We start from the raw sequence: 72,089 nt of genomic DNA on the forward strand, positions 1-72,089 counted from the left end.
GACGTCATCGAGCTGAACGTGTGTAGAACTCGGAGGTGCCGTACGTTCGGTACTTGATCGGTCGGATCGTGAAGACGTACGACTACATCAACCGCGTTGTGATAACGCTTCCGCTGTCGGTCTACGAGGGTACGTGGACAACACTCTCCCCTCTCGTTGCTATGCATCACCATGATCTTGCGTGTGCGTAGGATTTTTTTTGAAATTACTACGTTCCCCAACAGTGGCATCCGAGCCTGGTTTTATGCGTTGATGCTATGCACGAGTAGAACACAAGTGAGTTGTGGGCGATATAAGTCATACTGCTTACCAGCATGTCATACTTTGGTTCAGCGGTATTGTGAGATGAAGCGGCCCGGACCGACATTACGCGTACGCTTACGCGAGACTGGTTTCACCGTTGCGAGCACTCGTTGCTTAAAGGTGACCGGCGGGTGTCTGTCATTCTCACTTTAGTTGAACCGAGTGTGGCTACGCCCGGTCCTTGCGAAGGTTAAAACAGCACCAACTTGACAAACTGTCGTTGTGGTTTTGATGCGTAGGTAAGAAAGGTTCTTGCTAAGCCCGTAGCAGCCACGTAAAATATGCAACAACAAAGTAGAGGACGTCTAACTTGTTTTTGCAGGGCATGTTGTGATGTGATATGGTCAAGACATGATGTGATATAATGTGTTGTATGAGATGATCATGTTTTGTAACCGAGTTATCGGCAACTGGCAGGAGCCATATGGTTGTCGCTTTATTGTATGAGATGCAATCGTCATGTAATAGTTTTACTTTATCCCTAAGCAGTAGCGATAGTCGTAAAAGCAATAAGGTGGCGAGACGACAACGATGCTACGATGGAGATCAAGGTGTCGCGCCAGTGACGATGGTGATCATGACGGTGCTTCGGAGATGGAGATCACAAGCACAAGATGATGATGGCCATATCATATCACTTATATTGATTGCATGTGATGTTAATCCTTTATGCATCTTATCTTGCTTTGTTTGACGGTAGCATTATAAGATGATCCTTCACTAAATTATCAAAGTATAAGTGTTCTCCCTGAGTATGCACCCTTGCGAAAGTTCTTCGTGCTGAGACACCACGTGATGATCGGGTGTGATAGGCTCTACGTTCAAATACAACGGGTGCAAAACTGTTGCACACGCGGAATACTAAGGTTAAACATGACGAGCCTAGCATATAACAGATATGGCCTCGGAACACGGAGACCGAAAGGTCGAGCGTGAATCATATAGTAGATATGATTAACATAGTGATGTTCACCGTTGAAACTACTCCATCTCACGTGATGATCGGACATGGTTTAGTTGATATGGATCGCGTGATCACTTAGAAGATTAGAGGGATGTCTATCTAAGTGGGAGTTCTTAAGTAATATGATTAATTGAACTTAAATTTATCATGAACTTAGTCCTGATAGTATTTTGCAAATTATGTTGTAGATCAATAGCTCGCGTTTTTTTGCTTCCCTGTTTTATTTTTGATATCTTCCTAGAGAAAATTATGTTGAAAGATGTTAGTAGCAAAGATGCGGATTGGATCCGTGATCTGAGGATTATCCTCATTGCTGCACAGAAAAATTATGTCCTTGATGCACCGCTAGGTGACAGACCTATTGCAGGAGCAGATGCAGACGTTATGAACGTTTGGCTAGCTCAATATGATGACTACTTGATAGTTAGTGCACCATGCTTAACGGCTTAGAATCGGGACTTCAAAGACGTTTTGAACGTCATGGACCATATGAGATGTTCCAGGAGTTGAAGTTAATATTTCAAGAAAATACCCGAGTTGAGAGATATGAAGTCTCCAACAAGTTCTATAGCTAAAAGATGGAGGAGAATCGCTCAACTAGTGAGCATGTGCTCAGATTGTCTGGGTACTACAATCGCTTGAATCAAGTGGGAGTTAATCTTCCAGATAACATAGTGATTGACAGAATTCTCTAGTCACCATCACCAAGTTAGTAGAACTTCGTGATGAACTATAGTATGCAAGGGATGACGAAAGTAATTCCCGAGCTCTTCGTGATGCTGAAATCGACGAAGGTAGAAATCAAGAAAAACATCAAGTGTTGATGGTTGACGAGACCACTAGTTTCAAGAAAAGGGCAAAGGGAAGAAGGGGAACTTCAAGAAGAACGGCAAGCAAGTTGCTGCTCAAGTGAGGAAGCCTAAGTCTGGTCCTAAGCCTGAGACTAAGTGCTTCTACTGCAAAGGGACTGGTCACTGGAAGCGGAACTACCCCAACTATTTGGTGGATAAGAAGGATGGCAAAGTGAACAAAGGTATATTTGATATACAGATTATTGATGTGTACTTTACTAGTGTTTATAGCAACCCCTCGGTAATTGATACTGGTTCAGTTGCTAAGAGTAGTAACTCGAAACGGGAATTGCAGAATAAACAGAGACTAGTAAAAGTGAACAAAGGTATATTTGATATACAGATTATTGATGTGTACTTTACTAGTGTTTATAGCAACCCCTCGGTAATTGATGCTGGACCAGTTGCTAAAGAGTAGTAACTCAAAAACGTGAGTTGCATAATAAACAGAGACTTGTAAAAGGCGAGGTGACGATGTGTGTTGGAAGTAGTTCCAAGATTGATATGATCATCATCGCACACTCCCTATACTTTCGGGATTAGTGTTGAAACTAAATAAGTGTTATTTGGTGTTTGCGTTGAGCATGAATATGATTTGATCATGTTTATTGCAATACAATTATTCATTTATATTAGAGAACAATTGTTGTTCTGTTTACATGAATAAAACCTTCTATGGTCATACACACCAACGAAAATGGTTTGTTGGATCTCGATCGTAGTGATACACATATTCATAATATTGAAGCCAAAAGATGCAAAGTTAATAATGATAGTGCAACTTATTTGTGGCACTGCCGTTTAGGTCATATTGGTGTAAAGCGCATGAAGAAACTCCATACTGATGGGATTTTGGAATCACTTGATTATGAATCACTTGATGCTTGCGAACCATGCCTCATGGGCAAGATGACTAAAACGCCGTTCTCCGGAACTATGGAGAGAGCAACAGAGTTGTTGGAAATCATACATACAGATGTATGTGGTCCGATGAATATTGAGGCTCGTAGCAGGTATCATTATTTTCTGACCTTCACAGATGATTTGAGCAGATATGGGTATATCTACTTAATGAAACAAGAGTCTGAAACATTTGAAAAATTCATATAATTTCAGAGTGAAGCAGAAAATCATCGTAACAAGAAAATAAAGTTTCTACGATCTGATCATGGAGAAGAGTATTTAAGTTACGAGTTTGGACTTCAGTTAAAACAATGTGGAATAGTTTCACAAATTCATGCCACCTGGAACACCACAGTATAATGGTGTGTCCGAACGTCATAACCGTATTTTTTTGGATATAGTGCAATCTATGATGTCTCTTATCAATTTACCACTAATCGTTTTGGGGGTTATGCATTAGAGACAGCTGCATTCACGTTAAATAGGGCACCATCAAAATCCGTTGAGACGACGCCTTATGAACTGTGCTTTGGCAAGAAACCAAAGTTGTCGTTTCTTAAAATTTTGGGGTTGCGATGCTTATGTGAAAAAGTTTCATCCTGATAAGCTCGAACCCAAATCGGAGAAATGTGTCTTCATAGGATACCCAAAGGAGACTGTTGGGTATACCTTCTATCACAGATCCGAAGGCAAAACTTTTGTTGCTAAATTCGGAAATTTTCTAGAGAAGGAGTTTCTCTCGAAAGAAGTGAGTGGGAGGAAAGTAGAACTTGATGAGGTAACTATACCTGCCCCCTTATTGGAAAGTAGTTCATCACAGAAACCAGTTTCTGAGACACCTACACCAATTAGTGAGGAAGTTAATGATGATGATCATGAAACTTCAGATCAAGTTATTACTGAACCTCGTAGATCAACCAGAGTAAGATCCGCACCAGAGTGGTACGGTAATCCTGTTCTGGAAGTTATGTTACTAGACCATGACGAACCTACGAACTATGAAGAAGCGATGGTGAGCCCAGATTCCGCAAAATGGCTTGAGGCCATGAAATCTGAGATGGGATCCATGTATGAGAACAAAGTATGGACTTTGGTTGACTTGCCCAATGATCGGCAAGCCATTGAAAATAAATGGATCTTCAAGAAGAAGACTGACGCTGATGGTAATGTTACTGTCTATAAAGCTCGACTTGTTGCGAAAGGTTTTCGACAAGTTCAAGGGATTGACTACGATGAGACCTTCTCACCCGTAGCGATGCTTAAGTCTGTCCGAATCATGTTAGCAATTGCCGCATTTTATGATTATGAAATTTGGCAAATGGATGTCAAAACTGCATTCCTGAATGGATTTCTGGAAGAAGAGTTGTATATGATGCAACCAGAAGGTTTTGTCGATCCAAAGGGAGCTAACAAAGTGTGCAAGCTCCAGCGATCCATTTATGGACTGGTGCAAGCCTCTCGGAGTTGGAATAAACGCTTTGATAGTGTGATCAAAGCATTTGGTTTTATACAGACTTTTGGAGAAGCCTGTATTTACAAGAAAGTGAGTGGGAGCACTACAACATTTCTGATAAGTATATGTGAATGACATATTGTTAATCAGAAATAATGTAGAATTATTCTGCAAAGCATAAAGGAGTGTTTGAAAGGAGTTTTTCAAAGATAGACCTCGGTGAAGCTGCTTACATATTGAGCATCAAGATCTATAGAGATAGATGAAGACGCTTGATAAGTTTTTCAATGAGTACATACCTTAACAAGATTTTGAAGTAGTTCAAAATAGAACAGTCAAAGAAAGAGTTCTTGCCTGTGTTACAAGGTGTGAAATTGAGTAAAAGACTCAAAGCCCGACCACGGCAGAAGATAGAAAAAGAATGAAAGTCATTCCCTATGCCTCGGCCATAGGTTCTATAAAGTATGCCATGCTGTGTACCAGATCTATTGTATACCCTACACTGATTTTGGCAAGGGAGTACAATAGTGATCTAGGAGTAGATCACTGGACAACGGTCAAAATTATCCTTAGTGGAATAAGGATATGTTTCTCGATTATGGAAGTGACAAAAGGTTCATCGTAAAAGGTTACGTCGATGCAAGTTTTGACACTAATCTAGATGACTCTAAGTCTCGGTCTAGATACATATTGAAAGTGGGAGCAATTAGCTAGAGTAGCTCCGTGCAGAGTATTGTAGACATAGAATATTTGCAAAATACATACGGCTCTGAATGTGGCAGACCCGTTGACTAAACTTCTCTCACAAGCAAAACATGATCACACCTTAGTACTCTTTGGGTGTTAATCACATAGCAATGTGAACTAGATTATTGACTCTAGTAAACCCTTTGGGTGTTGGTCACATGACGATGTGAACTATGGGTGTTAATCACATGGTGATGTGAACTATTGGTGTTAAATCACATGGCGATGTGAACTAGATTATTGACTCTAGTGCAAGTGGGAGACTGAAGGAAATATGCCCTAGAGGCAATAATAAAGTTATTATTTATTTCCTTATATCATGATAAATGTTTATTATTCATGCTAGAATTGTATTAACCGGAAACATAATGCATGTGTGAATATATAGACAGAGTGTCACTAGTATGCCTCTACTTGACTAGCTCGTTAATCAAAGATGGTTATGTTTCCTAGCCATAGACATAAGTTGTCATTTGATTAACGAGATCACCTCATTAGGAGAATGACGTGATTGACTTGACCCATTCCGTTAGCTTAGCACTCGATCGTTTAGTATGTTGCTATTGCTTTCTTCATGACTTATACATGTTCCTATGACTATGAGATTATGCAACTCCCGTTTACCGGAGGAACACTTTGTGTGCTACCAAACGTCACAACGTAAATGGGCGATTATAAAGGTGCTCTACAGGTGTCTCCAAAGGTACTTGTTGGGTTGGCGTATTTCGATATTAGGATTTGTCACTCTGATTGTCGGAGAGGTATCTCTGGGCCCACTCAGTAATGCACATCACTATAAGCCTTGCAAGCATTGTGACTAATGAGTTAGTTGCAGGATGATGTGTTACGGAACGAGTAAAGAGACTTGCCGGTAACGAGATTGAACTAGGTATCGAGATACCGACGATCAAATCTCGGGCAAGTAACATACCGGTGACAAAGGGAACAACATATGTTGTTATGCGGTCTGACCGATAAAGATTTCGTAGAATATGTGGGAGCCAATATGGGCATCCAGGTCCCGCTATTGGTTATTGATCGGAGACGTGTCTCGGTCATGTCTACATTGTTCTCGAACCCGTAGGGTCCGCACGCTTAACGTTACGATGACAGTTTTATTGAGTTTTGATGTACCGAAGGAGTTCGGAGTCCCGGATGAGATCGGGGACATGACGAGGAGTCTCGAAATGGTCGAGACGTAAAGATCGATATATTGGACGACTATATTCGGACTTCGGAAAGGTTCCGAGTGATTCGGGTATTTTTCGGAGTACCGGAGAGTTACGGGAATACGTATTGGGCCTTATTGGGCCATACGGGAAAGAAGGAAAAGGGCCTCAAGGGTGGCCGCACCCCTCCCCTTGGTCTGGTCCGAAATGGACTAGGGAAGGGGGGCGCCCCCTTCCTTCCTTCTCTTTTTCCATTCCTCTTTTCCTATTCCTTATGGGAGGTGGAATCCTACTAGGACTAGGGAGTCCTAGTAGGACTCCACACTTGGTGCGCCCCCTCCTAGGGCCGGCCTCCTCCTCCCTTGCTCCTTTATATACGGGGGCAGGGGCACCCCAGAGACACAACAATTGATCCTTGAGATCTCTTAGCCGTGTGCGGTGCCCCCCTCCATCATATTACACCTCGATAATACCGTTGCGGAGCTTAGGCGAAGCCTTGCGTCGGTGGAACATCATCATCGTCACCACGCCGTTGTGCTGACGAAACTCTCCCTCAACACTCGGCTGGATCGGAGTTCGAGGGACGTCATCGAGCTGAACGTGTGTAGAACTCGGAGGTGCCGTACGTTCGGTACTTGATCGGTCGGATCGTGAAGACGTACGACTACATCAAACGCGTTGTGATAACGCTTCCGCTGTCGGTCTACGAGGGTACGTGGACAACACTCTCCCCTCTCGTTGCTATGCATCACCATGATCTTGCGTGTGCGTAGGAATTTTTTTGAAATTACTACGTTCCCCAACAGTCGGCGCGTGGGAGAGGATCGTCGATGACCGCCACATTGGTGGGGAACGCGTCGAGGGATGCCGTGTCGGAGTCGACAAGCATCGGGTCAGTGAAGCCGGTCGACTCCAAGTCGAAGGCCGGCTCGTGGGCGATGTGGAGCTGGTCGAGGAGGCTGATGAGGCGGCTCCCGGGGCCGTCTGTGCCTGCGTCGGATGCAGGCTCGTCGGAGAGGCGGATCTCGCCAACAAGGTCAGCGAGGCAGCTCGCCGCGCAAGCGACCTCCACGCCATGCAGTGCATCGGCGCAAACGCCATCTGGCGTACCGGGCTGGCTGCGCTCGCCAGGAAGGAAGAAGGTTCCCGTCCAGAACAGACTCCGGACGACAGTGCACCTAGCCCCACGGTGGGCGCCAAATGTCGGGGTTTTGGTGCGACATATGCCAACGGGTGGCTTATCATGGTGGGGGATAGTAAGATGTCACCAATGCCAGGAAGCGGGATGAGGCGTAGACACGTACGTCGGCGAACTTTACCCAGGTTCGGGGCTCTCCTAGGAGATAACACCCCTAGTCCTGCTCTGCGGGGTCTCCGCATGATCACTATCTCAACAAGTTGCTACAAGTTGCTCCTTGAGCTGTTTGCTAGAGGAGGAAGAAGGGCAAGGCTAGCTTTCTCCTCTCTCTATGTGTGTGGTTGTGTAGTCTAAGGGTCTGAACCCTTTGCATGGGTGCCCTGGGGGATTTATATAGGCCTACCCCCAGGGGTACAATGGTAAACTGGCCGGGTGTAGGCCCAGGCCGTCAGTGTCTCTCGAGGCCGGCTTCTCCGCTGGCTGCTAGGGCCCGCCGACTGGTGGGCCCCGCCGACTATCTTGTACCTGGCCGACAGGCCGCGCCCGCCGCTTGCGGCTCTTGCCGGCTACTCATCACTGTAGCCGTGCTTCTAATGACGCTTGCTTTGTCAGGGGAGGCGTGGCTACAGTCTGCCCCCTTGGTGGGCGCTCACTGTAGCCATTCCCCGTATCTTCTGGTTAATGGCGCATAAACTCCCAGAGGGAGGGGGATGGCCGCTTGCTGGGTGCCGACCTCCCTCCGAGCCGACTTGTCAGGCTTGTCGCCTTCTAACTTCTCATTGGCAGGTAGGGCCCGCCGCCCGCGGGTCGTACTGACAGCCCGTCGTGGGAGCATGGTCCTTCTGACTTGGGTGATGTCATGGGCGGAGGGGCTACAGTGCTGCGCCGTGTGGGAGATCTCCGGCTGGTACGGCGCACTGTAGCCACGACCCGCCCTGGATTCGGGGATGGCAGGCTTTGCTGTAGCCACGCCCCGTCTCATCGTCTTCATGGGGTGCAGACTTTGAGGGTTTTAGGGGCCGCCCGCTAGGAGCCGGCCTCTCTGGAGGCCGCCTTCTAGAAGGCGGCCCGCCTCGTGGCCGTCTTCTAGAGTCCGCCGCCTCCCGGCAGCCAGCCGCTCGGACCAGCCGGCCTCAAGAAGGCAGCGATCAAGCTTTGAGGCTTGAGGGGCGCAGTTGGCCCCGATGTCTTGAAATGCCATGAGGGTAGATGAGGCTACCCATGGCCAATAACTCCGACAACTTAGTCCCTCAACTTTTAAAACCGGGTAAAGTTAGTCCCTGCCTCTCAGTCAAACCTGGTTTATCTATGAGCGTGGCATGGTCAAAGCGGTATTGGACAGTCCATGTAAAGCACAGCCGGCAACGCTGGAGCCAGGTACGATACGGGGTGAGGTGCCCCGTGCTTTTCCTGCTAGCTGCACCCTCCTTGGCGCTCCATCCAGTGGTGGAGGAGACGGCGATTTGTTGCATGACGGCGACGGCGGCGCTCCAGCATGTGGTGAGACGGAGGCGAGTTGTCGCACGTCGATAACTTCCAGCGCAGGGGCGACAATGGAGGTCGTGGGCGCACCTATGGCAGCAGCCCCGTGGAGGATCCTCGCTTCCGCGGCCCCGCGGAGACCTGAGGTGCAGAGGCCGTTGCATGGTGCTGGTCTACTCGGCAGCAGACGCACGAGCCAGCGAGGGCAACAACGGTCGTGTTCTGTAGATGGGCTTGTATCCTGAACCTCATATCCACCCACAAGCATGACCCCCGCTCATCCACGTTCGTGCAATCATGCTCGGGCTGCTATCAGGAGCATCTTCAACATCTGGAGCGTGTACCAATGTACCATGCATGCGCGGCCTCATGGACACGTCGCTGAGGTGGCCGGGGAGCTGTGGTGCGGCGAGGCGTGCAGGGCAGCCCAAAATGGGGCGTGGCTTGTCAGTCGATAGTGATAATCGGTCGTGGCAAGGTGCAGCAAGCATGACTGTGTACATGCAGACATTGCATGCCATGTGCTCGATGAAATGTCCACACTTTAAATACATGAAAGGAAAGAGAAATATTGCCACATGGACCAAAGACCGGTCAAACATGTATGACGTGTTTGGTTTTAGTCAAAATGGTGTCCACCTCGGTAGGCAACCACTTGAAAGCGGTACGAGGGACTAAACTTATCCGGGGTAAAAGTTAAGGGACTAAGCTTTGCTGGTAAGGGATTATTTCTGTATTTTCAAAAGAGTTGAGGGACAAAAAATATACTTTTTCCAAATAAAAATAGACAGTGCATCCCACGGCGCAGTGGCACAGAAAGGCATCTAAAAACTCTGTTTTAATTCAGTGACCAACAAAAATCAGTGATCAACATACATATAACCAACAAAAAGAACATGGCATAGCATCATATCATATCCCAAAGCACCATGAACACCACACAATTCAAATTTCAATCCACACGGTCGCCACTGGAGCTTTTTCCCTCCGAACCAGAATCAGAACCTCGGGGCCGATCTGCCCGGGCCCGGCGTGGACGCGCGGGGGCTGTCCATGACGACCTCGAACGCCCCCACCAGCGCCTTCACCTTGCTCTTCTTCTTCTCCAGCAGCTTGCTCTTGGTCTCCTCCAGCACGTCGTTGCTCCGCGACACCTCCTTCTTCTTGGGATGCGCCTCCTCCGGCCGCTTCTCCATCGCCGTCTTTACCCTGCTCCCCTTGAAACTCAGCCGACCCTCCTCCGGAATCTTCCCCATGAACGACGCCGCCCCTTCCTTCCTGGCGGCTCCTTTCAACGGCGTCGTTGGCTCCGAAGCGCTCAAGATCGTGTCGATCGCCGCCTTCTCCTTGTTGATGGCTACCTTCGCCGGTGTCACGGGCTCTGACCGCGAAGTGCCCACCTTGGTCACCGTGTCCACTTCCTCCAGAGCTTCTTCCAGCGACGTCGCCCGCACCGATGATGCCTTGGATGCCGCGATCACCTTGGGCTCCTCGGCGGCTTCCGCCTGCTTCTGCGTGGCGGCGGGTTGTTCTTTCGGTTCTTCAGAGATCAGACATGCTTCGGGCTGCTTCGTGGCATCTTCGTGCTTCGCCGGCTCTGCTTGCGGCCTCTCCTCGGCCTTGCTCTCCACGACGGCTTCCTCTTGAACCGTGCTGGCCGCCGGTACATCTTGCACGTTCAGCGGCGCTGCTGCCTCCTTCGCTGGTTCTTCCACAACGGCGGCCGGCGGCGGAGGTTCATCCTCTGTAATCTTCTCAGCTTCCTTTTGTGTCCCTTCAACGTTGCCGGCTTGCGGATTCTCTTCCGGCGCCGGCTCATCCACCTTCACGGCTTCCACGGACTCCTCCGGCATCACCTTCTCCTCGTCAATGGCATTCGCCTTCTCTGCTTCTGCTCTCGACTCTTCTGGCATTACCTGCTCCTCTTGACTCACCTCCTCCTCTGTCTTGATTTCATTACTGACAATTTCTCCCGGTCGCGAAGCCGCTTCCTGCAGTACCTGTAGGGCAGCGTTGGGCTCCACGACCACCTCTGCTTGCACGACGTCGAGAGGTGTCGCGGCAGTCATTTCAGGGGGGCGGCGCTGCTGCTCCGGCACGGGAGGGGGTCTCGCCGCCTCGGCGTTGATCTCGCCGGAAGCACCGGACGTCTCCTTCGCGGACGCCACCGCCTCGGCCGCGGGGCCGGCCAGGTCCTTGCTCTTCTTGCTGCGGGACCTGCCGACCTTGAAGGCGTGGGACGCCTTCTGCATCAGCTGCCTCGGCGACGCCACGGACCACCGCGACGTGGACGCCTTGGACTTGGACTTGTCCATGGCCGGGGTGATCGGCCGCGGCGCGTTCACCGGCTGCGCAGGGGGCCGCTTGGGCGTGATCGGCCGCTGCGAGCTCGCGGGCTGCTGCGCGGGGGACCGCTTGGGCGCGATCGGACTTGGAGCGCGCGCCGCTGGGTGCGCCGGGGACAGCCCCTTGGGCGTGGTGGCGCGGCCCTTGGAGGAGGGCGGTCTGGAGGTGGAGGACGACGGGGAGGCGCTGCGCAGGCTCGAGCTGACGGTGGGGCGGAGGAAGGACGGCACCGGCTTGTCCGACTCTGACGCCGGGGAGGGGCTGAGGGAGGCGCGTGCGCGTCGGCAGGAGGTGTGGTCGGAGCTGGCCGGGCGCGCGCTCGACGACGTGGTGGGTCTGCCGCTCGTGCTTCGTGGGCGTGCGCTGCTGCCGTCTCGCGACCCCGGCGTTGGCCGTGTGGCCATGAGCTGCTCCTGCTGCCACACAAAGCCAGAGATTTCGTCAAATCACTTCGCGTGTAAGAATTTGTGCAATGCAGAACTAATGGCAGGGAATTCTGTTTGCTGAGCTTTGATTTGTTCTGTGAGGTTGACCTTGAGGCAATGCAAATTTGATTGCAGACATGGTAACCACTGATCCTAGAGATGAAAAGGGTTTAGAATGGATGTTTACGGTTTCTTTTGGGTGTTATCTTCCACTTCTTTTCTGAAATCTTACCTGACAAACACCCCTAGCACCACTTATTGGAACCATTGACTTGCTATCTATCCTTTTTAAGTGTTATCATAAGGTGCATGATGTTCATTTGTTATTGCAGTAAGAAATATTCAGATGATATAGGGATTAATTAACCATCCACAGCACTAGTTTAATTGTTCCTGTTTATGCAAAGGTATCATGATCATTATCAATATTGGAAGAAAAAAAAAGCCTGACAGACATATATGAGAGAACTGTATAAATTCTATCATTTATGAAATGTTTCAGAAATACAGAATAAGAAAAACAAGCTGATCTACGCAGCTGATTTGAATTTCATGTACCGGCTAACCACAGAGGAAATCGTTATTACTAAGAGAAACTTCTTGGAGATCCAATCTCCAAATCATCGCAACGCATCAGAGCTAATATCGCCAACATGACACGCAAATTACTTGGAGAAAGAGCCAGGACAGAACAGTAGCATACCTCGAGCCGAGTGGGATCAATTCATGGTGGATTGACCACCATCGATCGGCATGGACATATGAAAAATTTGTGTCTCGAAACTGAGAAGAAGAGAGAAGCTTCATACCTTATTAAGCTCGGAATGGCCAAAAATGGTGCGGCGACGGAAGGAGGAGGAGAGAGACGGTGGAGGGAAAGAGAATGAGAGAAATCCGGGCAATATAAGAACCTCATGTTTTCGAACAGACCTTGTCAAATGCTGAAACGGCAAGGGGCAACAGTTGACACCTGGTGACACATCCACCCTCTTTGTCCACCTATTTTTAACCAGTATTAAAGCTTCAAGAAGAATACTAGCTAGTTGCCCACAATTTAACACTAGGAAAAGTAGATGTAACCATAGTGTTCCACATACATTCTTCAGAGGTTTGCTGGTAGGACGATATTACTTTTGGAAAGCACTTCATCTCAACACTTATTGTTTCCTTACAACTTCTTGTTTCTTTAAAACTACCATCTGATCTATGTTGACAATTCAGCAAACAAAGTATGTGGTAGATGTTCAACATTGGAATGAGCAACATGCACCACCTACAGATCCGCCCTCCGCGCCTAAGCATTGTCTTCTTATTATGTGGAGGCCTAATATGGACTCTCTGCGGTTGTATAATCTTGACGCAGGGTTTGGATCAAAATTCCCTTTTACCAGGAAAATTGTATAATAACATCAAGTCCATGCGCGGAGAATGTGACACATATAATAAAACTTAAATTGCCACTGATTTTACAATTATGTGTAGGCCTCAGTGGTAGTATCATTAGTTGAAGAAAATCAAGTAGTGATTTCTTTGCACCAAATGGGCATGTTGTCGGATTTTAGTGTGAAAGTTGCCCTTGTTTCACGGTGCCATAAAAAAAAGAATAACTAATCCGGACCAAAGAAAACAAAAGTAGGTGAATCTTTATGAATATGAAAAAACACTTAAAATAAATTAATTAATCATTTGCTGAGAATGTTGGTAAATGTAGAGGGGTTGAGTTGAGGGTGGATCTCGAGTATCTCTTCAATACAAGTCCTCATGTCAATTACCAACTCGCCGATGCAAGGTAAGCTCTCCTCGGGATGTTTTCTTTTGCTCTGAACCCAGTGCTCGGAGAAATTTCTCTGCCCCAATGCCTAAGTGAATCATCTCAAAAGAAGCATATGTTTCACCTTAGTGAGATCTCTCTTCTTCCTAATGCGAAATGACTTACAAGTGAACCATGTGGGCCTTTTATAGTCTCATGGCATTGTACTAATGACAACCAATACTGTTAATGAGGAGGAAAAGGTAAAGGAAAAACATTTAATATAGGAAAGACTAGAATGCCCCTAAAAGCAAGGTTATCTTCTATAGTCTATGGAGAGGGTTGTCTTGTTCCATGAGGGATGGGCATGTGTGGGCTTGGTGGGCATCACCTCACTTGTTCTTACCCATTAGGTTGTTAATTTACTTTGTGTTCTATGCCTTTAAGTTCTTCAGCTTTCGGTGTTCTAGCTTGCATGATGCGGTGAATATAGAGGGCTCCTAACTCTCGTCGAGGCCGCGACCCAACTTAATTGCCTTCAACTCCAAAGTCCTTGCTTATAATATTGCACCTTCACAACATCCAACACTTACCGGGGTCGTTCCAATACTACCATGCCCTTCCACCGTCCCGCTTGCATTGTAAACTCGCCCCAAACGAGGCCGAAGTATGCATACAGATAAGAAAACTTGAAACCGGGCCTAAAGGTGATAAGCAGTTTGCTTGTTTTCTGTTGAGAGCCACTACATGACTATTTGTGGCCTTTATACCGCACGGATCTTTGGGCTAGCACTATAATCCACCAGCTTATCTTGACACTATGGTTGGTGTTCAATGACTCCCCTTCTCCCTCGGCGAAGACGTTGGCCTCTTGAATATGCACGTACTGGCCGTCATTGATGGAGAACATTCGAACACATATGGTTTTTTTTGCGACTGACGAACACATATGGGGTTAACCAACGAGGGGTCAGGGTTAGGATCAGCACTGCGCCGATGAGGCATGAAGGCTGGGTGAAGGAGAGGCAACAATTGGCGCATTGGTTCACATGAGTAGGGTTTTGGGATGGGAACGAGTGTGTGTGAAAGAGAGGTCAGTTCGGGAGCGTTCCCGTGAGAGGCAAGGTAGGGCACAGGATGTTTCAAAAGCAAGAAAGGCACCTCTGGACTGGCTTTAAATGGTATTTCCTCCGTTTCTTTTTACTCCACATATACGATTTTTCTTAAGTCAAACTTTTTAAAGTTTGAGCATATTGAAAATACGGATATCTACAATACTAAAGATATACAATATGGAAACTAATTTCATGGTGCATAAATGATATTGAATTGATATTCTGAATGTTGATATTTTTCCCTATATAATCTTGGTTCAACTTTACACAATTTGTCTTAAGAAAAAACTTATATGCAGATTAAAAAGAAATAGATGGAGTATGAACTAAAATACCAATGTGCTTTGCTTTAAATCAGAAAAAAAGCAAGCGTTGGTTAGGCTTTAGCTTGTAAGTACACTCCGAACGCCGGCCCCGCTTAGGTTTTGCGCTGCCTCTGACAGCAACAAGGGGAGAGCAAGGAGGTGGGGTCCCGTTGGCTGGTTCTGTGGCTGGGTGCAGCCCCTTGAAGCCGCATAGAAGCGGGCATTGGCAAGATCCGAAAATCATGGTTACAACCCCTTCCTAATTCTCCAATCCCTACACCCAGCCGAGGTCATACAAGTTGTACTATTCACATCTTTTATGCAAGTTTAAGTACCTAAAATTTAGGACGTCAATAACTCCCGACGAGCCCCAGACCGAACGAGTCGTTCAGTACGAGGGTTCCCCCCTCACGAACCGTTTCGTTCGGGAGGAAAGGATCGAAATCACGAACGCCCTCCCCAGGCCCCTACAGGGCCTTGCCATTTTTAATGTAAAACAAAAAGAAAAAAGCCCAGTAGCAAAAAAGAAGAAGCCCAGATTTTTTTCCTTTTTCTGTGACAAATAAAGAAGACTAGTTTTTGATGTAGTACGAAAAAATGTCATCGACTTTAGAAGCAGAAAAATACCATGGAAAATTCCAAAAAAATGCCATTCGAGTTTGGCCAAACTATTTTATGATTTGCTATGATATAATTTTACAAATGGCAAGGTTTACAACATATTTGATTCCTAAGAAAAAGCATGGCAAAAAATTCAAAAATACCATGGCAAAAAGTAATTCCCGTGATGCATACAATAATAATCGCCATGGTCCCGTACAACTAGATTATACAAAAAGTTAAACAAAAAATTTGCCATGTGAATATCAGTATTTACCATGGTAGAAATAGTGTACATTTTACCATGGCAAAACTAAAGTAAATTTGCCATGAGAATAAATTAAAAATTGCCATCACTACACGAGTTAAAATACCATGCTACATAGTATAATTGGCCATGTCCTGGAAATGTAAATTTACCATTATATTTGAATTAAGATTGCCATGGAAAAAATATGTAAAATTTCCATGGCAAATAAAAAGTAAAATTGCCATGGCAATAAAAGTTAAAAATATTTGCCATGGCGACTTATGTAAATTTGCCATGGCAATAAAAGTTAAAAATTGCCATGGCGATTTAGGTAAATTTGCTGTGTCAATTAAGGTAAATTTGCCATGGCAAAAATAAAGTAAAAATTGCCATGGCAGTAGAAGTTAAAAATTGCCATGGCGATTTAGGTAAAATTGCCGTGTCATTTAAGGTAAATTTGCTATGGCAAAAAGAATTAAAAATTGCCATGACAATAAAAGTTAAAAATTTCCATGGAAAAATAAACATTTAATTTGATTGCCATGATATTTTACTATAAACACGAAGACACAAGAAATGTGGATTAAAAAAATTGTCATGACAAATAAAAAGTAAAATTTCCGATGGATGTAATAAGTTAATTTGCCATGGCAAGAAAAAAAGAAAAGTTGCCACGAGAAAAAGTAAAAGTAAAAAAGTTGTCATGTATGTAAAAAAAAGGAAAAATGCCATGTATGTAAAGGTAAAATAATTTGCTAGGGCAAAAACAAGGTAAAGTTCCCATGGCTGTAAAGTAAATTTGTCATGGCTATAAAACTAAATTTAGAAGGGATATAAATTAAAAATGGCCATGGTTATAAAACTAAACTTGCCATGTTGAAAAAGAAATAATTTTGTCATGCCTTTGTTACAAAAATTTGACATGGTCCATGCACTGGAAATGCCATGATGCATAATATAAATTTGCCATGGACAATTGTAAAAATTTGACATGAAACATTGTTGTCTTGGCAAATTGCTTTTTATTTACCATATTAATTTACCAACAATATCAGTTTGCACATGGCAAAAACTAGGAGGGAAAATGTTCCTTTAACAATTGTGGACTATAAAAGGGTTTTGCTCCCTAGGAAAAAATGTAGATGGTACATGGTAATTGTAGTTACGTTTTGAAAGTGGACATGTCCAAAAATTGCCATGGGTAATGAAACTAACTTGCAAAAAATGTGTCATCAAACCAAAAATGCCATGTGTTATTAGAAGTAAACATGTTTTTCTCACTACGTTTACCATGAGCCCATAGACCAAAGAATTAACAAATTGTCAAAAAAAGAAAATTTTGCCATGGGATAAAAACATAGCTACAAACCAGAGAACACAAACATAAAAAAAGTCAAGGCAAAACACACACACACACAAAACACAAACACTTTTATGCCAAAACACATCATGGCAAAATTGTGTATATTAAAACATATCATGATGCAAAAGACACTACTTGCCGTTATGTTGAAAAACACTTCATGATGGCACGCTAGTTTGTTTAGAGTTGCCATCAAAGTTGGATAAAAATAGGTTCCGGTTTGTAATAAAAGTTGCCATGAGTGTACTATAACAAATGACACCCCAGAGACAAATATGTCATGACCATGAGACCAAGTTTCAATTTGTAAGAAATTGCCAGCATTTCAATTTAACGATTCCCACCTGAATACTAAAAATGATGTTGCCATGCTACATGGCAAAATGGCCATGATGAAGATCTGTCTTCGCCTCAAAATTACCATGGACCTAAAAAAAACATTTCAACAAATTTCATGTCCTGTGACAGCATACATGCACTAAGCACTAAATGTTCATGGCAATTCCATTACCAAAATTTCCATGGCTGCAACAAAATGATGTTGCCGTGCTACATGGCAAAATGGCCATGATATACATCTATTTTTTCCTCAAAATTGCCATGGACCTAAAATATACAAAACATTTCAACAAATAACATGTGTTGTGACAGCCTACGTGCACTAGCCACTGAAAAGTTCATGGCAAGTCCACTACAAAAGGTTGGCATGGCTGCAAAAAATATACATTATCCACTGCAATTTCATGGCGAAAACCACTACACAAATTGCCATGGCTGCAAAATACACAGTCCACTGCAACTTCAGCCGAAACGAAGACCGTTATGGGAGTGGAACCGAGCAGAAAACCTCACCAATGTCTATGACGAGGTACAGTCGGTCGACCGGCACGCGATACGGAGCTGGATCCCCGCGAGGTACAGGGAGAAGGAGCAGAGCGCTCATCGGTGAAGGGAGCGCGCCGTTGATGTGGGGCGGAGCTGGAGAGCTCACCGGGGCTCCTCCAAGCGTGGCTGCCACAGGCCGGCCATGCTCCTCCACACAAGGGCCTCGCGCGAACTGCGTGGCTCCTCGTCGCGCGATTGCCGTCGATGCGTGCGGCGGAGGCATTGACTGTCAGGCGGGGAGATGGTGGAGGGATGCGGCGGCGCTGAGTGGCGCTGCAGCGGGCCGGACGTGCCGCGGGGGATGGGGCCGGCCCCGCTGATCTGCAATGCGGCGGCCGGACGTGCCGCAATGGGGCAGCGGCGCTGAGCTGCGCTGCGGCAGTGGGGCAGCGGCTATGGCTGGCGAGCGGCGGCGAGAGAGCGCAGGGAGAGAGCATAGTGGTTGGACGGGAAGGGATAAGGCCGATGATAGAGAAAGTGAGGCGTTTGCTACGGGTGGATCAGACCCCGAACGTTTTTTTTCGTGACATGGCGTTCCAGCCTGCTTTAAGATTCGTAAAGAAAATCTAACGACGCTAAATGCGTTCGGACTGAAAACGTCAAAAATCAGACGTTCGATAGTTATTGATTCCGAAAATTTAAGAATCATTGTACAAATCTATAACATTGCTTGCAAGAAACGGCATATGCAGTTAGATTAGTTAGCCAGAGAAGAACATGGCGTATATATCAATACATAAAACATTCAGTATGTAAATAATTCACGACACGGCAGTTTAAACTAGTGCACTTGAACTATATAGGGACAAAAACATCATTACAATTGTAAAATCGAAACTATGGTTTGAATACTACTCGTATGTATGACCCCGTAAAACGTAATTTTATATACCGAGACACTTAAGAAAGTAGTTGACGACTACGTCCTTGACCAGTGAGGCGCCCGTCAGATGATGATGCTTGCACAAGTCATCCTTGCAGCGGCAGACCATGAAGTCATGGCTTCTCACGATCGGCTTCTCGACGACGGAGATCTCGCACCGCACGACGAAGGAATCGTCCCAGAGGTACTCCGGCGACTTCTCGAGCTCCTTCTTCGAGATCTTCAGGCCCCAGTACTCAACGCCATTGTGCTTCCGAGGGAACGTCACCACGTGGCGTTCACCAACAAACCGGACCTTCGCCGGCGCCCCCGGTGCTGCAGGCTCGCCGCCGTGCCGAGGGACCAGGCTGAACTGGAACTCGGCGCGGACGTCCTTGCCCTTGCTGCCGCCGGCCAACTTGAGGAAGAACGAGATGGTGGCGTTGCTCCCGGCGTGGAGCATCTGCGCTCCGGGAGGGGCTGATATTCTCCCGGTGTTGCAGTCCTTCTTACGGTACTTGTTCGGGTAGTAGCAGATCTGAAAATCGTGGCCCGCCGCCCTGAACTTGCTGGACTCGATGCGCTCGCCGTCGACGAGCAGCTTGGTCACGGAGTAGCCCTCCACCTTGAGCTCGTGAGAGCCGGCGCTCGTCGTGGTGGTGATCGTCGAGCGCGTGGGCGGCGGCGGAAGCTTCATGCCGACCATGGTTGGTCTCTGATCGGATCGGAGGCTAGCGTGGTCGACGAGATATGTTGGTTTGCTCGTTTGTTTTCTCGGCGGTGGGTTTGGATTTTGGAACGTCCAAGGCGTACGTGCTGCACCGTTATATATACTGCTATAGTACTGCCTAGGTCGACACGTCGTCTGCCACTCTGTCTCCGATTGTTACTTGGAACGAGATTCCAATATTTGTATCCGGGACTGCTTGTATCTCCGATCTCGTCCAGAATAAGATATCCTTTGTCGGGGGCGTGTTTGGTTGCAGTTCGCTACAGTACCCGCATTGCATGTCCATCTCCATCTTCAGTCAGTCTGGTTCTTCATATGCAGCCTCATATGCAGCAGATGCAACCTGTTTGGTTGCCTGCATCACATGAAGGGGCACTTACCCCCTGCTGTTAGGTTACCGTTTTTGTGCTTAGGGTGTGAGCAGATGCAAACTTCATCTGTTTGGTTACAAACAACGTTTGTGTTCTGATCATCCCACTCAAATGTGGTGGCCTTACCGCCACATGATCAGCACAACAGTAAGCACAACTGACAGCAGATCAAAGAGGCAAGCACTGACAGCAAACAGAACAAGCAACCAAATGAGATCAAACAAAGCAAGAAACGGAAATGAAAGCAAGCCACATAGATTAAAAGAAGGGGGATCATCCTTCCCTGCTCCACGCCAGCGGCTCCTGGCAAAAATATTAACAAGTTCACAGCACAAGTACCATAAGTTCTAGCCACAGACCATAACAAGTTCAACACTAACACCTAAGTTAACTACATTGCATGCTCAATGTCACTACCGCAGCTGTGCTTGCTGCAATGAACCACCTTCAAGCCGAGTCTTGAGATGCGCAGAACGAGGAGGTCACCGGGGACGCGGCGGCAGAAGTAGTTCCAGCCCCGGCCAAGCACCATGTGCCCCTCGAAGTTCTGGACGTGCACCCAGAACTCGCACCACTTGTTCGCCGACAACATGACCACGCGCGGGAGCCGCTTGATGACCAGCCACTCGTTCATCACCTCCACGAACTTGCGAGGGATGACGAGCATGGCGAGGTCTTCGGCGTCCTTGATCTGCTGGTAGAAGCGTAGCGGCTCCCGGGCCCCCTCCTCGTGGCCGGTCTTCAGAGATCATCCCCTTGAACGAGGCAGGCTCATGAAGGCGATCCTGCCAGGAAGGTCCATCCTCTTGAGCCACCTGTTCGTGGGGATGAGATCCTCAGCGCCCTCAGCTCCGGCCACCACCCGAGTTCCTCCACCCGGCACGTCCCAGTCACTCTTCAATATCTTGTCAGGTAAGATGACAAGTATTAGAGGTGCTTGCAAAATGAACAACTACTGATCAGTGGCATTAGCTCAAATGCCACTGATCAGTTGCACTAGCACTACAACAAATGGCACTGATCAGAGATATTTTCCCAAGAGCAAATGCCAATGATCAGTGCACAAACTCTTTGCCAAATGCCACTTGCTCTTAGGCAAATGCCACTGATCAGTGCCATTTGCTCTTGGGCAAGTCCCTTGATCAATGGCAGTTGCTCAAGAGCAAGTGCCACTGATCAGGGGACTTGCCTAAGAGCAAGTGGCACTGGTCAGTGATAGTTGCCCATGAGCAAATGCCACTGATCAGTGGCATCTGGTCTTCTGCAACTGCCACTCATCAGTGCACTATCCTAAGCATGGAAACATCTAAAAATAGCACCCATGTGCAGCCATGCACATTTGGCAGCATCCTAAAATGGTCCTACTCAGAGGGGGAGGATGAAAAAAAATTAAGGTGTGGCGAAGTCTTAAGGAAACAATTCTTTTGACTTTTGATGCAAATCGAAAGAGTCAATACACATTACAAACAAAAAACGAAATACAATGAAAATGTAGGCATGTTTCAATAGGAAAACAACCTAAAACATACCGATAATGAAGATTTCAATGGCGTCTAGAAGACCCAGGCAATGGCAATGCCCTACCCTCATTCTGAAAATATTCCTTAATTTTACCAAGATCAATACTTTTGAAGATCTCTCGCTCAATATAACAAACCATCAAGTCATTCAGCCAACCATCGGTCATCTTGCTGCGCAACTTAGTCTTGATGATTTTCATTGATGAGAAGGCCCTTTCAACTGTTTCCGTCGCTACCGGTAGTAGCAATGCCAACTCAATGAAGTGCTGAGATTGGCAATCATGGTCACATAGTCAAAAAAAATCCTCAACACCCTTGCAGCATCTCGAAATGACAACAACTACCAACTGCAGTTGGTGGGCAAAGTAGTGGATATAGAAAGCATATGGGTTCTCATCTCGAATTAACTTCTGAATTCCATTGAATTCTCCTCTCATATTAGATGCCCCATCATATCCTTGCCCTCTAAGTCTTGCAACAACTAGACCATGTTTAGCAAAAACCTCCAACAATGCCTTCTTCAAAGAAAGCAAATGTTGTGTCTGGGACATGCTTAATAGCTAGAAATCTTTCAACGGTCTCTCCTTTTTTGCTCAAATACCTGTAGAAGTAGACAGTCATATAATTAGTCAACCCAAATTTATCATCCATTCGGTCATGCTTAAAAAGATAACAATAGAAGCAATAAGCCTTATGCTTTATTACACTATATTCGAACCAATCAAAGTCCTTATACCATTGTGGGAAGAAGCATCTTCCATCTCCATTTGGGGGGGGGGAGTGCAACTAGTTGGTTGAGTTGCACCCATTCGTATATAAGCAAATCTAACAACATCTCTAATGTTGGGGGCAAAACTATCAAGTGGAATGGGAAGTCCTGGATCACCATTTAAGTAATCTTCACTAAAAATAGTTATACCTTCAACCCCGTGAACTTCAACATTTTCTTCCACTTGTTCGGTTGGCATCAAATTTTCATGCTCTACTTCCATGGAAGTCACTTGATCTTCATGAGTGACATGTGCCGAAATATTGGCACTTTCGCGGATGCTTGGATTCAATTTTGAGCTGCTTCCACTACCAAGCACTTCAAAATACTTTTTCAAATCTGCAATCACAACATTAATATATGAGTACAATCTGCTTGAATGTAAGGCTTCAATCTGCTGTTCAAAATTGCTACAAAATTTCAGAAAAAGGAGAAATTACATCTTCCCCTTTTCTTTGGATTTGCTAGTCCATTCCCCTTTCTATCCATCTTCTAGTAATCTGGACAGAACTGCACCGATTGGGCATCTTATTAGCTTGTACGTATAACAATCTAAAAACAAAAATCGATTGGGCACCGATTGGACAAAAGAAAACTCGCCAATACCTAACAAAGTGGCTGCAATTAGTCCTCTGGTTGGAACCTGATGAATTACCAGGAAAACCCCCAACTGTCGTCGCCCGCTGGAGCCGCCGCTTGCTGCCGCCGCTTGCTGCCTTCGCTGGAGCCGCGCTGGAGCTGCCGCTCGAGCTTGCTGCCGCAGCCCTCTAAGCCTCCAGCATGCCGCCGCCGTCGTCGGTCGCCCGCCTGGTCCTCGCGACCCGGCCAGCCGCCGCCGCCGCGCTAGCTTAGGGTTGCGTCGCAGTCTGGGTCGAGCGTGCGTCTGCGTCGTTTTTTCCTCGTGTACGTGGGCGCTCGATGGAATCGATCCTGCCTGGTCGATTAGGCCAGCGCTAGCTACTGGCCCAACAGCCTGGATGCGTTGGCCCATCAGGCCAGCGCTGGCTGCGGTCGAACGAGTCCAGAGCGTACAGATCGATAGATGCATACGTATAAATTCTTTTTTTTCCCAAAATCAAGGTATGGCGGCTGCCATACCTTGCCCACCGGAGCCCTCCGCCAGTGATCCTACTACATGCACGTATAAAAATCTAGAGCATGCAACACAAACCCTAGCTTGAACATGTATGTAGCAACATGAACACCAACATGACACTAGTAGAAAAACGACTTTTACTCCCGGTTCGTAAGGACCTTTAGTCCTGGTTCTAGAACCGGCACTAAAAGGTGGAGACTAAAGGTAACACCTTGTTGGGGAATGTAGTAATTTCAAAAAAATTCCTACGCACACGCAGGATCATCGTGATGCATAGCAATGAGAGGGGAGAGTGTTGTCCACGTACCCTCGTAGACCGAAAGCGGAAGCGTTATGACAACGCGGTTGATGTAGTCGGACGTCTTCACGATCCGACCGATCCAAGTACCGAACACACGGCACCTCCGAGTTCTGCACACGTTCAGCTCGGTGACGTCCCACGAACTCACGATCCAGCAGAGCTTCGCGGGAGAGTTCCGTCAGCACGACGGCGTGATGACGGTGATGATGATGCTACCGACGCAGGGCTTCGCCTAAGCACCGCTACGATATTACCGAGGTGGATTATGGTGGAGGGGCACCGCACACGGCTAAAAGATCAACTGATCAACTTGTGTGTCCTAGGGTGCCCCCCCTCCCCACGTATATAAAGGAGGGAGGGGAGGCCGTCCGGCCTCTCTAGGCGTGCCAAGGGGGGGAGGAATCCTCCTAGTAGGAGTAGGATTCCTCCTTTCCTAGTCCTACTAGGAGGGGGAAGGAAGGAGAGGGGGAGGAGAAGGAAAGAGGGGGCGCAGCCCCTTCCCTAGTCCAATTCGGACTAGGCCCATGGGGGGCGCGCGGCCAGCCCTCGTGGCTTCTCCTCTTTTTCCCCTAAAGCCCACTAAGGCCCATATGTACTCATGTATTCCCGTAACTCCCCCGGTACTCCGAAAAATACCCGGATCACTCGGAACCTTTCCGATGTCCGAATATAGCATTCCAATATATCGATCTTTATGGCTCGATCATTTCGAGACTCCTCGTCATGTCCCTGATCTCATCCGGGACTCCGAACAACCTTCGGTACATCAAAACACATAAACTCATAATACCGATCGCCACCGAACGTTAAGCGTGCGGACCCTACGGGTTCGAGAACTATGTAGACATGACCGAGACACGTCTCCGGTCAATAACCAATAGAGGAACCTGGATGCTCATATTGGCTCCCACATATTCTACGAAGATCTTTATCGGTCAAACCGCATAACAACATACGTTGTTCCCTTTGTCATCAGTATGTTACTTGCTCGAAATTCGATCGTCGGTATCTCAATACCTAGTTCAATCTTGTTACCAGTAAGTCTCTTTACTCGTTCCGTAATACAACATTCCGCAACTAACTCATTAGTTGCATTGCTTGCAAGGGTTATAGTGATGTGCATTACCGAGAGGGCCCAGAGATACCTCTCCGACGATCGGAGTGAGAAAACCTAATCTCGATCTATGCCAACTCAACAAGTAACATCGGAGACACCTGTAGAGCACCTTTATAATCACCCAGTTACGTTGTGACTTTTGGTAGCACACAAAGTGTTTCTCCAGTGTTAGGGAGTTGCATAATCTCATAGTCATACGAACATGTAGTAGTCATGAAGAAAGCAACAGCAATATACTAAATGATCAAATGCTAAGCTAACGGAATGGGTCAAGTCAATCACATCATTCTCTAATGATGTGATCCTGTTAATCAAATGACAACTCATGTCTATGGCTAGGAAACTTAACCATCTTTGATTCAACGAGCTAGTCAAGTAGAGGCATACTAGTGACACTCTGTTTGTCTATGTATTCACACATGTACTAAATTTCCGGTTAATACAATTCTAGCAGGAATAATAAACACTTATCATGATATAAGGAAATATAAATAACAACTTATTATTGCCTCTAGGGCATATTTCCTTCAGTCTCCCACTTGCACTAAAGTCAATAATCTAGTTCACATCGCCATGTCACTACTAGGAAAAGGCTAATTAGTGGCGCACCTGTTTTGGCCATTAATGGCGCACTATAGGTGCGCCACTATTACCACGCCACTTGTAACAAATACTAATGGCGCACCTCTGGTGCGCCATTAGTATTGTAGGTAATAGTGGCGCACCTTGTAGTGCGCCATTACTATTGCTACAGGTGCGCCACTGGTAATTTTTTTTAAATTTTTTTGATTTTTTTCTGAATTTTGAAGGCGGAAAAATAGTAGTGGCGCACCGTCTAACCCCCACCGTGCGCCATTGCTATTTTTGAATTTCGAATTTGGATCTGGATCGCGATTTTTTTGCCCTTTTTTTGCTCGTTTTTTTGCACGACATTTTTTCAAATTTTGTTCTCATTTTTGGATCTTGTACGTTCTTTTGCCAGAGAGGAGTTCGCCGGAGAGGAGGGCCGAGGTCACCGGAGAGGAGGAGGAGGAGGTCATCGGAGAGGAGCTCGCCTACATCGCCGGAGAGGAGGAGGAGGTCGCCGAAGAGGAGTTCACCAGAGAGGAGGGAGGAGAAACTGTGAGGGAAGGGGAGGAGAGGAGGGAGGAGGAGCTCACCGGAGAGGAGGGAGGAGGAGATCACCGGAGAGGAGGGAGGAGGAGATCACCGGAGAGGAGGGAGGAGGAGCTCACCGGAGAGGAGGGAGGAGAAACCATGAGGGGAGGGGAGGAGAGGAGGGAGGAGGAGGTCGCCGGAGAGGAGGAGGAGAGTATGGTGGAGGAGAGGAGGGGAGATGGAGTGGAGGAGAGGAGGAGATGGAGTGGAGGAGAGGTGGAGTGGAGGAGAACAATGAAGAGGTAAGGAGGAGAGGACCCCGCCCAGCCATATATACGGCATAGTAATGGCGCACCGTGGGCAGGTGCGCCATTACTATTTTTTTTATTTTTTTTGAATTTTGAAGGCGGGAAGATAGTAATGGCGCACCGTGGGCAGGTGCGCCATTACTAACTTTTTTTATTTTTTTGATATAGTTTGAATTTTGAAGGCGGGAAGATAGTAATGGCGCACCATGGGCAGGTGCGCCATTACCGAGTTTGATTTTTTTTGAATTTTTTTGCCTCTCCAGATCTTGAAAGCCCCGTAATTTTTTTTCTGTTAGGTTTTTGGGGATTTTGAAATTGTTCAACCCCAGTTGAAATCGGATATAACTTTTTGAGTAGATGATTTTTCATATAAAAAACTTTTTCATCAGAGTTCGTATGCAAAAGTTATGCCCATTTTACAAATTCTCGAGAGATTTTGCAAAAAAGTCGAAAATTCATGTTTGAAAATTTTGCTAACAACTAGACCACATATCACATGGGAATCTTATTTTCTTTTTTTTGACATTTCTATCATTTTCTTTTATTTTTTTTGAAACTGAAAGGCGGTCCACGGGGGCAGGGGGGTGCATTTGATGTGTAAAAACTAGTAATGGCGCACCAGGGGACAGTGCGCCATTACTAGTTAAAACTAGTAATGGCGCACTATCCCTGGTGCGCCATTACTAGTTTTAAGAAAAAAGTAAAAAAATTGTTAGTAGTGGCGCACAGAGTGTGTGGTGCGCCATTACTAGTTTTGGAAAAATAAAAAAAATAAAAATTTGTTAGTAGTGGCGCACCGTGGGTGTGGTGCGCCATTAGTGACATGGACACTAATGGCATACCTACACATGGTGCGCCACTGCTATATAGTAGTGGCGCACCACATATGTGGTGTGCCATTAATGTCCATATTAGCTATAGCCCTTTTCGTAGTAGTGTGTGACCAACAGTCAAAGGGTTTACTAGAGTCAGTAATCTAGTTCACATCGCCATGTGATTAACACCCAAAGAGTACTAAGGTGTGATCATGTTTTGCTTGTGAGAGAAGTTTAGTCAACGGGTCTGCCAAATTCAGATCCGTATGTATTTTGTAAATTTCTATGTCAACAATGCTCTGCACGGAGCTACTTTAGCTAATTGCTCCCACTTTCAATATGTATCTAGATTGAGACTTAGAGTCATCTGGATCAGTGTCAAAACTTGTATCGACGTAACCCTTTACGACGAACCTTTTGTCACCTCCATAATCGAGAAACATATCCTTATTCCACTAAGGATAATTTTGACTGCTGTTCAGTGATCTACTCCTAGATCACTATTGTACTCCCTTGCCAAACTCAGTGTAGGGTATACAATAGATCAGGTACACATCATGGCATACTTTATAGAACCTATGACTGAGGCATAGGGAATGACTTTCATTCTCTTTCTATCTTCTGCCATGGTCGGACTTTGAGTCTTACTCAATTTCACACCTTGTAACACAGGCAAGAACTCTTTCTTTGACTGTTCCATTTTGAACTACTTCAAAATCTTGTCAAGGTATATACTCATTAAAAAAACTTATCAAGCGTCTTGATCTATCTCTATAGATCTTGATGCTCAATATGTAAGCAGCTTCACCGAGGTCTTTCCTTGAAAAACTCCTTTCAAATACTCCTTTATGCTTTCCAGAAAATTCTACAGTATTTCCGATCAACAATATGTCATTCACATACAAAAATGTTGTAGTGCTCCCACTCACTTTCTTGTAAATACATGCATCACCGCAAGTCTGTATAAAACTATATGCTTTGATCAACTCATCAAAGCGTATATTCCAACTCCGAGATGCTTGCACCAGTCCATAGATGGATCGCTGGAGCTTGCACATTTTGTTAACACCTTTAGGATCGACAAAACCTTCTGGTTGCATCATATACAACTCTTCTTTAAGAAATCCATTAAGGAATGTAGTTTTGACATCCATTTGCCAGATTTCATAAAATGTGGCAATTTGCTAACATGATTCGGACAAACTTTAAGCATCGCTACGAGTGAGAAAATCTCATTGTAGTCAACACCTTGAACTTTGTCAAAACCTTTTTTGACAAGTCTAGCTTTGTATATAGTTACACTACTATCAGTGTCCGTCTTCCTCTTGAAGATCCATTTATTTTCTATGGCTTGCCGATCATCGGGCAAGTCAACCAAAGTCCACACTTTGTTCTCATACATGGATCCCATCTCAGATTCCATGGCCTCAAGCCATTTCGCGGAATCTGGGCTCATCATCGCTTTCTCATAGTTCGTAGGTTCGTCATGGTCAAGTAACATGACCTCCAGAACAGGATTACCGTACTACTCTGTGGATCTCACTCTGGTTGACCTACGAGGTTCGGTAGTGACTTGATCTGAAGTTACATGATCATCATCATTAGCTTTCTCAGTAATTGGTGTATGAGTCACAGGAACAGAATTCTGTGATGAACTACTTTCCAATAAGGGAGCAGGTACAGTTACCTCATCAAGTTCTACTTTCCTCCCACTCTCTTCTTTCGAGAGAAACTCCTTCTCTAGAAAGGATCCATTCTTAGCAACGAATGTCTTGCCTTCGGATCTATGATAGAAGGTGTACCCAACTGTCTCCTTTGGGTATCCTATGAAGACACATTTCTCCGATTTGGGTTTGAGCTTATCAGGATGAAACTTTTTCACATAAGCATCGCAATGCCAAACTTTAAGAAACGACAACTTTGGTTTCTTGCCAAACCACAGTTCATATGGTGTCGTCTCAACGGATTAGATCGTTCCCTATTTAACGTGAATGCAGCTGTCTCTAATGCATAATCCCAGAACGATAGTGGTAAATCGGTAAGAGACATCATAGATTGTACCATATCTAATAAAGTACGGTTACGATGTTCGGACACACCATTACGCTGTGGTGTTCCAGGTGGCGTGAGCCAAACTCGTAACTCAAATATTCTCCTCCACGATTAGATCATAGAAACTTTATTTTCTTGTTACGATGATTTTCCACTTCACTCTGAAATTATATGAACTTTTCAAATGTTTCAGACTTTTGTTTCATCAAGTAGATATACCCATATCTGCTCAAATCATCTGTGAAGGTAAAAAAATAACGATACCTGCCGCGAGCCTCAACACTCATCGGATCGCATACATCAGTATGTATTATTTCCAATAAGTCAATTGCTCGCTCCATTGTTCCGGAGAATGGAGTCTTAGTCATCTTGCCCATAAGGCATGGTTCGCAAGCATCAAGTGATTCCAAAATTCCATCAGCATGGAGTATCTTCATGCGCTTTACACCAATATGACCTAAACGGCAGTGCCACAAATAAGTTGCACTATCATTATTAACTTTGCATATTTTGGCTTCAATATTATGAATATGTGTATCACTAGGATCGAGATCCAACAAACCATTTTCATTGGGTGTATGACCATAGAAGGTTTTATTCATGTAAAGAGAACAACAATTATTCTCTAACTTAAATGAATAACCGTATTGCAATAAACATGATCAAATCATATTCATGCTCAACGCAAACACAAAATAACACTTATTTAGGTTCAACACTAATCCCGAAAGTATAGGGAGTGTGCGATGATGATCATATCAATCTTGGAACTACTTCCAACACAGATTGTCACCTCGCCCTTAACTAGTTTCTCTTCATTCTGCAACTCCCGTTTCGAGTTACTGCTCTTAGCAACTGAACCAGTATCAAATGCCGAGGGGTTGCTATAAACACTAGTAAAGTACACACCAATAACATGTATATCCAATATACCTTTGTTCACTTTGCCATCCTTCTTATCCGCCAAGTATCTAGGGCAGTTCCACTTCCAGTGACCATTTCCTTTGCAGTAGAAGCACTCAGTTTCAGGCTTGGGTCTAGCTTTGAGCTTCTTCACGGGAGCAGCAACTTGCTTGCCGTTCTTTTTGAAGTTCCCCTTCTTCCCTTTGCCCTTTTCTTGAAACTAGTGGTCTTGTAAACCATCAACACTTGATGCTTTTCTTGATTTCTACCTTCATCGATTTCAGCATCACGAAGAGCTTGGGAATCGTTTCCGTTATCCCTTGCATATTATAGTTCATCACGAAGTTCTAGTAACTTGGTGAGAGTGACTAGAGAACTCTGTCAATCACTATCTTATCTGGAAGATTAACTCCCACTTGATTCAAGTGATTGTAGCACTCAGACATTCTGAGCACATGCTCACTAGCTGAGCTATTCTCCTCCATCTTGTAGGCAAAGTACTTGTCAAAGGTCTCATACCTTTCGACATGGGCATGAGTCTGAAATACTAATTTCAACTCTTGGAACATCTCATATGCTCCGTGGCGTTTCAAAAACGTCTTTGAAGCCCCGATTCTAAGCCGTAGAGCATGGTGCACTAAACTATCAAGTAGTCATCATATCGAGCTTGCCAAACGTTCATAACGTCTGCATTTGCTCCTGCAATCGGTCTGTCACCTAGCGGTGCATCAAGGACATAATTCTTCTGTGCAGCAATGAGGATAATCCTCGGATCACGGATCCAATCCGCATCATTGCTACTAACATCTTTCAACTTAGTTTTCTCTAGGAACATATTAAAAATAAAACAGGGAAGCTAAACGCGAGCTATTGATCTACAACATAGATATGCTAATACTACCAGGACTAAGTTCATGATAAATTAAAGTTCAATTAATCATATTACTTAAGAACTCCCACTTAGATAGACATCCCTCTAATCATCTAAGTGATCACGTGATCCATATCAACTAAACCATGTCCGATCATCACGTGAGATGGAGTAGTTTTCAATGGTGAACATCACTATGTTGATCATATCTTCTATATGATTCACGCTCGACCTTTCGGTCTCCAGTGTTCCGAGGCCATATCTGCATATGCTAGGCTCGTCAAGTTTAACCCGAGTATTCTGCGTGTGCAAAACTGGCTTGCACCCGTTGTATGTGAACGTAGAGCTTATCACACCCGATCATCACGTGGTGTCTCGGCACGACGAACTTTCGCAACGGTGCATACTCAGGGAGAACACTTATACCTTGAAATTTAGTGAGAGATCATCTTATAATGCTACCGTCGATCTAAGCTAAATAAGATGCACAAAAGATAAACATCGCATGCAATCAATATAAGTGATATGATATGGCCATCATCAGCTTGTGCCTTTGATCTCCATCTCCAAAGCACCGTCATGATCACCATCGTCACCGGCGCGACACCTTGATCTCCATCGTAGCATCGTTGTCGTCTCGCCAGCTATTGCTTCTACGACTATCGCTACCGCTTAGTGATAAAGTAAAGCAATTACATGGCGATTGCATTTCATACAATAAAGCGACAACCATATGGCTCCTGCCAGTTGCCGATTACTCTGTTACAAAACATGATCATCTCATACAATTAAATTTAGCATCATGTCTTGACCATATCACATCACAACATGCCTTGCAAAAAAAGTTAGACGTCCTCTACTTTGTTGTTGCAAGTTTTACGTGGCTGCTACGGGCTGAGCAAGAACTGTTCTTACCCACGCATCAAAACCACAACAATATTTCGTCAAGTATGTGCTGTTTTAACCTTCACAAGAATGGGGCGTAGCCCCACTCGACTCAACTAAAGTTGGAGAAACTGACACCCGCCAGCCACCTGTGTGCGAAGCACGTCGGTAGAACCAGTCTCGTGTAAGCGTACGCGTAATGTCGGTCCGGGCCGCTTCATCCAACAATACCGCCGAATCAAAGTATGACATGCTGGTAAGAAGTATGACTTGTATCGCCCATAACACACTTGTGTTCTACTCGTGCATATAACATCTACGCATAAACCTGGCTCTGATACCACTGTTGGGGAACGTAGTAATTTCAAAAAAATTCCTACGCACACGGATGATCATGGTGATGCATAGCAACAAGAGGGGAGAGTGTTGTCCACGTACCTCGTAGACCAAAAGTGGAAGTGTTATGACAACGCGGTTGATGTAGTCGTACGTCTTCACGATCCGACCGATCCAAGTACCGAACACACGGCACCTCCGAGTTCTGCACACGTTCAACTCGGTGACGTCCAACGAACTCACAATCCAGCAGAGCTTCACGGGAGAGTTCCATCAGCACGACGGCATGATGACGGTGATGATGATGCTACCGACGCAAGGCTTCGCCTAAGCACCGCTACGCTATTACCGAGGTGGATTATGGTGGAAGGGGGCACCGCACACGGCTAAAAGATCAACTGATCAACTTGTGTGTCCTAAGGTGCCCTCCTCTCCACATATATAAAGGAGGGAGGGGAGGCCGGCCGGCCTCTCTAGGCGCACCAAGGGGGGGAGAAATCCTCCTCCTAGTAGGAGTAGGATTCCTCCTTTCCTAGTCCTACTAGGAGGGGGAAGGAAGGAGAGGGGGGGGGAGAAGGAAAGAGGGGGCGCAACCCCTCCCCTAGTCCAATTCGGACTAGGCCCATGGGGGGCACGCGGCCAACCCTCGTGGCTTCTCCTCTTTTTCCCCTAAAGCCCAATAAGGCCCATATGTACTCCCGTATTCCCGTAACTCCCCCGGTACTCTGAAAAATACCTGGATCACTCGGAACCTTTTCGATGTCCGAATATAGCATTCCAATTATCGATCTTTACGGCTCGATCATTTCGAGACTCCTCGTCATGTCCCTGATCTCATCCGGGACTCCGAACAACCTTCGGTACATCAAAACACATAAACTCATAATACCAATCGTCACCGAACGTTAAGCGTGTGGACCCTACGGGTTCGAGATCTATGTAGACATGACTGAGACACGTCTCCGGTCAATAACCAATAGCGGAACCTAGATGCTCATATTGGCTCCCACATATTCTACGAAGATCTTTATCGGTCAAACCGCATAACAACATACATTGTTCCCTTTGTCATCGGTATGTTGCTTGACCGAGATTCGATCGTCGGTATCTCAATACCTAGTTCAATCTCGTTACTGGCAAGTCTCTTTACTCGTTCCGTAATACATCATCCCGCAACTAAATCATTAGTTGCATTGCTTGCAAGGCTTAGAGTGATGTGCATTACCGAGAGGGCCCAGAGATACCTCTCCGACAATCGGAGTGACAAATCCTAATCTCGATCTATGCCAACTCAACAAGTACCATCGGAGACACCTGTAGAGCACCTTTATAATCACCCAGTTACGTTGTGACGTTTGGTAGCACCCAAAGTGTTCCTCTTGTATTCGGGAGTTGTATAATCTCATAGTAATAGGGACATGTATAAGTCATGAAGAAAGCAATAGCAATATACTAAACAATCAAATGCTAAGCTAACGGAATGGGTCAAGTCAATCACATCATTCTCTAATGATGTGATCCCGTTAATCAAATGACAACTCATGTTTATGGCTAGGAAACTTAACCATCTTTGATTCAACGAGCTAGTCAAGTAGAGGCATACTAGTGACACTCTGTTTGTCTATGTATTCACACATGTACTAAGTTTCCGGTTAATACAATTCTAGCATGAATAATAAACACTTATCATGATATAAGAAAATATAAATAACAACTTTATTATTGCCTCTAGGGCATATTTCCTTCACCCCCTTTAGTCCTGGTTCAACACGAACCGGGGCGAAAGGCCCACCACGTGGCACGAGCCCGCGCCGTGGTCTGGGGGACCTTTAGTACCGGTTGATAACACCAACCGGGACTAAAGGATTTTTTTTGGATTTTTTTTGAATTTCAATTTTCTGAATTATTTGACGATTTATTCTCTAATCACCCATCATAACTGCTCAAGTGTCACCACTCATTCCAAATCGTCTAACTTCCCGGCCGGTCACCCATCCTCTCACTAGTTTCCCCCTAGTTTCCAAGTCAGCACTTATTGTTTTCCTGACAATAGTAAGCTGTCAATCCTATTAACCCTTAGGAGTTTAGCTTGAGTATGAAGTCACACGTTTCACTGTTTGAGTTTGAAACTATTATTCTAAAATACAATAATTATTTAGTAACACTAATATTTTTTGAATAAGTAGTTTGACCATAGTTTGACCAGATTTGACCAAAATTCAAAAAACTTAAATAATTATTTAGTAACACTAATATTCTTGAATAATTATTTAGTAACACTAATATTTCTTGAATAAGTAGTTTGACCAGATTTAACCAAAATTAAAAAAACTGAAATTTGAGCATAACTTTTTTCCTTTTAGAATTTGAGGATTCTAAAAATTTGCAAAACTGCCTACGGCCGTCGAAATCGGATGTGGATTTTCTTGTTGAACATTTTGATATATTATACGTTTTTTTCGACATCGTATGCAATAAATGTAGTCGTTTTACTTTTTCATAACACTTTTTTGCAAAACATGTCAAAATTTATTTTTTAAAATTTCCCTAACTACTAGAGGTAGTAACATAACTACATCTCGAAGGATTTTAATTTTTGAAGTTTTTACCATTTTATTTTGTTTTTTTTTCAAAACTGAAAAGGTGATAAGGGGGGGGGGGGCGGTAGAGTTTGAAAATTGCCCTTTAGTCCCGGTTTGTGTCTCCAACCGGGACTATAGGTTAGACCTTTAGTCCCGGTTTGTGTCACAAACCGGGACTAAAGGGGCTCATGGGGCCCCGGCCTGACGCCAGCCTGTCACCACTAAAGGTTCAACACCAACCGGGACTAATGCATAGCCATTCGATACCGGGCCAAAATCAAACCGGGACTAATGTGTCTCAGGTAAGGTCATTTTTCTGCTAGTGTGAACATGATCCTAGCTTGAACACGAACATTCCATTTGCATGAACACAGATCCTAGCAAGACCCTAGCATGAACACAGATCCTAGCAAAGCACACTAGCATTGGGGATTCTAGCATGAACATAGATCCTAGCATGAACACAGATCCTAGGAAAGCACTAGCAGAAGAACATTATCCTAGAACACACACTGTAGCAAACAAGAACAGATCGGTCGGATTCGATTTGATTGGGATCGCATCGAATCGGATCTACTCGAATCCTATCTAATCCTATCGAATCCACTAATTACTAGCACATTCCTAAGAAAGAAACCCCTAATCTAGATCTACGAGCAAGCATTGGGGTTCTTTGACTCACCGGAGCTTGCGCAGTTGCAGCGAACCGAGGCCGGGGTGAAAACCCCGGCAGGAAGGAGAGAGGTGGCGGAGCAGAGGAGGAGCCGGCCCTGGCGACGGCCGGCGGCATCGGCCCCGTCCTCATAGCCATGCCGGAGGTCGAGGAGGACGGCGCGCCGACAGGAGAAAACCCTTTGACAGGGTCAAGAAACCCCCCTAACCAATGGGGTCCTAAGAAGTGGCGGCTCCGCGGACGGCGCCGGCACCGAGCCCACGACCACGAGGTCCGGAGACGGCGGCGGAGCAGGAATGGCCGGCACCGCATTGGCCGGCCCTTGTGGTGGCCGACAGCAGATGGGGGACGACACTCGTAGCGCCGACGCCAGGTCCCTGCCCGAGTTCTGGAGCCCGGGCACCCAACGCTCTTGGATGCTGGCTTTGCGCTGGTCGACGGGGGTCAGAGGACAACGCGGCGATGGGCGAGGCGGAGCCATCGAAGGAGAGGAGAGGGAGGGGCGGTGAGGCAGAGAGGCGTGCTAGCGGTGGGAACAGTGTGAGGCGGTGACAAGAGAGTGGGAGGGGAGTTATGACTTATGACACGTCCCCTCCATCTCCCGCGCTGTCCGAGGCGTGCAACCTCCTCGCACGCTGATACGTCTCCAACATATTATTCCTTGTTTTTGAGTTTTACAGAAAAGCAATACCAAACGGAGTCCAATTGACGTGCCAATTTTTGACGATTTTTTATGGACCAGAAGATGCCCACGGAGCATCGGAGATGGACCAGAAGAGTCCCGAGCCGTCCACGAGGGTGGAGGGCGCGCCCTACCCCCTGGGCGCGCCCCCTATCTTGTGGACGACTCGGAGACCCCCCTGACATGAAACCAACGCCAAAAATTACTATAAATACAGAAACCCCCAGAAAGAAACCTAGATCGGAAGTTCCATCGCCGCAAGCCTCTGTAGCCACGAGAAATCAATCTAGGCCCTCTCTGGCACCCTGCCGGAGGGGGGCATCATCACCAGAGGCCATGGGGAAGGATCTCGGAGGGGCCATCATCACCATGAAGGCCAAGGACCATAGGGGGAACCTCTCCCCATCCAGGGGGGAGGCCATGGAGGAGGAAGCACAAGCGGGAGAACCTCTCCTCCTCTCTCTCTCGGTGGCGCCGGAGTGCCATCGGGAGGGGAACCATCGCCGCGATGATCGTCTTCATCAACATCACCATCCTCATCTGTTTTACGCGGTCCACTCTCCCGCACCCGCTGTAATCCCTACTTGAACATGGTGCTTTATGCCACAAATTATGATCCAATGATGTGTTGCCATCCTATGATTTTTTGAGTAGATATCCTTTGTCTTTGGGTTGACTAATGATCTAGATTGGTACGAGTTGTATGTTTTATTTTGGTGCTGTCCTATTGTGCCCTCCGTGTCGCGCAAGCGTGAGGGATTCCCGCTGTAGGGTGTTGCAATACGTTCATGATTCACTTATAGTGGGTTGCTTGAGTGACAGAAGCATAAACCCGAGTAAGGGGGTTGTGGCGTATGGGATAAAGGGGACGTGATATGTTAATGCTATGGTTGGGTTTTACCTTAATGATCTTTAGTAGTTGTGGATGCTTGCTAGAGTTCCAATCATAAGTGCATATGATCCAAGAAGAGAAAGTATGTTAGCTTATGCCTCTCCCTCATATGAAATTGCAATGACGACTGCCTGTCTTGTTAACAATTGCCTAGGATAATTCCGCACACCGACCCATCATTATTCCACACTCGCTATTTATAATATTTAGTAATATATTCTAACTTTATGATAACAACACCTACTTTTATGTTTTAGCTCTCCGATATCTTGCAAAGTTATCCTCTTCATACCCACAACGTAGTTTTATTTCCCGTTTCTAGTTGGAAGTAAACGTTCGGTGTACGTAGAGTCGTATCAGTGGCAGATAGGACTTGAGAGAATATTGATCTTACCTTTAGCTCCTTGTGGGTTCGACACTCCATAATTATCACTTCCACCTTTGGGAATTGCTACGATGATTTCCTGCACTTGGGGATTATCAAGCTCTTTTCTGGCGCCGTTACCGGGGAGCAATAGCGTGGGGTTGATATTCTCGTCTGTGCTTGTTTGCTTTCTTCACTAAGTAGATTTTTGTTTTTCCTTTTTGTTTTTGTTTTTTCTTAGTTGTGGGTGAAACATACAAAAAAATTAAAAAAATGAAAATACAAAAAGATTCACTTGCCTCATATGCCTAAAAGGTTTTTCAAAAAGAGAAGTTATTGGAAAGTTATGCATTGGAGAAGTGAGGATCGACCTTGAACACTTGTGTTCATGCTCATGGAAACAATGTAAAAAATTTCATGGAAGCTTCTCTGAAAATAATTATCCCCTTGTATATATCCATTGTATTATAAAAATAATGTGCCAACCTTTGGTTTTAGGATGATTAGATTGCTTGTTTACTATGTGCAGTACAAAAACAGAAACTTTGGCTGTAGTGCGTGAATTTACATTTTTTACTGGAAAGTCAAATGGGTCTGAAACTTTTTGCACATTATTTCTGTACAAATTTTTTAAACTTTCATATTTGTTTATATTTTTTGGAGTTACAGAAGTTTACTAAATTTCCAGATTACTACAGACTGTCCTGTTTTTGACAGATTCTGATTTCTATGTGTTGTTCGCTTATTTTGATGAATCTATGCGTAGTATCGGGGGGTATGAACCATGGTGAAGTTGGAATACAGTAGATATAGTTCTAATACGAAATTGGAATGAGTTTGCAATAGTACCTAAAGGTACTGATTTGCTTTATTATACTAACGGATCTCACAAAGTTTTTGTTAAAGTTTTGTGTGGATGAAGTGTTCGAAGATCGAGGAGCTATCAATATGAGAAGAACAAAGAGAGGCAAGAGTTCAAGCTTGGGGATGCCCAAGGCACCCCAAGTAAATATTTCAAGAATACTCAAGCATCTAAGCTTGGGGATGCCCCGGTTGGCATCCCATCTTTCTTCTTCAACAATTATCGGTATACCTCGGTTTTTGTTTTGTTCACATGATTTGTGTCCTTTGTGTTTATCTTTTTCTTTAGGAACCATGCTAGTATGAGATAACCCTTCAATGATCTTATAGAATGCTCTTTGTGCTTCGTTTGAATCTTTTGAGTATGGTTTTATAGAATGCTTCGTGTGCTTCACTTATATATTTTGAGCTTGGATATTGGTTAATCTATATTAATTGTAGAATGCTCCATGAACTTCACTTATATCTTTTGGAGTATGAATAATACTATCATCTAAAGTGGGTTTGGAAGAGTGTCAACTTTAGGAATTAGTGATCCCGCTATTTTGGAGGGTGTTGAATCTTAGTGTGATATTTATGAAAGTGGATTTGGAAGAGTGTCAACTTTAGTTTGTAATGATTCCACTATTTCGAAAGAGGTTCCAATTGATTATGAGAACAAAGTTGCTATCTATGATGACTATTGTGATGACATGTATGCAATAAAGAATAATGTTAACCATGAAACTTGTCATCATGATTTTAATTGTCAATTGGATTATGCCTCACATGACAGTTATTTTGTTGAGTTTGCTCCCAGTATTCCGAATGAGAAGAATTTTTGCTTATGTGGAGAGTAGTAAAATTTCTATGCTTGTAGATCATGAAAAGAATGCTTTATGTGATGGTTATATTGTTAAACTCATTCATGATGCTACTGAAAATTATTATGAGGGAGGAATAGCTGCTTGTAGGAGTTGCAATAATATCAAGTTTCCTCTCTATGTGCTTAAAGTTTTGAAGTTATACTTGTTTTGCCTTCCGATGCTAGTTGATTCTTGTTCCTATAAATTGTGTGCTCACAAAATCCCAAGGCATAGTAAGTGGGTTAGATTTAAATGTGCTAGTCATATTCTTCATGATGCTCTCTTTTATGTTTCAATTCTTATCTTTTATGTGAGCATCATTGAAATCATCATGCCTAGCTAAAAGGCATTAAAGAAAAACGCTTGTTGGGAGACAACTCAATATTTACCCTTACTGTTTTTTGTGTGTTCAAATGATTAAGCTATTGTAGTAATCATGTTTTATAGATTTTGTTTCAATAAAGTGCCAAGTAAGACCTTTGGGAAGACTTGGGTGAAACTTAATGTGATCTTGTTGTAAAAAACAGAAACTTTGCGCTCACGAGATTAGCTGTCATTTTTTACAGAGGAGTGATTTTGAGTTGATTCTTTTTGCATAAGATTAATAGACAAATTACTCACGTACACCAATTTATTTCAGAATTTTTGGAGGAGCAGAAGTATGGTTGTTGTTCAGATCATTACAGACTGTTCTGTTTCTGGCAGATTCTGTTTTCAATGCATAATTTGCTTGTTTTCTAGCTTCTATGGCTTATATTGCTTAATATAAATTGTAGAAATGATATGGTACAGTAGGCATTGTGTGAGAACATTTATGAATCTTGTCTTTGACAGTACCAAAGTGAATGGTTTACTCTTTATCATACTAACCCGTGTCACGAAGTTCCGTTAAGTTTTGTGTGATTGAAGTTTTCAAGCTTTGGGTGAGATATCGATATGAGGAGAATAAGGAGTGGCAAGACCCTAAGCTTGGGGATGCCCAAGGCACCCCAAGGTAATATTCAAGGAAGACTCGAGCGCCTAAGCTTGGGGATGCCCCGGAAGGCATCCCCTCTTTCGTCTTCAAAACTATCGGTATACCTTACTCGGAGCTATATTTTTATTCGTCACATGATATGTGTTTTATTTGGAGAGTATTTTCAATTTTACTTGCTGTTTGAATAAAATCATTGGATCTGAAATCTTGAATGAAAAAGAATCCTCCCATGGCTACTTAATTATTTGACTACTCAGTGTTCTTCACTTATATCTTTTTGGAGTAGTTTGTCATTTACTCACGTCCATCACGTATATCCTATGCGTAAATAGTTGAATGAATTGAATATCATAAATCTGAATTTATATACGTTTCATATGCTTATAACATGGGGAGTAATGACTTCACACATAATAAGTATACGTAGTAAACTTATTGAAATTAGCAAACGCAGAATTGGTCACTTGAACAATTCATGAAAGAATATTGAAGGAAGAGAGATTTCACATATAAATACACTATCTTGGACATCTTTTGTAATTGTGAGCACTCATTAAAATATGACATGCTAAAAAGTTGATTTTGGACAAGGAAGACAACTTAATGGGTTATGTTTTCCTATATCCGAAACGTTGTATTGTCTTGGATCATCCAACATGTAGAGCTTGCCTTTCCCTCTCATGCTAGCCAAATTCTTTGCACCAAGTAGAGATACTACTTGTGCTTCCAAACATTCCTTAACCCAGTTTTGCCATGAGAGTCCACCATACCTACCAATGGATTGAGTAAGATCCTTCAAGTAAGTTGTAATCGGTGCATGCAATAAAAATTACTCCTTAAATATGTATGATCTATTAGTGTGAAGAAAATAAGCTCTATACGAACTTGTGATAGGGAAGAAATAAAAGCGACGGACTGCATAATAAAGGTCTTTATCACAAGCGGCAATATAAAGTGACGTTCTTTTGCATTAAGATTTTATGCATCCAACCATAAAAGCTCATGACAACCTCTGCTTCCCTCTGCGAAGGGCCTATCTTTTACTTTTACCTTCTACCCTTATACAAGAGTCATGGTGATTTTCACCTTTCCTTTTTACACTTTTTCCTTTGGTAAGCACTTTGTGTTGGAGCGATCTGGGTATATATATCCACTTGGATGTAGGTTTTCATAAAGTATTATTGTTGACATTACCCTTGAGGTAAAAGGTTGGGAGGCGAAACTATAAGCCCCTATCTTTCTCTGTGTCTGATTGAAACTTTGAACCCATAAATATCACATGAGTGTTAGCAATTGTGAAAGATTAAATGATAGTTGAGTATGTGGAGTTTGCTGAATCCAAGCTCTTATATGGACCCTTCCTGAAAATAAGATGAATTGCAATTGTTTGATGACTAAGAGCATGGTTTGTTAGTTTTCAAGAAAGTTTATGATCTATACTTTAACATGTGAATAGCTTGTTACTTGATCATGAGAAGTTTTATGAGTTGAGCTACTGTTATGATATATAATGATGCTATAAAAAGTGATTGAAACTATCATTGATCAAACTTGAGCACTTGCTAGCGTTCACACTTCATAAATTATTTCTTTTATCATTTACCTACTCGATGACGAGCAGGAATTAAGCTTGGGGATGCTGATACGTCTCCAACGTATCTATAATTCATGAAGTATTCATGCTATTATATTATCCATCTTAGATGTTTTATATGCATTTATATGCTATTTTATATGATTTTTGAGACTAACCTATTAACCTAGAGCCCAGTGCCAGTTTCTGTTTTTCCCTTATTTTTGAGTTTTCCACCTTTGGGAATTGCTACGATGATTTCCTGCACTTGGGGATTATCACACGCGTGGCCGCGCCGAGCCAGGCTCGCGAGAAACTGCCGATTCAGCAGTTTCCGCCGGGCTAGGCCTGCTTTAAGGTTCGTGCGGGCCACGAATCGCATGCAACCCAGCCAACCAAACAGGCCACGCATATCCCGCGCGGGCCTGGTTGGGCTGCATGCGGGCAACCAAATACGCGCTAGGTGTTCACGAGTAAGGAACAGTTGATTCTGTGAACCGATCTTCCTTTCAAACGTCTCAGGAACTTTGGGTTTGACCAGCCAATACGGAATATCCCTTTTCATGGACTCTACACAGGGAATAGGGAGTGATTTCGCTACAAATCAAATGTCAAATTTATTATGCCATAGCAAATTGAACGTTTGAGATGACAAATTATGTTGTCATGAGGATGGCAATTAACTCTATCAAGCATCACAAATTGTCATCCTGGCCACAACACAATTTAGCATAAGAAACATTCAATTTGCCATAAAAAACATTCAATTTGTCATGCTTGAAAAATTGACGTCATATTTTTAACCTTTTCTAATAGGTAGACTACGTGCTCATTCGAGCTCAAAAAAGCACTCTGGGAGGACGTTTTCGAAATTGCAATACTAGGAAAAAGGAACTTTCATGCTTTTTTTAACACAGTAGAGACGCAAACGCTCATATATATGCGCATACGCTCATCCCTGTGCATTGTTCAAGAATTCACCCTATTAATTAGTTAACGGGCCAGTTAATCGCTACTCATAGCATGGCCGAATCGAATAACACCTATTCATCGTGTTAACTTTTTAGGCCGATTAAGTTGCCAGTTAAACCGTTTAATAAGTTGTCATGCCAATTAATACCTACTGGCCCATTAACTGGTGGGCAAACAAAACCCAAATTTTTGGCCCGTAACCCCTTCCGGCCCCATGCTGCTCCTAAATAGTTAGGATTAATAATTTTACCTCCTATCTATGCTTTCATATGATGGCAACATATTTTGGTATACTACATAGCTGGGAGCATGAGAGTATGGTATAATACGTAAAAAAATCTAGATTATATGTTGGCAAGTTTCTGTTCAATCTACCGATTAATGATTGACCGATTAATCCATTTAATAGGCCGATACACCGATTAATCGCTACTCCTAAACCGACCAAGCAGCTACCAGTTAACAATTTCTTAAACATTGCCCCTATGAATGCACACATGCAACCATACCCCTATGAGCATCTTCGAGAGACTAAGTCGGCAATATCATCTTGAGATTTACAAAGTCACCATAGGCGCCTCGTAGTCAACAGGAACGTTTCCTCTCACAAAACGCGCATCACCGAAAATCCTGCATTATGCTACAACAGAATGATTGTCATACTACGACGGTGTAAATTGTCATGCGTTCTAGAGATTTTACATGCTGCAAGAAAAGGGTAAATTGTACATGTGTTTAAGAATTAGGACCCCAATATTTGCCGAACGTCGGATTTAAAGGTTTGTTACAGCGAACGAATCATTTACTGCAAGGGGGGGGGGGGGGGGCGATATAGACCCCCCCCCCCAACCAGGCCTACTAAATGGGTGTCCCCACATAATGCCAAAAATACAAAAAAAGGATGTAAAAAGCCCAATATTCTGCTGACTACTATCAAGACTTGAAGCTAGACATTGAACGTGATTATGAATAGCAAAAAATAAGGAAAATTGCCATAATTTGTATAATAAATTGTCATGTAGTTGAAAAAATGGATCCATGCCAGTTATGAAACTAAATAATGCCAGAATTGAAAACACATAGAAAGAAACTTGGCAAAAAAATATGTTCCGACATAAAGTTGCCATTGTTTCATATGGAAACAAGATAAAAAAAGAATTGAAAATAAACATTGTGGAAGAGTCTAATGAACTTATTTTTGCAATGTGATGTTGAAGAAAAATGCCATGCTACTAAAAAAATACCATGCTCAATTCAACAACATTTTGACATCTTTTAGAGAAAGATTCCAAAATAATTTACAAGAACAATTATTTATGATGGTGTATGCGATGAAAATTCCTTGATGTGTACAAAACTAATTTTCCATTGTCCAAGACAAATAGTTTGTCGTGGTTAAATTAATCAAGTTTTTCATGTTCAAAATATATAAATTTGTTTGAAGTACGGATGTGCCATGATCCAAACATTGAATTTTCTAATGGCCTGGATTTTTCCCATGGTCAATTTTTTTTGTCAAACTGTGAAGTATGAATTTTCACCATGGTCCAATTTTTTTTAACCTTTTCATGTTCTAACCTACAACTTTGCCATAGTCCAAACAATAACTTTATCATGCTTAAAATAAATCTACCATGTTGCAAACAATAAATTTGTCCATGGTCTGTGTCCTGGACCAGTGGGTCCTAGCCCAGCTGGACTAATGTATGGACCGGACCACCAACCCGTTAAGGAGGAGGGACTCCGGAGGCCTTCAAAGAGCGCTACCGAAGACTTGGCGTGTACTTCAAGCATATATGATTATCTTCGACATGTAAATTCTTAGATGGCAACCGACCATGTGTAACCCTAACTACTCCTAGTGCTTATATAAGTCAGAGGGTTTAGGCCATAGAGGGCATCCATACACCCATGCGAGTGAAAACGCCTCGATTAAGGCCAACCTACAAGAGTTTTCAAACCTACAACAGCCTCCACAAACGATTACAGGCGGTTCCATATTTTCAACCCCTCCGGAACAAAAATAACCGCCGCAGCTGATTTATTATAGGCGGTTTTCATCACAGGTTGGTCACCAACAGCTGTCGTGGGCACACTGCTAATGCCCGCTTTTCTACTAGTGGGGTGTTCAAGGCTACTAATCCAAGGGGAGGGCTTCTTGCTGCGCCATTGTGCACCCATCCACCATGGCGACCCTGCTCAACCTAGCTATTACACACAAAATGTGAAGTTGCATCGCTTAACCTCCACGCCACGCATCTCGCGCCTATGCACCGAAGAAAAGGCCCCATCATTGTTGTCACCATCGGTCCGACATCCGCCTATGACGATAGTGCGGGTAAAGTAATACTAGGTAGGTGAGTCCCCAACAATCAACTGGGCGCCACTATGCAACTCGTCAAAGCCGCACGGCGGCGTAGGTTGGTTAGATCCGTAAATTGCGATCCCAGCCGGTTTGTAGTTCCCTATATCTACATGTGCCTCGGTAGAAGTCATACAAGTTGTACTAGGAAAGCTATTATGATTTTCAGTGTAATTTTATCTTTTTACTGCTCGTTCTGTCTCTAATTGTTTGTCTATTGTAATTTTCCTTGGTATTAATCATATATAAGATACTCTTTTGGGTGTCTTTTATTAAAAAGATAAAATTGTAGATTCATTACAAATCTAATAACATTTATTGCAAGAAATGGTATATGTACCTAGATTAGTTGACCAGCCAAGGACCTGGCCTACACATCACATAACACTCTCAGCGACAATTCAAACTAACGCACCTGAACTATATAGTGACGCAAAATTGTTACAGTTACAAAATCGAAACTGTGGTTTAAATAATATGTATGAGCCCCAATATACATGATTTCATATGCCGAAACACCTAAGGAAGTGCTTGACGACTACGTCCTTGACCCATGAGGCGCGATCCGCCGTGTTTCTCAGGTGACGACGCTTGGACAGGTCATCCTTGCAGCGGCAGACGGCGAGGCCGTCATCGCTTTTGACGACCGGCTTGTCGACGACGGTGATCTCACACAGCAGTACGAAGGAGTCGTCCCCCAGGTACTCCAGCGACTCCTCAAGCTTCTTCGAGATCGCCAGGCCCCAGTACTCGACGCCACCGTGCTCGTGAGGGAACGTCACCACGCGGCGCTCACCAGCAAAACGTGCAGGCTCACCGCCGTGGCGAGAGACCAGACTGAACCGGAACTCAACGCGGACGTTCGAGGCGGCCGCCTCGGCCATCTTGAGGAAGAAGGAGATGTTGGCGTTGCAGTCAATCTTCTGGTACCTGTGCCTATGCGGATAGTAGCAGATCTGAAAATCGTGGCCCGCCGCCCTGAACTTGCTGGACTCGATGTGCTCGCTGGCGGCGAGCAGCTTGGTCTCGGAGTAGCCCTCCACCTTGAGCTCGTGGGTGCCGACGCTCGTCGTGGCGGTGATCGTCGAGCGCGTGGTCGGCGGCGGAAGCTTCATGCTGACCATGATTGATCGCTGATCGTATCGGAGGCGAACTTTGTCGACGAGATGTGTTGGTTTGCTCGTTTGTTTTCTCGGCGGTGGGTTTGGAACGTCCATGGCGTACGTGCTGCACCGTTATATATACTGCTAGTACAACAGCCTACGTCGACCCTTTGTCCGCCACTCTGTCTTGTTACTTGGAACGAGTTGCATATCTGTACCGGGTCTGTTTCTAAGACTAAGTCCGATCTTGTCCAGAATAAGGTATCCCTTTTGCTAAGGTGTTCACGAGCAAGATTGTTGAATTTTTTGCGAGAAAGGGCAACTGACCCTTCTCTTAAAATTAACTCCTCAACAGATTTCGTCTTGAGATTTAACACCCATCTAACCCTTCCTCAAAAGCTTACAATTCATTGAAAATTTGAGGGGTTACTCCTGAAAACTAGACCAAATTTGAGCAGTCCACCCACTTCACCCAAAATATTTTCTCCTTGCTCTCACCTAAAATAATGGTGTAACCGCCGGCAATGCCGCCTGATTCAGCCCCACACATGTATAAATCTTCTGCGGCTCCCTCCACAAACTCTAACTCCACCCATCGCCACACATTTCCACCGGATGAGGCGGCTTCTGGCCGTCGCCGTCACCCAGCACCGTCGCGGGCCACCCAAGCTCGTCGACCATGGTCCGCAAGTGCTCGACGGTACCGACGATGCTCTCTGTCGTGATCCTGGCGAACATCACGATGGAGGTCACCGCGGGAACCCATTGTAACTCCTTATTGTCGTTATAGTAGGAGGAGTTTTCAGAGGAGGAGATGCCCGATGTCGATGATGAGGCGGATGGTGGTGTCGCAGTGCCTCTCCAGCCATGGTTGGGGGGGGGGGGGGGGGAGGGGGGAGCATCATGCCACCGCCACTGCCGTCACCCACACTGCTAACCCGCAAGCGGTGGTGGCACATCACACTGTCGAGGAGTGGGTGGTGGACGAGCGTGAGGTCTCACACAATCGCCATACCTTTGTCATCACCGAGTGTGATCACGTGGCGATGTTCACCGAGCTTGGGGACACCGACGACAAGCCGCTGGCTAAGATGTCGAGAAGCATCAGGCTCTAGCAAAAGCGCCGGCGATCTTCCTCTCCTCCGACGAGTATTAGTTTGGTCTTAGCTCATTTTTAGCTTGAAATGTGTATAATTAAATTGTAGCTATTTTGATTTTTATGTTGTTCATTATGGACTAGTATGTATAATTAAGCACTGCATTAGTTAATATAGTTCCATTTTGAGTGTGCATTGAATTGTTTGTGCACATTAACGATTTTTGCGGAGTTGAATCTTTTTATGGAAGGGTTAGCTCGGCACCTTTTTAGGTCAATCAAATTTTAGGAGATAAAGTTGAGGGAGAATTTTATAAGGAGTTAAAGAATAGGGGAATGGCTAGAGATGCCTTGAAATGGTCAGTCTAACTTCTTTTTAATCCAAGACTTTTTCTATTGAAAAACATCCATGGCGGTGTATGTTTATTCGCAATAATAACCACATCAACCATAAGAATGACAGAAGAACAACCATGGCGGTGCATATTTATTCGCAATCATAACGACATCATCCATAAGAATGACAAGTAAGAAGGCTGGAGGGTCACTTGGCAAATCCTATATGATGCACACTAGCTATACGCGCGCGCGGCACGCCGCGCCCTGTCGACACGGTATGTGTGTATGTACCATTTATTGGCTTGGTTTTTGTAGTATCTACTTTAGAACGTACACTTGTCTTTTGGAATATCCAGTGCTTGTTTCTTCTATCGGCCGAAAAAGGGTGAAGTTCATCTTTTGGAATATCCGGTGCTTGTTTTCTTATATGGACGGAAAAAAGGTTGAAGTTTAAAATATTGCCTAGAGTCTAAATTGTCGGAAAAGATGTAGGCTAAAAAGGGTGGGACGTTTTAGTAGTAACAGTGTTGTATGCTGTGTAATTTGGGGGGAAATACCGCCAATTCGCCTTCTTTTTATAGTGTCATAAGAATATAATGGAGCTAACAAATTTTCTAGGGAGACCAAAAATGACTGTCGTGGTTTTGTCACGGCAGATGTCCTAATGTGAGGACTTAGTCGTGGAGCCATCGCGACGGGTTAGATTAAAGGGGTTAAAGCGGGACAAAGGACATAATGAGTTTATACTGGTTCGGCCCCTTGCGGTGAAGGTAAAGGCCTAATCCAGTTGATGTGGAATTGCTAGGGTTTCAATGACCAGGGAGCGAATCCGCTATGCCTGGCTCTCGAATTGTTATTTGTTGTCCCTAAACCGCCGCCGGGTCGTCCCTTTATATACACATGTTGACGCCCAGCGGTTCACAGAATCCCGGCCGGCTCATAATTAAACGTGTCCGGCTCGGTTTCTACTCTTTCCTATCTTACAACACAAGTTACATATCATATGGCGGTTTATGTATATGGGCCCTAATCCGCCCTTGGGCCCTGAGCCTTCGTGTAGATCTCCTCCATAAAACGCCATACTCCTTATCTTCATGGGCTTCAATATGAATAACTTATTACGGGTATAACTCGGCCCCTCCTGGCCGGTTTATACTCAGTGGTAATATCCCCATCACTAGGCCCCAGATTGATTTGAACCTGTTCATGTCAATTTTCAACACTTAGGAAAATTTCTTCTTTAGCACCTTCGAGTAAACCTTGTAATCCGCCATGACGTCATCTTCCAGGATTATAGTAAACTGTCATGACGTCACCTGTTCATTAAAAAACTGTATATACCTTACCTTTATTAATGAGCCTCCGAAAATTGAGGCGACAACTCTGTAACATATCCATTTTTTGGGTTCCTCGATTCCCGCGCCTGTCGCTTATCCCTTCGTCTTATAAATAGGGCCAAGGGTCCCCTTCCTTTTCTCCCTTGCCTCTTCGCCTTTCTTCCACCTCGCGTCGCCTCAGTACTCGAGCGTTGCCGCCGCCGTCGACCTTCGTCTCTGCCCCAACAACGGCCGCTGCATCAACCTGATTCGACCAGAGTTCCGCATGTACGCCTCCGCGCTCAACAGCCCTGGCGAGTCTTTCTTTCCTCCTCCCATAGATCCCGTTAGGGTTTTCTACGAGCTCATCGAAGGTTTAGTACTGTTCTTCCCTGTTCTTCTCCATGGCATAAATGGCGAGTTTAGATCTTGTATTTTCCTGTGCGGTCGTAGTTATAATCCCGTTTTTCATCATTAGCGCATCCTCTCTGTATAGAATAATCTCATCTAGATCTGATGAACTGCTGAAGCACCTGTATCTTAGGTCTGAATATATTTTGACTTACCGATACGCTGCAGATCTGAAATTATCATATCAATCTGTGAAACTTGTTTTTTCCTTAGATATTTTAGATCTGTACCTTCCATACCAAAGTAGGAGGTTTAACTTTTAGAAAATGATGATCCGGTAGGTACCATTAGTCCCCTCTTAAACCACCGATTCATTTATCTTTGTAACCCTTCCAATGTCAGACTCCGGTTTAACAATGTGTAAATGTCTCAACGTCTTCTGGTGCTGATCTTGCGACGCTTTATACTTGCCAGTCATGATGCTTAAACCGGCATTTTATCTGTTCTTTCAGCTTTTCATTGAAATGGCCAAGCAATTTTATGCTTGTAACTGGGTTCCCTCCCGGGTTACTGAAGAGCAACTAAACGGATGTGTCGCAACTGGCGCTTTAGCAAAAAAGGAAGTCATCCACTGGAGGGCCCCTGGTCCAGAAAATCCTCCCGAGCCCAAGGATGGAGAAGTAATCGTGTTTGTTGATCATTTGGGTCGACGGTTTAGCCCTCCCGGATCAAAAAATTTCCGTGATGTGCTTGCTAGCTTCCAACTCCACCCTCAAGATATTGGACCTAACTCTGTGTCCAATATTTGTAATTTCCAAGTATTTTGCGAGGCTTATCTGCAAGAGGAGCCCACAGTTGAGCTGTTTAGGGATTTCTTCTATTTGAACCGCCGTACAGAATTTACAGACGGACCTAACACTGAACTTGGTGGGATGGCAATCTAGAAAAGGAAAGATGTCAGCTTCCCTCACGCCAAACATCATAGTCACCCCAAGGACTGGAATCAGACTTGGTTTTATTGCCGAGACACGTCTCCAACTGATGAGAATCCTCTACCGGGTTATCGTCCTCACCGGCTTACCAACACACATCCATTCCCCCAACGACTGAGCGCCAAAGAATGATCCAGGTATGCGCCACAGCTTTCAAAGCTTCGGGCCTTCGTTGCGAACGGTTTAACAGGCGTTGATTTCGTTCATTGCTGGATCTCCTGGAGCATTCTGCCTTTAAGCCGACGCCCCGGTTTAATGTGCGAGTACACAGGGGACTTGAATGATCCTCAACGACATATTGACATTTAGCTAACAGAGGCTGAAATTACCGAAGCTGTGAAAAAGATATTGGATGAATCGGTGGCTGGCTGCAGCAAAACATGGCTGAATCCCTTCTGTGCTTCCAATAAACCGCCAGCTGTAAGAATCCTATAATTATTGCTTTAATTCGATCCTTTTAAATATCCTCTCAAAATTTGTCAATCTTTGACAGGGTGATGATCCGTTCTAGAAGAAGAAGTCACAGGATAAACCGGCAAAGACACCTCGCCCCAAGACTAAGGTTATCAAGAAACCTGCCAAAAAGAAAACCGCTGAGACCTCCGAATTAAACGTTGATGATGATCTGGATAACCCGGAATCAGAGGTATAACTTGACTCTCTTGGCTCCCTTTTTATACACCTCATTGACAATGACTATTATCAGGATGACGCTGAAGGCAGCCAAGCTGATGATGTAGAGATAATTATTCTTTCCTCCGGTTCAGATCCTCTGCCAACACAGAAAATCCGTCAAGCAAACCGGAAAGTAAGATTTTCTCACCCCCTAGCTCACTTGGACCCAAACTTTCTTTTGAAGAAGCAGCAGCACGAAGCTCGCCGCACAACCCGGCACAGCGGCCAAGTAGTTACTTCAGCCGGTTTACCAAACACTCCGGTCCGGAAACGTCGATCAAAGGTCTCATATATTTATGATATTTCTTATCCCAAGGCGGGTCATTTCCGACAGCCTCTTAATCCGTCTGATTCAAACTATCAGGGAACACCTCATTCATCATCTGGCGAGTCGACAGCCACACAACTTCCAACCCTCAAGACGGTTCTTGGGTGAGTTATGCTTTAAATTTACTTTTAACACCTTATGCTTACCCAATGTACTGACCTTTATGTTTGTTCTTCTCAGTGCCAAGCCTAGACCCAGCAAAAAGGCCAAGTTAAGTAAACCGGCTGATGATAATGTGCTTACTGAACCGGAGAGAACTCTAGAACCGGAAGAAGCAAATGCTGACGCCATGCTTGATGATCCGCCACCGCAAGATCGTGACTTTTTTGTTGAACAAGTAGAAGTTGATCCAACGGGCCATGCTGATAAACCGACAATCCCGGTCCGAGATGTTGATAAACCGTCAAGTCCGGTTAAGGCTGCTAATAAACCGTCAAGTCCAGCGAAAGCTTCATATGACAAGGCGGATGATATTATGATGACTGGCTTCGGCTACACCACTCCTGGCAATCCTGTCGCTTTATCAAAGCATAGTGCCAAGGAAGAATTTTCTGCTATGGAAAAAGGCAAGTGGAATACGGATTTGTCAAGATATGCCCACCTCAACGCCCAAGACATTCATTCTGGCTTTTTGAACCGTTTGTACACAAGCCGCGACTATGAAGCCAGTTTAGTGAACCTGATAAAAGAGGGATATGAGGTAACTACTGCTTAACTCTGCATAACTGTTTCTCTCTTGTGTCAAATTTCTAATATTAACTCTAGTAGCCCCCAAGGGCCGGTTTATGATATCAATGTAAACCGGGACTTTGTAATACCTCAACTTTGTTTGCGTAGCCCCCAAGGGCCGGTTTATCTTTTCAATATGAACCGGGACTTTAAAATATTAATCTTGCAACTTTTAGCTGTGTAGCCCCCAAGGGACGGTTTATTCTTTCAAGATGAACCGGGACTTATATCCTGTCAAGTTTCTTTGCTGAATATCGCTGGACACCAATCATCCACTAAGCTGACTAATGGGAGAATAGTCATGATGTTATTTTGAGCAAATACACATTAGCCCCCAAGTGCCAGGAATAATACTTGTATTGAGCTTGGGACTTGTAAATTTTTTCGATAACGAGCAAATATGCATTAGCCCCCAAGTACCAAGTGTATAACTTGTTATGTGCTTGGTACTTCAAATATGTGCTGCCAACTCATGATATGTATGTCTCTTGTAGGCTGAGCTGAGCAAGAAGGAATCCCATGTCGCTGATCTTCAAGAAAACATCAAGTCCCAACAAGCAGAAACCTCCAAAGCCAAAGATGAGCTGACCAGTGCCTTAGCCACCATGGAGAAGCTGAAGGAGAATTTCAAGAAGGAGCGGGCGGATTGGGACATAGAGAAATCCACATTGCAAAAGAGGGCTGAGGATGCAGAAGCAGCCCTTAAACCGGTGGTAGAAGAGCTGACTGGTTTGAAGCGGCAGATAAATGCCATGACCACTGACGTGTTTGGTAAATATCCTTATTATAAGCTTTCAACATGTATTATCCCATAAGCTGCCGATTTATCGATGTTCGTAATGATGCAGGAACTCACATTACCCATCTGGGCTCTGACATGCAGAAGAAATTGAAGGCTGCCTATACTCTTATAGAGCAATTATATACCAGCGCGCAACGGATCATATGTATTGCCTCTCATAACAAGCCGCCCCCAACTTTAATCAAGGAAACCTTAGAAAGGTTGTCGATGCTGTGATACGTCCATTTTGCATCATGCTTTTATATCGATATTTATTGCATTATGGGCTGTTATTACACATTATGTCACAATACTTATGCCTATTCTCTCTTATTTTACAAGGTTTACATAAGGAGGGAGAATGCCGGCAGCTGGAATTCTGGGCTGGAAAAGGAGCAAATATTAGAGACCTATTCTGCACAACTCCAAAAGTACTGAAACTCCACGAAAGTTATTTTTGGAAATAATAAAAAATACCGAGCGGAAGAAATACCAGAGGGGGCCCACACCCTGGCCACGAGGGTGGGGGGGGGGGGCGCCCTACCCCCCTGGGCGCGCCCCCTGCCTCATGGGCCCCCTGTTGGCCCTCCGGTGCCCATCTTCTGCTATATGAAGTCTTTCGTCCGAAGAAAAATCATAAGCAAGCTTTCAGGACGAGACTCCGCTGCCACGAGGCGGAACCTTGGCGGAACCAATCTAGGGCTCCGGCAGAGCTGTTTTGCCGGGGACACTTCCCTCCGGGAGGGGGAAATCATCGCCATCGTCATCACCAACGCTCCTCTCATCGGGAGGGGGCCAATCTCCATCAACATCTTCACCAGCACCATCTCCTCTCAAACCCTAGTTCATCTCTTGTATCCAATTCTTGTCTCCAAGTCTGGGATTGGTACTTGTAGGTTGCTAGTAGTGTTGATTACTCCTTGTAGTTGAAGCTAGTTGGTTTATTTGGTGGAAGATCATATGTTCAGATCCTATATGCATATTAATACCCCTCTGATTATGAACATGAATATGCTTTGTGAGTAGTTACGTTTGTTCCTAAGGACATGGGAGAAGTCTTGCTATTAGTAGTCATGTGAATTTGGTATTCATTCGATATTTTGATGAGATGTATGTTGTCTCTCCTCTAGTGATGTTATGTGAACCTCGACTACATGACACTTCACCATTATTTGGGCCTAGAGGAAGGCATTGGGAAGTAATAAGTAGATGATGGGTTGCTAGAGTGACAGAAGCTTAAACCCTAGTTTATGCGTTGCTTCGTAAGGGGCTGATTTGGATCCATATGTTTCATGCTATGGTTAGGTTTACCTTAATACTTCTTTTGTAGTTGCGGATGCTTGCAATAGGGGTTAATCATAAGTGGGATGCTTGTCCAAGTAAGGACAGCACCCAAGCACCGGTCCACCCACATATCAAATTATCAAAGTACCGAACGCGAATCATATGAACGTGATGAAAACTAGCTTGACGATAATTCCCATGTGTCCTCGGGAGTGCTTTTCTCTATATAAGAGTTTGTCCAGGCTTGTCCTTTGCTACAAAAAGGATTGGGCCACCTTGCTGCACTTTATTTACTTTTGTTACTTGTTGCTCGTTACAAATTATCTTATCACAAAACTATCTGTTACTTATTATTTCAGTGCTTGCAGAGAATACCTTGCTGAAAACCGCTTATCATTTCCTTCTGCTCCTCGTTGGGTTCGACACTCTTACTTATCGAAAGGACTACGATAGATCCCCTATACTTGTGGGTCATCAAGACTCTTTTCTGGCGCCGTTGCCGGGGAGTGAAGCGCCTTTGGTAGGTGGAATTTGGTAAGGAAAAATTTATATAGTGTGCTGAAATTTACTGTCACTTGTTACTATGGAAAGTAATCCTCTAAGGGGCTTGTTCAGGGTATCTTCACCCCGACCAGTAGAGCAAAGAGTTGCTCCTCAACCTACTGAACCTATTGAAGATGAAAATGTCTACTTTGAGATTCCTTTGGGTATGATAGAAAAACTGCTAGCTAATCCTTTTGTAGGAGACAGAACAATGCATCCTGATGAGCACCTAATCTATGTGGATGAAGTTTGTGGATTATTTAAGCTTGCAGGTGTTCCCGATGATGTTATTAAGAAGAAGGTCTTCCCTTTATCTTTGAAGGGAGATGCATTGACATGGTATAGGCTATGTGAGGATATGGGATCATGGAACTACAAACGATTGAAATTGGAATTTCATCAGAAGTTTTATCCTATGCATCTTGTTCATCGTGATCGCAATTATATATATAGTTTTTGGCCTTGCGAAGGAGAAAGCATCGCTCAAGCTTGGGGGAGGCTTAAATCAATGTTATATTCATGCCCCAATCATGAGCTCCCAAGAGAGATAATTATTTTATATTTTTATGCTCGGCTTTCTGATAACAATCGCACCATGCTCGATACTTCTTGTGCTGGCTCTTTTATGATGAAGACTATTGAATTCAAATGGGATTTATTGGAAAGAATTAAAGGCAACTCTGAAGATTGGGATCTCGATGAAGGTAAGGAGTCAGGTATGACACCTAAGTTTGATTGTGTTAAATCTTTTATGGATACTGTCGTGGTTTTGTCACGGCAGATGTCCTAGAGAAAGGACTTAGTCGTGGAGCCATCGCTACGGGTTAACTTAAAGGGGTTAAAGCGGACAAGGGTCGCAAGAGAGTTTTATACTAGTTCGGCCCCTTACGATGAAGGTAAAAGCCTACGTCTAGTTGTGATGGAATTGCTGGGGTTTCGATGACCAGGGAGCGAATACGCTTTGCCTGCATCTCGAGTTGTTGTCTGTTGTTCTTGAACCGCCACCGGATCGTCCCCTTATATACATGGGTTGACACCTGTCGGTTTACAGAATCCCGAGGCCGGCTCATAATCGTGTCCGACTCGGTCTCTTCTAATTCTATCTTACAACACAAGTTTACATACCAATGCCGGTTTATGTCTACGGGCCTTAAACCGGCTTTGGGCCCTGGGCCTTCATAAAGCGTCACCGTCTGCCTTCATGGACTTCAGATACACATGAACTACTTATGGGGTTAACCCGACCTCTCCTGGCCGGTTTACGCCCAGTGGTAATATCCCCAACATTAGGCCCCAGATTGATTTGAACTGGTTCATGTCAATCCTCAATACTTAAGAAAATTTCTTCTTGAACATCTTCACATGATCTTGTGAACCGCCGTGACATCGACTTCTAGGATCATGGTAAACCGCAGTGACGTCACCTGTTATTTAAAACTGTGTATAATCCACCTTCATTAATGAGCCTCCGACAATCGAGGCGACAACTCCGCCTCATATCCAAAATTTAGGCTCCTCGATTTTCGCATCTGATGCTTATCTTTCTACCCTTATAAATAGGGCCAGGGGGTCTTTCCATTTTTCCCCTCGTGCCTCTTTGCGTCGTCGTCTTCCTTGCGCTGACCGACCCTCCAGCTCTGCCGCTGCCGTCGTCCTTTGCCTCTGCTTAGACAAAGGCCGCTGCATCAACCTGATCGTATCAGAAAAAAGCGGTGATCCTCCGCTGCTTCCTCCTACACCAGTAAGTCCCTCTTCTTCTCGCCCTAGATCCTCCATTAGGGTTCGGTGTTCTTCATAGCTTGAAGCTGTTCTTCCTTCGGTAGCACTAATGGCCGGTTAGATCTGACTATTTTCAGCGGCTTTTGTAGTTTAGACTCCTTTCTTCTTGTTAAGGCACCTGCTTGATATCCAACTCATCTGAACTCACTGAAATTTTTGAGCGCTTGATATTAGACCAGAGTATATTTTGATTATCCAACGCACGGCAGATCTGAAATTCTCATGCCAAACTGTGAAACTTGTTTTTCCCTTCAGTTATACATCTTTATACTTATACCTTTAATGCCAAATTAGGCGGTTTAACTTCACATATAAAATGATAACTCGGTAGATACCATTAGTCCCCTGTTGAACTGCCAATGCATTCATCATTATACTGTTTCCATTGTCAGACTCCGGTTTACGAATAACCAAATCTGGTTTATCAATATGCTTGTATCCTTATAATGCTGTATAGTTGTCCACTGTAAATCTTAAACCGGCAATAATCATGTTTCAGATTTCCATTGCCATGGCCAAGCAAGTCTATGAATGCAATTGGGCTCCCTCTCGAGTAACCGAAGATCAGTTAAACAATCTTGTTAAAACGGGCGCTTTAGCCAAAAAAGATGTCATCCACTGGTGGGTCCCCGGCCCGGAAAGTCCTCCTACACCCAAGGACGGAGAGGTAGTCGTGTTTGCTGATCATCTCGGACGAGGTTTTAGCCTTCCCGGTTCAAAAATTTTCCGAGATGTAATAGCCAATTTTCAGTTGCGCCCTCAAGACATCGGTCCCAATTCCGTGACCAACATCTGCCACTTCCAAGTCTTCTGTGAGGTTTATCTGCAAGAGGAACCTACAGTCGAACTGTTTAGGGATTTCTTTCACTTAAACCGTCGCACAGAGTTCTCGGATGGACCCAATACGGAACTGGGCGGAATGGCGGTTCAGAAAAGGAAGGAAGTCACCTTCCCTCATCCCAAACTCCACAGTCACCCCAAAGAGTGGAACCAGACTTGGTTTTATTGCATGGATACATCTCCACCTGATGAAAACCCCCTGCCGGGTTACCGCCCTGAACGCCTTAGCAACACACATCCTTTTCCTCAGAGGTTGACGGCAAAAGAAAGGGCCAACTATGCTCCCCAATTATCAAAGCTTAGAGCCTTCATGGCGAACGGTTTGACAGGAGTTGATCTTGCTCGTTGCTGGATAAGCTGGAGTATTCTGCCCTTAAGCCGGTGCTCCGGTTTGATGTGTGAGTGTACGGGGAGTTTGAAGGATGCTCAGCGGCACATTGACATTTAGCTTACAGATGCAGAAGTCACTGAGGCTGTAAAGAAAATGCTAAACGAACCGGAGGTTGTCTATGACCAAACCGGACTACTCCCTTTCTGCGCTTTTAACAAACCGCCAGCTGTAAGAATCATATAATCTTTTTATCTGAAGTTGCTTTTGTCCAAATATTCTCTGAGAGTGTGATTTTTTTCTGACAGGGTGATGATCCATTCTGGAATAAGAAACCACCACAAGACAAACTGGTCAAGCCGCAAGATAAACCGGTCAAGCCAGTTCGTCCAAAGACCAAGGTTATCAAAAAACCTGCCAACAAAAGGACCACTGCATCCTCCGAGCTACCAGCTGATGACGATGTGGGTAATCCGGAATCAGAGGTAGAACTTGACTCTCTTGGTTCATTTTTCGTACATCTCATTGACAATGATTATTATCAGGACGACGCTGAAGGCAATCATGCTGATGACGTAGAGGTAACCATTCTTTCCTCCGATTCAGATCCTCTGCCAACATCAAAAATCCGTCAAGCAAACCGGAAAGTAAAATTTTCTCACCCCCTTGCTTACTTGGACCCAAACTTTCTTTTGAAGACGCAGCAGCACGAGGCTCGCCGCACAACCCGGCACAGCGGCCAGGTAGTTACCTCTGCCGGTTTACCGAATAGTCTGGTTCGGAAACGCCGATCAGAGGTCTCTTATCCCATTGATACTTCATGTCCCAAAGCAGGTTGTTTCCGCCAGCCTCTTAACCCATCTGATTCAAATTACCAGGGTACTTCTCACTCATCTTCTGGCGAATCGTTGGCCACAAAACTTCCACCCCTCAAAACGGTTCTTGGGTGAGCTATACACTTGTTTTTATCCTTGATGTTGCTATTTTGATATACTGTACTGATCCTCATGTTTATTTTTCTCAGCGCCAAGCCCAGACCCAGCAAGAAAGCTCGGTTGAATAAACCGGCTGATGAAGACGTGGCTATTGAACCGGAGAAAACTCCAGATCCTGAAGAGACCAACATTGATGCCATACTGAATGACCCACCGCCTCAAGATCATGACTTCGTTGCTGAGAAGGCAGAAGTTGACACCACAAGCCATGCTGACCAGCCAACCAGCCCTGTCTGAACTGACAATAAAGCGGCAAGTCTAGTTAAAAATACTGACAAACCGCCAACCCCAGTAACGGCTGCTGATGACATTATGATGACTGGCACTGGCCATACTGCTCCGGGCAATCCTGTCGCTTTGTCAAAGCATACTGCCAAAGATGAGCTCTCTGCAATTGGCAAAGGCAAATGGAACGCCGATTTGTCAAATTATGCCCATCTGAATGTTCAAGACCTTCACTCTGGCTTCCTGAACCGTCTGTACACCAGCCGTGACTATGAAGCCGGTTTGGTAAATATGATGAAGGAGCGATATGAGGTAACTTCATAAGTGTTTCTCTCTTATATTTAATTGCAGCTTATCAACTCCAGTAGCCCCCAAGTGACGGTTTAAGCTACCAATTTAAACCGGGACTTAGTAACAATTTCCTGTTTGCAACAATACATCTTAACTTCACTGATGTAGCCCCCAAGGGCCGGTTTAACTTTATAAAGATGAACTGGGACTTTGTGGAAGAATTCCCATATCAGCATATTATGAGCAAATACACATTAGCCCCCAAGTGCCAAGCTTAATACTTGTATTGTGCTTGGGACTTGTAAAAATTTCTGATAAAGAGCAAATATGCATTAGCCCCCAAGTACTAAGGGCATAACTTGTTATGTGCTTGGTACTTCAAATATGTACTGTCAACTCATTATATATCTGTCTCTTTATAGGCTGAACTGAGCAAGAAGGAAAGCCAAACCGCTGATCTGCAAGAGAACCTCAAATCCCAGCAAGCTAAAACCTCCAAAGCGAAGGAAGAATTGATCAGCGCTCTAGGCGCTATGGAGAAACTGAAAAAGGGCTTCAACAAGGAGCGGGCGGATTGGAACACACAGAAATCCGCTTTGCAGAAAAGAGCTAAAGACGCCGAAGCAGCTCTCAAACCGGTGGTAGACGAGCTGACTGGTGTAAAGCGGCAAGTACATGCTATGACCACTGCTCTGTTTGGTAAGCATCCTTGTTTTATACTTTCAACATATATTCCCATGTGTTGCTGGTTTACTGACGTTTATAATGACGCAGGAACTCGTATTAGCCATATGGGCTCTGACGTACAGAAGAAATTGAAAGCGGCCTATACTCTGATAGAGCAGCTGTATACCGGTGCGCAGCGGATCATCTGCACCACTTCACACAATAAACCTCCTCCAACATTGATCAAGGACACCTTAGAAAGGCTATCCATGCTGCCTGCCCGGGTTGAAGAACTAAAGAAAGCCGCGGCAAGGGCCGGAGCTCTGACCGCTCTAACCCGGGCAAAGGCCTGGGTGCCTGATCTTGATCCGGTGGACGTGGCTAAAGGCTTCCCAAGCTTAAAAGAAGACGGATCAGAATTTGTCCAGGAGGATCTCCGCGCCATAAACCGGGAAGTACGTCCACTGACTTGTCAATTGGCTGAAGAAGCTGATCTCTCATACTATCAGGCAAGTTATGATGACAAGAACAGACGGGTTGCTGCACCAATTCCAGAAGCGCAAAATCTGATCCCTCCAATACGTAAGCACACTTATGCCCCTGATATTGAACCGTCCACCCTTATAAGCGACGAAGCTATGTTCCAAGCGTTAACTGGAATCGACTGGACAACTATTGACTTCCAGCCGCTGGGTAGAGACGAAGAGGATGAACCGGTGCAAGATGATCCGCAGCCGTCAGGGCAAGCTGGTGATCAATCATAATCCGGAGGCCGGTTTAGCCTTCTACATGCCGCAACACGTATTTGAGAAAACCATTATCCTTTTGGGCACTGAAACACCTTGTAATAGGCTAGTTAAAACACTTGGTCTGTTATGCCTTCGTGCATATTTATCTGCGACTGATGCTTGCTTAATCCGATATGCTTAAGATATGATGTTCATAATCCATAGCTATTTATTCAAGCTGTTCCTGCAGATAAGAAGCTTAAAGCATCCTGGCGGTTTACCACCGGGTGGGTCATGATACCCAAATACATATATATGACCAAGGTTTATAATCAAGGTTGTAAAGGTAACCAAATATGGAAATATATGAAACCTGTGACCTTTAGGCATAATGTTGGCTGACCAACTTTGTAGTGAGGGTCATAACCCTAATCTGGAGTATAAGTAACTCATGTTATATGATATTGGTTGACAATAAAACTGTTCCGGGTTATGATAAACACCGGTTTATTCTATACTGGTGACTTTGAGTCAAAACCAGACCGGGCTGATAGTCTCCGGATTATAACTTGATCATGTACTGACAACTTGTAGTTGACAGCCTAACCGGGTTGATAAACACCGGTTTAAAAACATCACAAATCTTATCAAAAGAAAGAAAAACTTAGCAAAAGGCAAATAAAACCGTTGTAGTCGAGGCTTTTCACGGGCTGCCAGGCCCCAAATTCGAGGCTTTTCATGGGCTGCCAGGCCACTGAGTTAAACCATTTTTGCACAGCCTTTTAAGATGGTCCTCAATCCTTAACCAATCATCGTTTTAACTTGACAAGTTCAGGGTCTTCATTTTAGAGTAACTTGTCAAAGTTCGAAGGGTCATACCAGGTTTACCTGGGCGGAGTGACTTACTTAAATAGGCAGGTTAACCCGGGGTTTTAGGTGTATACACCAGGCTTCCAAGCCATGGCTAGATAGCCTGTTACAAGTGTAGATTCTTAGTTCATTTCGACAGCAAAGAATCCCAAAGCAACATTGTGAGCTATGCTCATTGGGTGCCTATGTTTGAGCTGTTGTTTTACAACAGTCTCTTTGGCCCCGGATTGATGTGGCTTTGAGCCGATCAAGAGGTGTGACTGTGGTTCGGATACGACCAAGCCCCCAAGTGATGTTGTGGCATTGCGCCGATCAAGAGGTGTAGCTATGGTTCGGATACGACCAAGCCCCCAAGTGATGCTGTGGCATTACGCTGATCAAGAGGTGTAGCTATGGTTCGGATACGACCAAGCCCCCAAGTGATGTAACATAAAGCTTTGAGAAGCTGAATCAAGGGGTAAACCGGACGCCGCTTTATAAACAGAAGCTCCATGTAACCACACATGATGTAAGAAAATCAACAGATACCCCGCTTTAGCTGAGGTTCCGGTTTATTATATTGACCATAATATACACATTGTCATAATATGTACATAAGCAGAGCCTATGGCTCAAGTATAGTAAGGCCGAAGATGAGCAATATTCCACGGCCAGTTGGTCTCCTCCTCCGATTTACGTGAGTCTTTGCGCTCTCGAACATCGATTAGATAGTATGACCCATTGTGTAGATTCTTGCTGACCACAAAGGGTCCTTCCCAAGGGGGGGATAGCTTGTGCATGTCCGTCTGATCCTGGATGAGTTGAAGCACCAAATCGCCTTCTTGAAAGGTTCTGGTTCTAACCCGGCGACTATGATAACGACGCAGATCTTGCTGATAAATCGCCGAACGGGCTGCCGCCATGTCACGCTCCTCATCTAACAGGTCAAGAGATTCCCGCCTTGCCTTCTCGTTGTCAGCTTCAACATATGCCGCTACACGAGGTGAGTCATGAGGGATGTCACTAGGAAGAACCGCTTCTGCTCCATAAACCATGAAGAACAGTGTGTATCCTGTCGATCTGTTGGGTGTGGTATTGATGCTCCATAACACAGAAGGTAACTCCTCGACCCAACAACCCGGCGTCCATTGCAAAGGAACCATAAGCCGGGGTTTGATGCCTCTCAAGATCTCTTGATTGGCCCTCTCCGCTTGACCTTTGGACTGGGGGTGAGCCACTGATGACACGTCAAGCCAGATGTGCTCACGTTGACAGAACTCCTTCATGGCACCCTTTGACAGATTGGTACCATTGTCTGTTATAATGCTATGTGGAAAGCCAAACCGGAAGATCACCTTTTTGATGAATTGAACCGCCGTAGCTGCATCACACTTACTAACTGGCTCTGCCTCCACCCACTTCGTGAACTTATCAACCGCCACCAAAAGGTGGGTCTTCTTGTCCTTGGATCTCTTGAAAGGCCCAACCATATCCAGGCCCCAAGTTGCAAACGGCCAGGTGATTGGAATCATCCTCAATTCTTGAGCCGGTACATGAGCGCGCCTTGAGAATTTCTGACAGCCATCACATCTTTTGACCAAGCCCTTGGCATCAGCATGAGCTATCAACCAATAGAAACCGTGACGAAACGCCTTGGCCACCAAAGATTTTGAACCGGCGTGGTGACCACAACCTCCTTCGTGGATCTCACGCAAAATTTCATGGCCTTCCTTAGGAGACACACAACGTTGAAACGCCCCTGTCCCACTGCAATGATGTAACTCTCCATTGATAATAGTCATGGACTTGGACCGCCGGATTATCTGCTTGGCCAAAGTTTCATCCTATGGTAACTCGCCCCGGTTCATATACGCCAGATATGGAACCATCCAATCCGGGATAACATGAAGAGCTGCCACCAACTGAGCCTCCGGATCAGGAACAGCCAAATCCTCTTCACCAGGGTGCTTGACGGACGGATTATGCAAAACATCCAGGAAGACATTAGGTGGAACCGGTTTACGTTGGGAACCCAGGCGGCTTAAAGCGTCCGCCGGTTCATTCTTCCGCCGGTCCACATGATCCACCTGATAACCTTTAAAAGTGACCTGCAACAATATCCACCTCACGACGATATGCTGCCATTAGTGGGTCCTTGGAATCCCAAGTGCCGGACACTTGTTGAGCCACCAGATCCGAGTCACCGAAGCACTTAACTCGGCTTAGGTTGATCTCCTTAGCCATCCGAAGACCATGTAGTAAAGCCTCATATTCAGCTGCATTGTTAGTGCAAGGGAACATTAAACGGAGAACATAACAAAACTTATAACCTCATGGGGAAGTTAATACGACTCCAGCCCCCGAGCCCTCCAATTGCCTGGACCCATCAAAATGAATAGTCCAATAAGTATGATCCGGCTTCTCTTCTGGCGCTTGTAATTCTGTCCAATCATTGATGAAATCCACAAGTGCCTGAGATTTGATCGCCGTTCGGGGTAGGTATTTCAACCCATGAGGCCCGAGCTCTATAGCCCACTTAGCAATCCGGCCAGTTGCTTCCCTTTTCTGGATTATATCTCCCAATGGAGCAGAGCTGACCACCGTGATGCGATGACCTTGGAAATATTGCTTAAGCTTCCGGCTTGCCATAAAAACCCAATACACCAATTTTTGCCAATGCGGGTACCTCTGCTTGGACTCAATAAGTACCTCACTGATATAGTAGACCGGCCGTTGAACCGGATATTCCTTTCCGGCCTCCTTGCGCTCCACCACAATAGCCACACAAACAACCCGGGCGTTAGCTGCCACATATAGCAACAATGGCTCTTTGTCAACCGGAGCAGCGAGAACCGGCGGATTAGCCGACTGCCGCTTTAGTCCTCAAATGCTTCATTAGCGGCATCACTCCAGACGAAGTTATCCGTTTTCTTCAACATCTGATACAAAGGGATGGCCTTCTCGCCAAGGCGACTGATAAACCGGCTCAACGCGGCAATCCGTCCTGCCAGGCGTTGAACATCATTGATACACTTCGGTTTGGCCAAGGAGGTGATGGCCTTGATCTTTTCCGGATTAGCTTCAATACCCCGGTTAGACACCAAAAAACCCATGAGCTTGCCTGCAGGTACACCAAAGACGCAGTTGGACGGATTAAGCATCATTTTGTAAACTCGCAGGTTATCGAAGGTTTCCTTCAAGTCATCAATCAATGTCTCCTTCTTCCTTGATTTCACCACAATATCATCCACATAGGCGTGAACATTGCGGCCGATCTGTTTATGAAGACAATTCTGCACACACCGTTGATAAGTCGCCTGGGCACTCTTGAGCCCAAAGGGCATGGACACATAGCAGAAGGCTCCAAAGGGAGTCATGAAGGCTGTCTTCTCCTGGTCCTTAACTGCCATTTGATCTGATGATAACCAGAATATGCATCCAAAAAGCTCAAACGCTCGCAACCCGTCGTAGCATCAATAATTTGATCAATACGAGGGAGGGCAAAAGGATCTGCTGGACAAGCTTTGTTAAGGTCTGTGTAGTCCACACACATACGCCAAGTGCCGTTCTTTTTAAGGACCAGCACCGGATTAGCCAACCACTCAGGATGGAATACTTCAATGATAAATCCAGCCGCCAAGAGCCTGGCTACTTCTTCTCCAATAGCTTTGCGTCTTTCTTCATTGAACCGGCGGAGAAACTGCTTGACCGATTTATACTTGGGATCAACATTGAGAGTGTGCTCAGCGAGTTCTCTCGGTACACCTGGCATGTCAGAAGGCTTCCATGCAAAGATGTCCCGATTCTCACGGATGAACTCGATGAGCGCGCTTTCCTATTTCGGATCCAAGTTAGCGCTGATGCTAAACTGCTTGGGCGAATCGCCTGGCACGAAGTCAACAAGCTTAGTCTCATCAGCCAATTTAAACTTCAGGGCCGGATCATGCTTTGTAGTTGGTTTCTTCAACAAAGTCATATCTGCCGGATCAACATTGTCCTTGTAAAACTTCAACACTTCTGTCGCACAAACCGACTCAGCATAAGCCGCATCACCTTCTTCACACTCCAGAGCAATCTTGCGGCTCCCATGCACGGTTATAGTTCCCTTGTGACCCGGCATCTTGAGCTGCAGATAGACATAACAAGGCCGTGCCATAAACTTAGCATAGGCTGGCCGTCCAAATAGGGCATGATACGGGCTTTTGATTTTCACCACTTCAAAGGTCAAGGTTTCTGATCTCGAGTCATGCTCATCTCCAAAAGCCACCTCCAGAGCTATCTCACCAACAGGATATGCCGACTTACCAGCCACCACACACCGTATTGGACGGTTTAAGATTTTTATCTGTTAACCCCACGCGACGGAAAGTTTCATAATAAAGGATATTGATACTACTCCCTCCATCCATGAGTACCTTAGTGAACTTATAACCTCCCACCCGAGGTGCCACCACCAGAGCCAGATGACCCGGATTGTCAACTCGGGGTGGATGATCTTCTCTACTCCACACAATCGGCTGCTCGGACCAGCGCAAATAACGGGGCACCGCGGGTTCAACGGCATTCACTGCCCTTTTATGAAGCTTCTGATCGCGCTTGTCCAAGCTAGTGGTGAAGACATGATACTGTCTGCTATTCAACTGCTTCGGGTTGCTCTGGTAACCCGACTGCTGCTGCTGCTGATTGCCCTGATGATTATAGCCACCTTGGTTACCCTGATTACTTTGATTGTTATGTCCACCCTGATTGCCGTGGAAGCCTGAACCAGAATTTCCTCCACCATAACCCGGCCCATGAGACCCGGGGCCCGAACCGCCTCCTGGTCCATGATCATACCGGAAAGAATCAGAATTTTTGAACTCTTGCATGATGTAACAATCTTTCCAGAGGTGAGTGGACGGGATCTCCTTCGTCCCATGCTTCGGACAGGGCTGGTTCAACAGATAAGACAAATGGTCCGGATTAGGACGTGGCCCTCCACCGCGCTGGGGCGGTTTACCCTTACGCCGCTGGCCCTTGTCATGTGTATTAGTATTAGCCACAAATCTAAACCGTGGTCCGCCTTATGCTTGCCGCCGTTTCCATGACCCGCCGGGTTGTGGTGCTGCCCTTGGCGTTGCCGCTCTTTTTTCCCTTCCCTGTCTTATCATCGTCAGACTCAGGATCCTTGGTACTATCAAAGTCGGCATACTTCACCAGTGCAGCCATGAGGGTTCCCATGTCATTACAATGACGTTTGAGCCATCCCAACTTCAACTTCAGGGGTTCAAACCGGCAATTGCCCTCCAATGTTAAAACTGCAGTGTCAGCGTTGATGCGGTCCGATGAATGCAAAACCTCCGAAACCCGGCGCACCCAATGGGTTGTTGACTCTCCTTCCTCCTGGACACAGGCAGCTAAGTCCACAATTGACATGGGCTGCTTGCATGTATCCTTGAAATTCTGAATAAACCGGGCTCTCAACTCGGCCCATGACCTGATAGAATTAGCCGGTAAGCTCTTTAGCCATGTGCGGGCCGTCCCGTCTAGCATCATGGTGAAGTATTTCGCACATGCCGCATCATCCACATCCAGCATCTCCATGGCCATCTCATAGCTTTCGACCCATGTTTCAGGGGATAAATCGGCGGTGTAATTCGGCACCTTGCGCGGGCCCTTGAAATCCTTGGGCAGGCGCACATTGCGCAACGCCGGGACGAGACACGGCACTCCCAAAGAACTAGGGGTAACTCCTGGTTCCACCGATGTGGTTGGACGAACCGGAGTAAGCTTACGGGCTTCATGCTGTGCCGCTAACTCGGCCTCTCTGCGTGCCCAAGCCCAGTCCACCACCTCCTGAGCATCACCAGCACCACCCACCGGGTTATTGCTACGGGGCGGATCACGGTTCCGCGCATTGCTTGACACTGCCGGTTCATCCATACGCCTGCTGTAACTCCGGCTTGGACGGGGAGTGGAATGAATCCGATCGCGACTATATGAATAAGCCTCCTGTTGAACCAAGGCTGTCTGAAGAAGCTCCTTAACCCGACGCGTCTCCACCGCCGCCGGAGAATCGCCTTCGATCGGGATGGCCGCCAGCCGTGAAGTGGCAGCGACAATGTTGTCCATCGGGTTAGAGTAATGTCCCGGTGGCGTGGGGACATGCGGTGTTACAATGTTGTTCTGACAAGGCGGATCCACCAAACATGGCTGAACCGGCGCCCCTGCTCCACGTGCCTCCGCCCGGTTTACCACCGACGAATTACTGGTCCCTGCTCCTGGGGTGTTAAAGAGATTTCTAGCTTCATAAACCGGCGGCAGGCGATATCTGTACCTCCTCTTCAGGACTTCGTCCGACACACTCTGATCCAGCATAATCCGGTAAGCTTGTGCATCCAAAGCGGCCCGCTCCACGGCCATCCTGGTATCCTCAGCTGCTAAGTCGGCTTTGGCCTGGGTGATTTGATCTTTCACTTTCGCGATTTCCGCATTGTGTGCATCCTGATCCACCGGGTTAACCTCCGCCATCAGCGTTGCCAACGCGTCAAACAAATCAGATCGAACCTGAGCTGGCGGTCGCACAGGGCCTCCTGCCCCGACCGCTGTTGCCGCTGTCGATCCGGAAATCATCGCCGCTGCAGTCGAAGAGTGGAGCGCCGGTTGTGTACCAGCCATGAAGATCGCAACCTGGTTTGGCAAATCAAAGGGGTCCGGAATACTGTCGCCATCGGAACAGCCCCCAATCCGGCCATCTTGTAACTGATATAACGACTCGGTCTCTCCGGGCGATGACTCGTCGCCAGAATAAATGTCGGTCTCACCACCAGATTCCGATCTATCCTCAGATTCCCCTCCATGGATAACTCCCACGAAGGCACGCTTCATGACAGGCTTGACCCGGGCAGATCTCGCACGCTGAGCCGTTTCGACGAGGTCGGTGCAGATGTCCGGCTCAGGGCCCAGTTTGCCGATCTTGCCAATGAAAATGTGTATGCCACCAAAGGGGACCTGGTACCCGTACTCGATTGAGCCGGCCTCGGGGCCCCAACCTGCATTGTCGATGTAGAGCTTGCCGCGACGACTCTTGGTCATCCGGCCCACAGCGTAACCCTTGAGTCCTTCGAAGCTGCCCTCCAAGAACTTGAAACTATCGTGCGATAGCCCCACGGTGGGCGCCAACTGTCGTGGTTTTGTCACGACAGATGTCCTAGAGAAAGGACTTAGTCGTGGAGCCATCGCTACGGGTTAACTTAAAGGGGTTAAAGCGGACAAGGGACGCAAGAGAGTTTTATACTAGTTCGGCCCCTTACACTGAAGGTAAAAGCCTACGTCTAGTTGTGATGGAATTGCTGGGGTTTCGATGACCTGGGAGCGAATACGCTTTGCCTGAGTCTCGAGTTGTTGTCTGTTGTTCTTGAACCGCCACCGGGTCGTCCCCTTATATACATGGGTTGACGCCCATCGGTTTACAGAATCCCGAGGCCGGCTCATAATCGTGTCCGGCTCGGTCTTTGCTACTTCTATCTTACAACACAAGTTTACATACCAATGTCGGTGTATGTCTACGGGCCTTAAACCGGCTTTGGGCCCTGGGCCTTCATAAAGCGTCACCGTCTGTCTTCATGGACTTCAGATACACATGAACTACTTATGGGGTTAACCCGGCCTCTCCTGGCCGGTTTACGCCCAGTGGTAATATCCCCAATAGATACCGATGTTTTCCATAAATTTAGCACTAAATATGGACTTGACTATGAGATAGTAGCTTCTTTCTGTGAATCTTTTGCTGCTCATGTTGATCTCCCTAAGGAGAAGTGGTTTAAATATCATCCTCCCATAGAAGTAAAAGTAGCTGCACCTATTAAAGTTGAAGAAAAGACTATCACTTATAATGATCCTATTGTTCCTACTGCTTATGTTGAGAAACCACCTTTCCCTGTTAGAATAAAGGATCATGCTAAAGCTTCAACTGTGGTTCGTAAAAGCAATGTTAGAACTTATATACCTCCTGAGCAAGTTAAAGTTGAACCTAATATTTCTATTGTTAAAGACCTCTTGTCTGATAATATTGATGGGCATGTTATTCATTTCTATAATGAAACTGCTAGAATTGCCAAACCTTGTGCTAAAGATAAACATAGACCTGTGGTAGGCATGTCTGTTATTTCTGTTAAAATAGGAGATCATTGTTATCATGGCTTATGTGATATGGGTGCTAGTGCTAGCGCAATACCTATTGACTTATACAAAGAAATTATGCATGATATTGCACCTACTGAGTTAGAAGATATTGATGTCACAATTAAACTTGCCAATAGAGATACTATTTCACCCATGGGAATTGTTAGAGATGTTGAAGTCTTGTGTGGGAAAACTAAATATCCTGTTGATTTTCTTGTTCTTGGTTCCCCACAATATAGCTTTTGTCCCATTATATTTGGTAGACCCTTCTTGAACACCGTTAATGCTAGGATAGACTACGAAAATGATGTTGTTACTATTGGTTTAGGTGATATGTCTCATGAGTTTAACTTTTCTAAATTTCGTAGACAACACCGTGAAGAGGAATTGCCTAGTAAGGATGAAATTATTGGTCTTGCTTCTATTGCTGTACCTCCTAATGATCCTTTAGAACAATATTTGCTAGACCATGAAAATGATATGTTTATGAATGAAAGAAGGGAAATAGATGAAGTATTCTTTAAACAAGAACCCATCCTGAAACACAATTTGCCTGTAGAAATCCTAGGGGATCCTCCTCCACCCAAGGGTGATCCCGTGTTTGAGCTTAAATCGTTACCTGATACTCTTAAATATGCTTATCTTGATGAGAAAAAGATATATCCTGTTATTATTAGTGCTAACCTTTCAGAGCATGAAGAAGAGAGATTATTGAAAACTCTGAAGAAGCACCGCGCTGCTATTGGATATACTCTTGATGATCTTAAGGGCATTAGTCCCACTCTATGCCAACACAAAATAAATTTGGAGAAAGATGCCAAACCAGTTCGTGATCACCAACGACGGCTGAATCCTAAGATGAAAGAAGTGGTAAGGAAAGAAATACTAAAGCTTCTTGAGGCAGGTATTATTTATCCCGTTGCTGATAGTCAGTGGGTAAGTCCTGTCCATTGTGTCCCTAAAAAGGGAGGTATTACCGTCGTTCCTAATGATAAAGATGAATTGATCCCGCAAAGAATTATTACAGGTTATAGGATGGTAATTGATTTCCACAAATTAAATAAAGCTCCTAAAAAAGATCATTACCCCTTACCTTTTATTGATCAAATGCTAGAAAGATTATCCAAACATACACATTTTTGCTTTCTAGATGGTTACTCTGGTTTCTCTCAAATACCTGTGTCAGCTGATGATCAATCAAAGACCACTTTTACTTGCCCTTTCGATAATTTTGCTTATAGACGTATGCCTTTTGGTTTATGTAATGCACCTGCTACCTTTCAAAGATGCATGATGGCTATATTCTCTGACTTTTGTGAAAATATATGTGAGGTTTTGATGGATGATTTCTCCGTTTATGGATCCTCTTTTGATGATTGCTTAAGCAACCTTGATCGAGTTTTGCAGAGCTGTGAAGAAACTAATATTGTCTTGAACTGGGAAAAGTGCCACTTTATGGTTAATGAAGGTACTGTCTTGGGGCATACAATTTCTGAGAGAGGTATTGAAGTTGATAAAGCTAAAGTTGATGCTATTGAGAAGATGCCATGTCCCAAGGACATTAAAGGTATAAGAAGTTTCCTTGGTCACGCTGGATTTTATAGGAGGTTCATTAAGGACTTCTCAAAAATTTCTCGGGCTCTGACTAATTTATTGCAAAAATATATACCATTTATCTTTGATGATGATTGTGTAGAAGCATTTGAAATACTTAAGAAAGCATTGATTTCTGCACCTATCGTTCAGCCACCTGATTGGAATTTACCTTTTGAAATTATGTGTGATGCTAGTGATTATGCCGTAGGTGCTATTCTAGGGAAAAGAGTTGATAAGAAATTAAATGTTATTCAATATGCTAGTAAAACTCTAGACAATGCTCAAAGAAATTATGCTACTACTGAAAAAGAATTCTTAGTAGTTGTGTTTGCTTGTGATAAGTTCAGACCTTATATTGTTGATTCTAAAGTAACTATTCACACTGATCATGCTGCTATTAAATATCTTATGGAAAAGAAAGATGCTAAACCTAGACTTATGTGACGCCCCCGATTTGACCGTACACTAATCATGCACGCAAATGTGTACGATCAAGGTCAGGGACTCACGGGAAGATATCACAACACAACTCTACAACATAAATAAGTCATACAAGCATCATAATACAAGCTAGGGGCCTCGAGGGCTCGAATACAAGTGCTCGATCATAGACGAGTCAGCAGAAGCAACATTATCTGAGAACAGACCTAAGTTAAACAAGTTTGCCTTAAGAAGGCTAGCACAAACTGGGATACAGATCGAACGAGGCGCAGGCCTCCTGCCTGGGATCCTCCTAACTACTCCTGGTCGTCGTCAGCGGCCTGCACGTAGTAGTAGGCACCTCCAGTGTCGTAGGTGTCGTCGTCGACGGTGGCGTCTGGCTCCTGGACTCCAACATCTGGTTGCGACAACCAGATATGAAGGAAAGGGGGGAAAAGAGGGGGAGAAGCAACCGTGAGTACTCATCCAAAGTACTCGCAAGCAAGGAGCTACACTACATATGCATGGGTATATGTGTAAAGGGGCATATCAGTGGACTGAACTGCAGAAAGCCAGAATAAGAGGGGGATAGCTAGTCCTGTCGAAGACTACACTTCTGGTCATCTCCATCTTGCAGCATGTAGAAGAGAGTAGATTGAAGTCCTCCAAGTAGCATCGCATAGCATAATCCTACCCGGCGATCCCCTCCTCGTCGCCCTGTTAGAGAGCGGTCACCGGGTTGTATCTGGCACTTGGAAGGGTGTATTTTATTGAGTATCCAGTTCTAGTTGTCATAAGGTCAAGGTA

The 72,089-nt window shown here is 45.1% G+C and overlaps 3 protein-coding genes and 1 long non-coding RNA gene across 5 annotated transcripts; all 4 read right to left on the reverse strand.

Annotated features, from left to right (window-relative positions):
* Positions 1-9,798: 9,798 nt before the first annotated feature.
* LOC109732256 (uncharacterized) lies at positions 9,799-12,743 on the reverse strand. Its single transcript, XM_020291457.2, has one exon. The coding sequence runs from the start codon at positions 11,758-11,760 to the stop codon at positions 10,009-10,011; it is 1,752 nt and encodes a 583-aa protein (XP_020147046.2). The 5' UTR covers positions 11,761-12,743; the 3' UTR covers positions 9,799-10,008.
* Positions 12,744-18,830: 6,087 nt separating this feature from the next.
* Positions 18,831-19,617, reverse strand: LOC109732255 (BTB/POZ and MATH domain-containing protein 2-like). Its single transcript, XM_020291456.2, has 2 exons — positions 18,942-19,617; positions 18,831-18,844 (listed from the first exon to the last, which is right to left on the reverse strand). Exons 1-2 carry the CDS (start codon positions 19,615-19,617, stop codon positions 18,831-18,833), a joined length of 690 nt encoding a protein of 229 aa, XP_020147045.2.
* Positions 19,618-21,418: 1,801 nt separating this feature from the next.
* LOC141026412 (uncharacterized) lies at positions 21,419-23,286 on the reverse strand. Of its 2 annotated transcripts, XR_012188493.1 has the most exons (4): positions 22,908-23,286; positions 22,742-22,811; positions 22,452-22,640; positions 21,419-22,133 (listed from the first exon to the last, which is right to left on the reverse strand). It is a non-coding gene; the product is annotated as an uncharacterized lncRNA (long non-coding RNA). The 2 variants fall into 2 exon arrangements; XR_012188492.1 differs by having other exon boundaries at positions 22,452-22,811.
* A 22,082-nt stretch (positions 23,287-45,368) lies between these two features.
* On the reverse strand, positions 45,369-45,989 carry LOC109732254 (BTB/POZ and MATH domain-containing protein 2-like). The gene has a single exon (XM_020291455.1). The coding sequence runs from the start codon at positions 45,987-45,989 to the stop codon at positions 45,369-45,371; it is 621 nt and encodes a 206-aa protein (XP_020147044.1).
* Positions 45,990-72,089: the final 26,100 nt, after the last annotated feature.

The sequence above is a fragment of the Aegilops tauschii genome, chromosome 7 (assembly GCF_002575655.3).
Source record: "Aegilops tauschii subsp. strangulata cultivar AL8/78 chromosome 7, Aet v6.0, whole genome shotgun sequence".
NCBI classification, from domain to species: Eukaryota; Viridiplantae; Streptophyta; class Magnoliopsida; order Poales; family Poaceae; genus Aegilops; species Aegilops tauschii.

What these genes read in the sequence shown, in the direction of transcription:
- LOC109732256 (XM_020291457.2), bottom strand. Translation starts at nt 11,760, where the DNA reads ATGGCCACACGGCCAACGCCGGGGTCGCGAGACGGCAGCAGCGCACGC.
- LOC109732255 (XM_020291456.2), bottom strand. Translation starts at nt 19,617, where the DNA reads ATGGTCGGCATGAAGCTTCCGCCGCCGCCCACGCGCTCGACGATCACC.
- LOC109732254 (XM_020291455.1), bottom strand. Translation starts at nt 45,989, where the DNA reads ATGGTCAGCATGAAGCTTCCGCCGCCGACCACGCGCTCGACGATCACC.